Source organism: Ascaphus truei, unplaced genomic scaffold, assembly GCF_040206685.1.
Source record: "Ascaphus truei isolate aAscTru1 unplaced genomic scaffold, aAscTru1.hap1 HAP1_SCAFFOLD_797, whole genome shotgun sequence".
In the NCBI taxonomy this organism is placed as follows: Eukaryota; Metazoa; Chordata; class Amphibia; order Anura; family Ascaphidae; genus Ascaphus; species Ascaphus truei.
In genome coordinates this window covers 75,528-147,616 of record NW_027457132.1, presented here as the reverse complement: position 1 = coordinate 147,616, position 72,089 = coordinate 75,528, and the positions used below count along the sequence as shown (strand labels likewise).

Genomic DNA, 72,089 nt, shown 5'->3' with positions numbered 1-72,089 from the left:
CTACTCTATGCTCACAGTACCCAGATTCTGTGCCCGGGTACCTGTAACGCTCACCCTACTCTATGCTCACAGTACCCAGATTCTGTGCCTGGGTACCTGTAACGCTCACCCTACTCTATGCTCACAGTACCCAGATTCTGTGCCCGGGTACCTGTAACGCTCACCCTACTCTATGCTCACAGTACCCAGATTCTGTGCCCGGGTACCTGTAACGCTCACCCTACTCTATGCTCACAGTACCCAGATTCTGTGCCCGGGTACCTGTAACGCGCACCCTACTCTATGCTCACAGTACCCAGATTCTGTGCCCGGGTACCTGTAACGCTCACCCTACTCTATGCTCACAGCACCCAGATTCTGTGCCCGGGTACCTGTAACGCTCACCCTACTCTATGCTCACAGTACCCAGATTCTGTGCCCGGGTACCTGTAACGCTCACCCTACTCTATGCTCACAGTACCCAGATTCTGTGCCTGGGTACCTGTAACGCTCACCCTACTCTATGCTCACAGTACCCAGATTCTGTGCCCGGGTACCTGTAACGCTCACCCTACTCTATGCTCACAGTACCCAGATTCTGTGCCCCGGTACCTGGAACGCTCACCCTACTCTATGCTCACAGTACCCAGATTCTGTGCCCGGGTACCTGTAACGCTCACCCTACTCTATGCTCACAGTACCCAGATTCTGTGCCCGGGTACCTGTAACGCTCACCCTACTCTATGCTCACAGTACCCAGATTCTGTGCCCGGGTACCTGTAACGCTCACCCTACTCTATGCTCACAGTACCCAGATTCTGTGCCCGGGTACCTGTAACGCTCACCCTACTCTATGCTCACAGTACCCAGATTCTGTGCCCGGGTACCTGTAACGCTCACCCTACTCTATGCTCACAGTACCCAGATTCTGTGCCCGGGTACCTGTAACGCGCACCCTACTCTATGCTCACAGTACCCAGATTCTGTGCCCGGGTACCTGTAACGCTCCCCTACTCTATGCTCACAGTACCCAGATTCTGTGCCCGGGTACCTGTAACGCTCACCCTACTCTATGCTCACAGTACCCAGATTCTGTGCCCGGGTACCTGTAACGCTCACCCTACTCTATGCTCACAGTACCCAGATTCTGTGCCCGGGTACCTGTAACGCGCACCCTACTCTATGCTCACAGTACCCAGATTCTGTGCCCGGGTACCTGTAACGCTCACCCTACTCTATGCTCACAGTACCCAGATTCTGTGCCCGGGTACCTGTAACGCTCACCCTACTCTATGCTCACAGTACCCAGATTCTGTGCCCGGGTACCTGTAACGCTCCCCTACTCTATGCTCACAGTACCCAGATTCTGTGCCCGGGTACCTGTAACGCTCACCATACTCTATGCTCACAGTACCCAGATTCTGTGCCTGGGTACCTGTAACGCTCCCCTACTCTATGCTCACAGCACCCAGATTCTGTGCCCGGGTACCTGTAACGCTCACCCTACTCTATGCTCACAGTACCCAGATTCTGTGCCCGGGTACCTGTAACGCTCACCCTACTCTATGCTCATAGTACCCAGATTCTGTGCCTGGGTACCTGTAACGCTCACCCTACTCTATGCTCACAGTACCCAGATTCTGTGCCTGGGTACCTGTAACGCTCACCCTACTCTATGCTCACAGTACCCAGATTCTGTGCCAGGGTACCTGGAACGCTCACCCTACTCTATGCTCACAGTACCCAGATTCTGTGCCCGGGTACCTGTAACGCTCACCCTACTCTATGCTCACAGTACCCAGATTCTGTGCCCGGGTACCTGTAACGCTCACCCTACTCTATGCTCACAGTACCCAGATTGTGTGCCCGGGTACCTGTAACGCTCACCCTACTCTATGCTCACAGTACCCAGATTCTGTGCCCGGGTACCTGTAACGCTCACCCTACTCTATGCTCACAGTACCCAGATTCTGTGCCCGGGTACCTGTAATGCTCACCCTACTCTATGCTCACAGTACCCAGATTCTGTGCCCGGGTACCTGTAACGCGCACCCTACTCTATGCTCACAGTACCCAGATTCTGTGCCCGGGTACCTGTAACGCTCCCCTACTCTATGCTCACAGTACCCAGATTCTGTGCTCGGGTACCTGTAACGCGCACCCTACTCTATGCTCACAGTACCCAGATTCTGTGCCCGGGTACCTGTAACGCTCACCCTACTCTATGCTCACAGTACCCAGATTCTGTGCCCGGGTACCTGTAACGCTCACCCTACTCTATGCTCACAGTACCCAGATTCTGTGCCCGGGTACCTGTAACGCTCACCCTACTCTATGCTCACAGTACCCAGATTCTGTGCCCGGGTACCTGTAACGCGCACCCTACTCTATGCTCACAGTACCCAGATTCTGTGCCCGGGTACCTGTAACGCTCACCCTACTCTATGCTCACAGTACCCAGATTCTGTGCCCGGGTACCTGTAACGCTCCCCTACTCTATGCTCACAGTACCCAGATTCTGTGCCCGGGTACCTGTAATGCTCACCCTACTCCCCGGGCTCACAGCACCCAGGTTCTGTGCCCGGGTACCTGTAACGCTCACCCTACTCTATGCTCACAGTACCCAGATTCTGTGCCCGGGTACCTGTAACGCGCACCATACTCTATGCTCACAGTACCCAGATTCTGTGCCCGGGTACCTGTAACGCTCCCCTACTCTATGCTCACAGTACCCAGATTCTGTGCCCGGGTACCTGTAACGCGCACCCTACTCTATGCTCACAGTACCCAGATTCTGTGCCCGGGTACCTGTAACGCGCACCCTACTCTATGCTCACAGTACCCAGATTCTGTGCCCGGGTACCTGTAACGCTCACCCTACTCTATGCTCACAGTACCCAGATTCTGTGCCCGGGTACCTGTAACGCTCACCCTACTCTATGCTCACAGTACCCAGATTCTGTGCCAGGGTACCTGTAACGCTCACCCTACTCTATGCTCACAGTACCCAGATTCTGTGCCCGGGTACCTGTAACGCGCACCCTACTCTATGCTCACAGTACCCAGATTCTGTGCCCGGGTACCTGTAACGCTCACCCTACTCTATGCTCACAGTACCCAGATTCTGTGCCCGGGTACCTGTAACGCTCCCCTACTCTATGCTCACAGTATCCAGATTCTGTGCCTGGGTACCTGTAACGCTATCCCTACTCTATGCTCACAGTACCCAGATTCTGTGCCCGGGTACCTGTAACGCTCACCCTACTCTATGCTCACAGTACCCAGATTCTGTGCCCGGGTACCTGTAACGCGCACCCTACTCTATGCTCACAGTACCCAGATTCTGTGCCCGGGTACCTGTAACGCTCACCCTACTCTATGCTCACAGTACCCAGATTCTGTGCCCGGGTACCTGTAACGCTCACCCTACTCTATGCTCACAGTACCCAGATTCTGTGCCCGGGTACCTGTAACGCTCACCCTACTCTATGCTCACAGTACCCAGAATCTGTGCCCGGGTACCTGTAACGCTCACCCTACTCTATGCTCACAGCACCCAGATTCTGTGCCCGGGTACCTGTAACGCGCACCATACTCTATGCTCACAGTACCCAGATTCTGTGCCCGGGTACCTGTAACGCTCACCCTACTCTATGCTCACAGTACCCAGATTCTGTGCCCGGGTACCTGTAACGCTCACCCTACTCTATGCTCACAGTACCCAGATTCTGTGCCCGGGTACCTGTAACGCTCACCCTACTCTATGCTCACAGTACCCATATTCTGTGCCTGGGTACCTGTAACGCTCACCCTACTCTATGCTCACAGTACCCAGATTCTGTGCCCGGGTACCTGTAACGCTCACCCTACTCTATGCTCACAGTACCCAGATTCTGTGCCCGGGTACCTGTAACGCTCACCCTACTCTATGCTCACAGTACCCAGATTCTGTGCCCGGGTACCTGTAACGCTCACCCTACTCTATGCTCACAGTACCCAGATTCTGTGCCCGGGTACCTGTAACGCTCACCCTACTCTATGCTCACAGTACCCAGATTCTGTGCCCGGGTACCTGTAACGCGCACCCTACTCTATGCTCACAGTACCCAGATTCTGTGCCCGGGTACCTGTAACGCTCACCCTACTCTATGCTCACAGTACCCAGATTCTGTGCCTGGGTACCTGTAACGCTCACCCTACTCTATGCTCACAGTACCCAGATTCTGTGCCCGGGTACCTGTAACGCTCACCCTACTCTATGCTCACAGTACCCAGATTCTGTGCCTGGGTACCTGTAACGCTCCCCTACTCTATGCTCACAGTACCCAGATTCTGTGCCCGGGTACCTGTAACGCTCACCCTACTCTATGCTCACAGTACCCAGATTCTGTGCCCGGGTACCTGTAACGCTCCCCTACTCTATGCTCACAGTACCCAGATTCTGTGCCTGGGTACCTGTAATGCTCACCTTACTCCCCGGGCTCACAGCACCCAGATTCTGTGCCCGGGTACCTGTAACGCTCACCCTACTCTATGCTCACAGTACCCAGATTCTGTGCCCGGGTACCTGTAACGCGCACCATACTCTATGCTCACAGTACCCAGATTCTGTGCCCGGGTACCTGTAACGCTCCCCTACTCTATGCTCACAGTACCCAGATTCTGTGCCCGGGTACCTGTAACGCTCACCCTACTCTATGCTCACAGTACCCAGATTCTGTGCCCGGGTACCTGTAACGCTCACCCTACTCTATGCTCACAGTACCCAGATTCTGTGCCCGGGTACCTGTAACGCTCACCCTACTCTATGCTCACAGTACCCAGATTCTGTGCCAGGGTACCTGTAACGCTCACCCTACTCTATGCTCACAGTACCCAGATTCTGTGCCCGGGTACCTGTAACGTGCACCCTACTCTATGCTCACAGTACCCAGATTCTGTGCCCGGGTACCTGTAACGCTCACCCTACTCTATGCTCACAGTACCCAGATTCTGTGCCCGGGTACCTGTAACGCTCACCCTACTCTATGCTCACAGTACCCAGATTCTGTGCCCGGGTACCTGTAACGCTCACCCTACTCTATGCTCACAGTACCCAGATTCTGTGCCAGGGTACCTGTAACGCTCACCCTACTCTATGCTCACAGTACCCAGATTCTGTGCCCGGGTACCTGTAACGCGCACCCTACTCTATGCTCACAGTACCCAGATTCTGTGCCCGGGTACCTGTAACGCTCACCCTACTCTATGCTCACAGTACCCAGATTCTGTGCCCGGGTACCTGTAACGCGCACCCTACTCTATGCTCACAGTACCCAGATTCTGTGCCCGGGTACCTGTAACGCTCACCCTACTCTATGCTCACAGTATCCAGATTCTGTGCCCGGGTACCTGTAACGCTCACCCTACTCTATGCTCACAGTACCCAGATTCTGTGCCCGGGTACCTGTAACGCTCACCCTACTCTATGCTCACAGTACCCAGATTCTGTGCCCGGGTACCTGTAACGCGCACCCTACTCTATGCTCACAGTACCCAGATTTTGTGCCCGGGTACCTGTAATGCTCCCCTACTCTATGCTCTCAGTACCCAGATTATGTGCCCGGGTACCTGTAACGCTCACCCTACTCTATGCTCACAGTACCCAGATTATGTGCCCGGGTACCTGTAACGCTCACCCTACTCTATGCTCACAGTACCCAGATTCTGTGCCCGGGTACCTGTAACGCTCACCCTACTCTATGCTCACAGTACCCAGATTCTGTGCCCGGGTACCTGTAACGCTCACCCTACTCTATGCTCACAGTACCCAGATTCTGTGCCCGGGTACCTGTAACGCTCCCCTACTCTATGCTCACAGTACCCAGATTCTGTGCCTGGGTACCTGTAATGCTCACCCTACTCTATGCTCACAGTACCCAGATTCTGTGCCCGGGTACCTGTAACGCTCCCCTACTCTATGCTCACAGTACCCAGATTCTGTGCCAGGGTACCTGTAACGCTCACTCTACTCTATGCTCACAGTACCCAGATTCTGTGCCCGGGTACCTGTAACGCGCACCCTACTCTATGCTCACAGTACCCAGATTCTGTGCCCGGGTACCTGTAACGCTCACCCTACTCTATGCTCTCAGTACCCAGATTCTGTGCCCGGGTACCTGTAACGCTCACCCTACTCTATGCTCACAGTACCCAGATTATGTGCCCGGGTACCTGTAACGCTCACCCTACTCTATGCTCACAGTACCCAGATTCTGTGCCCGGGTACCTGTAACGCTCACCCTACTCTATGCTCACAGTACCCAGATTCTGTGCCCGGGTACCTGTAACGCTCACCCTACTCTATGCTCACAGTACCCAGATTCTGTGCCCGGGTACCTGTAACGCTCCCCTACTCTATGCTCACAGTACCCAGATTCTGTGCCTGGGTACCTGTAATGCTCACCCTACTCTATGCTCACAGTACCCAGATTCTGTGCCCGGGTACCTGTAACGCTCCCCTACTCTATGCTCACAGTACCCAGATTCTGTGCCCGGGTACCTGTAACGCTCACTCTACTCTATGCTCACAGTACCCAGATTCTGTGCCCGGGTACCTGTAACGCGCACCCTACTCTATGCTCACAGTACCCAGATTCTGTGCCCGGGTACCTGTAACGCTCACCCTACTCTATGCTCACAGTACCCAGATTCTGTGCCCGGGTACCTGTAACGCTCACCCTACTCTATGCTCACAGTACCCAGATTCTGTGCCCGGGTACCTGTAACGCTCACCCTACTCTATGCTCACAGTACCCAGATTCTGTGCCCGGGTACCTGTAACGCTCACCCTACTCTATGCTCACAGTATCCAGATTCTGTGCCCGGGTACCTGTAACGCTCACCCTACTCTATGCTCACAGTACCCAGATTCTGTGCCCGGGTACCTGTAACGCTCACCCTACTCTATGCTCACAGTACCCAGATTCTGTGCCCGGGTACCTGTAACGCGCACCCTACTCTATGCTCACAGTACCCAGATTTTGTGCCCGGGTACCTGTAACGCTCACCCTACTCTATGCTCACAGTACCCAGATTCTGTGCCCGGGTACCTGTAACGCTCACCCTACTCTATGCTCACAGTACCCAGATTCTGTGCCCGGGTACCTGTAACGCTCACCCTACTCTATGCTCACAGTACCCAGATTCTGTGCCCGGGTACCTGTAACGCTCCCCTACTCTATGCTCACAGTACCCAGATTCTGTGCCTGGGTACCTGTAATGCTCACCCTACTCTATGCTCACAGTACCCAGATTCTGTGCCCGGGTACCTGTAACGCTCCCCTACTCTATGCTCACAGTACCCAGATTCTGTGCCAGGGTACCTGTAACGCTCACTCTACTCTATGCTCACAGTACCCAGATTCTGTGCCCGGGTACCTGTAACGCGCACCCTACTCTATGCTCACAGTACCCAGATTCTGTGCCCGGGTACCTGTAACGCTCACTCTACTCTATGCTCACAGTACCCAGATTCTGTGCCCGGGTACCTGTAACGCGCACCCTACTCTATGCTCACAGTACCCAGATTCTGTGCCCGGGTACCTGTAACGCTCACCCTACTCTATGCTCTCAGTACCCAGATTCTGTGCCCGGGTACCTGTAACGCTCACCCTACTCTATGCTCACAGTACCCAGATTATGTGCCCGGGTACCTGTAACGCTCACCCTACTCTATGCTCACAGTACCCAGATTCTGTGCCCGGGTACCTGTAACGCTCACCCTACTCTATGCTCACAGTACCCAGATTCTGTGCCCGGGTACCTGTAACACTCACCCTACTCTATGCTCACAGTACCCAGATTCTGTGCCCGGGTACCTGTAACGCTCCCCTACTCTATGCTCACAGTACCCAGATTCTGTGCCCGGGTACCTGTAACGCTCACCCTACTCTATGCTCACAGTACCCAGATACTGTGCCCGGGTACCTGTAACGCTCACCCTACTCTATGCTCACAGTACCCAGATTCTGTGCCCGGGTACCTGTAACGCTCCCCTACTCTATGCTCACAGTACCCAGATTCTGTGCCCGGGTACCTGTAATGCTCACCTTACTCCCCGGGCTCACAGCACCCAGATTCTGTGCCCGGGTACCTGTAACGCTCACCCTACTCTATGCTCACAGTACCCAGATTCTGTGCCCGGGTACCTGTAACGCGCACCATACTCTATGCTCACAGTACCCAGATTCTGTGCCCGGGTACCTGTAACGCTCCCCTACTCTATGCTCACAGTACCCAGATTCTGTGCCCGGGTACCTGTAACGCTCACCCTACTCTATGCTCACAGTACCCAGATTCTGTGCCCGGGTACCTGTAACGCTCACCCTACTCTATGCTCACAGTACCCAGATTCTGTGCCCGGGTACCTGTAACGCTCACCCTACTCTATGCTCACAGTACCCAGATTCTGTGCCCGGGTACCTGTAACGCTCATCCTACTCTATGCTCACAGTACCCAGATTCTGTGCCAGGGTACCTGTAACGCTCACCCTACTCTATGCTCACAGTACCCAGATTCTGTGCCCGGGTACCTGTAACGCTCACCCTACTCTATGCTCACAGAACCCAGATTCTGTGCCCGGGTACCTGTAACGCGCACCCTACTCTATGCTCACAGTACCCAGATTCTGTGCCCGGGTACCTGTAACGCTCCCCTACTCTATGCTCACAGTACCCAGATTCTGTGCCCGGGTACCTGTAATGCTCACCCTACTCTATGCTCACAGTACCCAGATTCTGTGCCCGGGTACCTGTAACGCGCACCCTACTCTATGCTCACAGTACCCAGATTCTGTGCCCGGGTACCTGTAACGCACACCCTACTCTATGCTCACAGTACCCAGATTCTGTGCCCGGGTACCTGTAATGCTCACCCTACTCTATGCTCACAGTACCCAGATTCTGTGCCCGGGTACCTGTAACGCTCACCCTACTCTATGCTCACAGTATCCAGATTCTGTGCCCGGGTACCTGTAACGCTCACCCTACTCTATGCTCACAGTACCCAGATTCTGTGCCCGGGTACCTGTAACGCGCACCCTACTCTATGCTCACAGTACCCAGATTTTGTGCCCGGGTACCTGTAATGCTCCCCTACTCTATGCTCACAGTACCCAGATTCTGTGCCCGGGTACCTGTAACGCTCACCCTACTCTGCACACAGTACCCAGATTCTGTGCCCGGGTACCTGTAACGCACACCCTACTCTATGCTCACAGTACCCAGATTCTGTGCCCGGGTACCTGTAACGCTCACCTTACTCCCCGGGCTCACAGTACCCAGATTCTGTGCCAGGGTACCTGTAACGCTCACCCTACTCTATGCTCACAGTACCCAGATTCTGTGCCAGGGTACCTGTTACGCTCACCCTACTCTATGCTCACAGTACCCAGATTCTGTGCCCGGGTACCTGTAACGCTCACCCTACTCTATGCTCACAGTACCCAGATTCTGTGCCCGGGTACCTGTAATGCTCACCTTACTCCCCGGGCTCACAGCACCCAGATTCTGTGCCCAGGTACCTGTAACCCTCCCCTACTCTATGCTCACAGTACCCAGATTCTGTGCCCGGGTACCTGTAATGTTCCCCTACTCTATGCTCACAGTACCCAGATTCTGTGCCTGGGTACCTGTAACGCTCCCCTACTCTATGCTCACAGTACCCTGATTCTGTGCCCGGGTACCTGTAACGCTCCCCTACTCTATGCTCACAGTACCCAGATTCTGTGCCCGGGTACCTGTAACGCTCACCCTACTCTATGCTCACAGTACCCAGATTCTGTGCCCGGGTACCTGTAACGCTCACCCTACTCTATGCTCACAGTACCCAGATTCTGTGCCCGGGTACCTGTAACGCTCACCCTACTCTATGCTCACAGTACCCAGATTCTGTGCCTGGGTACCTGTAATGCTCACCCTACTCTATGCTCACAGTACCCAGATTCTGTGCCCGGGTACCTGTAACGCTCACCCTACTCTATGCTCACAGTACCCAGATTCTGTGCCCGGGTACCTGTAACGCTCACCCTACTCTATGCTCACAGTACCCAGATTCTGTGCCCGGGTACCTGTAACGCTCACCCTACTCTATGCTCACAGTACCCAGATTCTGTGCCCGGGTACCTGTAACGCTCACCCTACTCTATGCTCACAGTACCCAGATTCTGTGCCCGGGTACCTGTAACGCTCACCCTACTCTATGCTCACAGTACCCAGATTCTGTGCCCGGGTACCTGTAACGCTCACCCTACTCTATGCTCACAGTACCCAGATTCTGTGCCAGGGTACCTGTAATGCTCCCCTACTCTATGCTCACAGTACCCAGATTCTGTGCCCGGGTACCTGTAACACACACCCTACTCTATGCTCACAGTACCCAGATTCTGTGCCCGGGTACCTGTAACGCTCACCCTACTCTATGCTCACAGTACCCAGATTCTGTGCCTGGGTACCTGTAATGCTCACCCTACTCTATGCTCACAGTACCCAGATTCTGTGCCCGGGTACCTGTAACCCTCACCCTACTCTATGCTCACAGTACCCAGATTCTGTGCCCGGGTACCTGTAACGCTCACCCTACTCTATGCTCACAGTACCCAGATTCTGTGCCCGGGTACCTGTAACGCTCACCCTACTCTATGCTCACAGTACCCAGATTCTGTGCCCGGGTACCTGTAACGCTCACCCTACTCTATGCTCACAGTACCCAGATTCTGTGCCCGGGTACCTGTAACGCTCACCCTACTCTATGCTCACAGTACCCAGATTCTGTGCCAGGGTACCTGTAATGCTCCCCTACTCTATGCTCATAGTACCCAGATTTTGTGCCCGGGTACCTGTAATGCTCCCCTACTCTATGCTCACAGTACCCAGATTCTGTGCCGGGTACCTGTAACGCTCACCCTACTCTATGCTCACAGTACCCAGATTCTGTGCCCGGGTACCTGTAACGCTCACCCTACTCTATGCTCACAGTACCCAGATTATGTGCCCGGGTACCTGTAACGCTCACCCTACTCTATGCTCACAGTACCCAGATTCTGTGCCCGGGTACCTGTAACGCTCACCCTACTCTATGCTCACAGTACCCAGATTCTGTGCCCGGGTACCTGTAACGCTCACCCTACTCTATGCTCACAGTACCCAGATTCTGTGCCCGGGTACCTGTAACGCTCACCCTACTCTATGCTCACAGTACCCAGATTCTGTGCCAGGGTACCTGTAATGCGCACCCTACTCTATGCTCACAGTACCCAGATTCTGTGCCCGGGTACCTGTAACGCTCACCCTACTCTATGCTCACAGTACCCAGATTCTGTGCCTGGGTACCTGTAATGCTCCCCTACTCTATGCTCACAGTACCCAGATTCTGTGCCAGGGTACCTGTAATGCTCCCCTACTCTATGCTCACAGTACCCAGATTCTGTGCCCGGGTACCTGTAACGCTCACCCTACTCTATGCTCACAGTACCCAGATTCTGTGCCAGGGTACCTGTAACGCTCACCCTACTCTATGCTCACAGTACCCAGATTCTGTGCCCGGGTACCTGTAACGCTCACCCTACTCTATGCTCACAGTACCCAGATTCTGTGCCCGGGTACCTGTAACGCTCACCCTACTCTATGCTCACAGTACCCAGATTCTGTGCCCGGGTACCTGTAACGCTCACCCTACTCTATGCTCACAGTACCCAGATTCTGTGCCCGGGTACCTGTAACGCTCACCCTACTCTATGCTCACAGTACCCAGATTCTGTGCCCGGGTACCTGTAACGCTCACCCTACTCTATGCTCACAGTACCCAGATTCTGTGCCTGGGTACCTGTAATGCTCCCCTACTCTATGCTCACAGTACCCAGATTCTGTGCCAGGGTACCTGTAATGCTCCCCTACTCTATGCTCACAGTACCCAGATTCTGTGCCCGGGTACCTGTAACGCTCACCCTACTCTATGCTCACAGTACCCAGATTCTGTGCCCGGGTACCTGTAACGCTCACCCTACTCTATGCTCACAGTACCCAGATTCTGTGCCCGGGTACCTGTAACGCTCACCCTACTCTATGCTCACAGTACCCAGATTCTGTGCCCGGGTACCTGTAACGCTCACCCTACTCTATGCTCACAGTACCCAGATTCTGTGCCCGGGTACCTGTAATGCTCACCTTACTCCCCGGGCTCACAGCACCCAGATTCTGTGCCCGGGTACCTGTAACGCTCACCCTACTCTATGCTCACAGTACCCAGATTCTGTGCCCGGGTACCTGTAACGCTCACCCTACTCTATGCTCACAGTACCCAGATTCTGTGCCCGGGTACCTGTAACGCTCACCCTACTCTATGCTCACAGTACCCAAATTCTGTGCCCGGGTACCTGTAATGCTCACCCTACTCTATGCTCACAGTACCCAGATTCTGTGCCCGGGTACCTGTAACGCGCACCCTACTCTATGCTCACAGTACCCAGATTCTGTGCCCCGGTACCTGTAACGCTCCCCTACTCTATGCTCACAGTACCCAGATTCTGTGCCCGGGTACCTGTAACGCTATCCCTACTCTATGCTCACAGTACCCAGATTCTGTGCCCGGGTACCTGTAACGCGCACCCTACTCTATGCTCACAGTACCCAGATTCTGTGCCCGGGTACCTGTAACGCGCACCCTACTCTATGCTCACAGTACCCAGATTCTTTGCCCGGGTACCTGTAATGCTCCCCTACTCTATGCTCACAGTACCCAGATTCTGTGCCCCGGTACCTGTAACGCTCCCCTACTCTATGCTCACAGTACCCAGATTCTGTGCCCGGGTACCTGTAACGCTATCCCTACTCTATGCTCACAGTACCCAGATTCTGTGCCCGGGTACCTGTAACGCGCACCCTACTCTATGCTCACAGTACCCAGATTCTGTGCCCGGGTACCTGTAACGCTCACCCTACTCTATGCTCACAGTACCCAGATTCTGTGCCCGGGTACCTGTAACGCTCACCCTACTCTATGCTCACAGTACCCAGATTCTGTGCCCGGGTACCTGTAACGCTCACCCTACTCTATGCTCACAGTACCCAGATTCTGTGCCCGGGTACCTGTAACGCTCACCCTACTCTATGCTCACAGTACCCAGATTCTGTGCCCGGGTACCTGTAACGCTCACCCTACTCTATGCTCACAGTACCCAGATTCTGTGCCAGGGTACCTGTAATGCTCCCCTACTCTATGCTCACAGTACCCAGATTCTGTGCCCAGGTACCTGTAACGCTCACCCTACTCTATGCTCACAGTACCCAGATTCTGTGCCTGGGTACCTGTAATGCTCCCCTACTCTATGCTCACAGTACCCAGATTCTGTGCCCGGGTACCTGTAATGCTCCCCTACTCTATGCTCACAGTACCCAGATTCTGTGCCCGGGTACCTGTAACGCTATCCCTACTCTATGCTCACAGTACCCAGATTCTGTGCCCGGGTACCTGTAACGCTCACCCTACTCTATGCTCACAGTACCCAGATTCTGTGCCTGGGTACCTGTAATGCTCCCCTACTCTATGCTCACAGTACCCAGATTCTGTGCCCGGGTACCTGTAACGCGCACCATACTCTATGCTCACAGTACCCAGATTCTGTGCCCGGGTACCTGTAACGCTCACCCTACTCTATGCTCACAGTACCCAGATTCTGTGCCAGGGTACCTGTAATGCTCACCCTACTCTATGCTCACAGTACCCAGATTCTGTGCCCGGGTACCTGTAACGCTCACCCTACTCTATGCTCACAGTACCCAGATTCTGTGCCCGGGTACCTGTAACGCTCACCCTACTCTATGCTCACAGTACCCAGATTCTGTGCCCGGGTACCTGTAACGCTCATCCTACTCTATGCTCACAGTACCCAGATTCTGTGCCCGGGTACCTGTAACGCTCACCCTACTCTATGCTCACAGTACCCAGATTCTGTGCCCGGGTACCTGTAACGCTCACCCTACTCTATGCTCACAGTACCCAGATTCTGTGCCCGGGTACCTGTAACGCTCACCCTACTCTATGCTCACAGTACCCAGATTCTGTGCCCGGGTACCTGTAACGCGCACCCTACTCTATGCTCACAGTACCCAGATTCTGTGCCCGGGTACCTGTAACGCTCACCCTACTCTATGCTCACAGTACCCAGATTCTGTGCCCGGGTACCTGTAACGCTCACCCTACTCTATGCTCACAGTACCCAGATTCTGTGCCCGGGTACCTGTAACGCTCACCCTACTCCCCGGGCTCACAGTACCCAGATTCTGTGCCCGGGTACCTGTAACGCTCACCTTACTCCCCGGGCTCACTGTGATATCTTCAATCTCTCCGTTGTGGGCTTTACAGTCCAGAAGCTTCTCCATGCCGGGGAACTAGGAGAGAAAAGGGGGAGAGATCAGGAACAATTCTACGGTCAGTAACACCGCGGCCATTACAGTATTGTATTGTATGTCTTTATTTATATAGCGCCATTAATGTACATAGCGCTTCACAGTAGTAATACATGTGGTAATCAAATAAATAACAGATAATATAAATAACAGATCATGGGAATAAGTGCTTTAGACATAAACATAACATTTCGGAAGAGGAGTCCCTGCCCCGAGGAGCTTACAGTCTAATTGGTAGGTAGGGAGAACGTACAGAGACAGTAGGAGGGAGTTCTGGTAAGTGCGTCTGCAGGGGGCTAAGCTTTATGTATCGTGTGTTCAGATTATCCACAGTGCTATTCATATGCTTCTTTAAGCAAGTGTGTCTTAAGGTGGGTCTTAAAGGTGGATAGAGAGGGTGCTAGTCGGGTACTGAGGGGAAGGGCATTCCAGAGGTGTGGGGCAGTCAGTGAGAAAGGTTTAAGGCGGGAGAGGGCTTTAGATACAAAGGGGGTAGAAAGAAGACATCCTTGAGCAGAACACAAGAGTTGGGATGGTGTATAGCGAGAAATTAGGGCTGAGATGTAAGGAGGGGCAGAAGAGTGTAAAGCTTTAAAAGTGAGGAGAAGAATGGAGTGTGAGATGCAGGATTTGATAGGAAGCCAGGAGAGGGATTTCATGAGGGGAGATGCTGAGACAGATCTAGGAAAGAGTAGAGTGATTCTGGTAGCAGCGTTTAGGATAGATTGTAGGGGAGACAGGTGAGAGGCAGGAAGGCCGGACAGCAGGAGGTTACAGTAATCAAGACGGGAGAGAATGAGGGCCTGAGTCACAGTTTTAGCAGTCGAGCAACAGAGGAAAGGGCGTATCTTTGTTATATTGCGGAGGAAAAAGCGACAAGTTTTAGAAATGTTTTGAATGTGAGGGGCGAATGTGAGAGAGGAGTTGAGTGTGACCCCTAGGCAGCGTGCTTGGGCTACTGGGTGGATGATCGTAGTTCCAACAGTAATGTGGAAGGAGGTAGTAGGGCCAGGTTTGGGAGGAAGTATGAGGAGCTCTGTTTTAGCCATGTTGAGTTTAAGGCGACGGAGGGCCATCCAGGATGATATAGCAGAGAGACATTCAGAAACTTTGGTCTGTATAGCAGGTGTAAGGTCAGGTGTTGAAAAGTATATTTGTGTGTCGTCAGCATAGAGGTGATATTTAAACCCAAAAGATGTTATTAGGTCACCTAGAGAGTGTGTACAGAGAAAAGAGAAGAGGTCCCAGGACAGAGCCCTGGGGTACCCCCACAGAGAGATCAATAGAGGGCGAGGAGGTGTTAGCAGAAGAGACACTGAAAGTACGATGGGAGAGGTAGGAGGAGATCCAGGATAGAGCTTTGTTCCGAATGCCAAGAGTATGGAGAATGTGAAGAAGAGGGTGGTCCACGGTGTCAAATGCTGCAGAGAGGTCGAGTAATATGAGCAGAGTGTAATGACCTATGTCTTTGGCTGCATGGAGGTAATTAGTTATTTTAGTGAGGGCTGTTTCCGTGGAGTGAGCAGTGCGGAAGCCAGATTGTAGAGGGTCTAGCAGAGAATGGGTGTTGAGAAAATGGAGCAAGCGAGAGAATACAAGACGTTCAAGGAGTTTAGAGGCAAAAGGCAGGGGGGAGACAGGTCGATAGTTAGAAAGACAGGTAGGGTCAAGCTTGCTGTTTTTGTGTAATGGTATGACTGTTGCATGTTTGAAGGAGGAGGGAAAGGTACCAGAGTAGAGGAAAGTTCAACCTATGCTAAATTTAGACAACATATACTTTATCCTATATCTATACTTACTTATTGATACAGAGGAAGGCAAACAAAAAACCCCAGTGTCATATTATCCAAGGATATCTCATAAGGGGAAAAAAAATTCCTTCCTGACTCCAAGAATTGGCAATCGGATGAATCCCTGGATCAACATCCTTCCCATGTATACTTATTTGGTATATCCCTGTATACCTGTCCTTTCTAAAAAGATGTCCATCCTGTTTGGAACAAATCTATTGTATCTGCCATCACAGTCTCCATGGGTAATGAATTCCACATTGTAACTGCCCTTACTGTAAAGAACCCTTTCCTTTGTTGCTGGTGAAATCTCCGTTCCTCCAACCTTAAGGGATGGCCCCGAGTCCTTTGTACTGCCCGTGGGATGAATAGTTCTTTTGAAAGCTCCTTGTATTGTCCCCGAATATATTTGTATATAGTTATCATATCCCCTCTTAGACGCCTCTTTTCTAATGTAAATAAATCTATTTCAGCTAGCCTCTCCTCATAAGTTAGAATGTCCATCCCCTTTATTAATTTAATCTCTAGATCCATAATGCATTTTCTAAGGAGTGGGGCCCCAAATTGTACTCCATATTCAAGGTGTGGTCTTACTAATGGTTTGTAAAGGGGCATAATTATGTTTACTTCCCTTCCATCCATTGCCCGTTTGATGCAAGATAAGATCTAGTTTGCCTTTGCAGCTACTGCCTGACATTGGGCACTATTGCTAAGCCTGCTGTTTACAAATACTCCTAAATCTTTCTCCACCAACGATTCTCCTGATGCAGGGGTGCGCAAACTTTTGACCCTGTGCGCCCCCTGTCTTCTCACCTCCTATCTCGCGCCCCCCCCCTCCCCTCCTGCAAGGCTCCGGCGTCAAAACAAAGTGTCATGTGACGTCACGTTGCCATAGAAATTTTCCAACCCCCCACTTTGCGCACCCCTGCCCTAATGTATCCCCTTTTAATTTGTAAGTCTTCTTTTTATTCTTGCATCCCAAATGCATAACCTTACATTTATCTGTATTAAACCTCATCTGCCATTTACCTGCCCACGTTTCCAGTCTCTCCAAGTCCTTCTGAAGAGAAATTACATCCTGCTCTGATTCTATTACCTTACACAATTTAGTATCATCAGCAAAGATGGAGACTTTGCTCTCGATCCCAACCTCAAGGTCATTAATAAACAAGTTAAAAAGCAGGGGTCCCAGTACCGATCCCTGAGGTACTCCACTCACGACTTTAGCCCAACCCGAAAAAGTTCCATTTATGACAACCCTCTGTTGTCTGTCCTTTAACCAGTTTTCAATCCAGCTGCATATATTATTACTGAGTCCAATTTGCTATATTTTGTACACTAATCTCTTGTGTGAAACCGTATCAAAAGCCTTTGCAAAATCTAAGTGGACAACATTAACTGCATTACCCTGGTCTAAATTCCTACTTACCTCCTCAAAAAAAACTAATAAGGTTAGTTTGGCATGATCTATCCTTCATAAATCCATGCTGACTATTACTTATAATTTTGTTATCCATTAGGTATTCCTGAATATTATCCCGTATTAAACCTTCAAGTAGTTTCCCCACTATTGAAGTCAGGCTTACAGGTCTGTAATTCCCCAGTTGTGATCTAGCTCCCTTTTTAAATATAGGCACCACATCTGCTTTACACCAATCTTGTGGTACTGAGCCTGTGGAAATGGAGTCCTTGAATATTAAATATAATGGTTTTGCTATTACTGAGCTTAACTCCTTGAACTCTTGGATGTATGCCATCGGGGCCAGGTGCCTTATTTACTTTCATTTTTCAAGTCGCTTATGAACTTCTTCCTTAGTTAACCAATTGTTCATTAATATGGAGGTTGTGGCTTCCTCCTGCGGCACTACTATTGAACTTGATTCTTCCCTGGTAAACACAGAGGCAAAGAATGTGTTTAATACCTCAGCTTTATCCTTATCTCCAATAATCTGCCTACCCATCTCACACTGAAAGGGTCCTATATTTTCTTTTCTCATTTTTTTGTTATTACGGTACTTAAAGAACTTTTTTGCAATCCTTTGCAATCCTTTCTTCATTATCCATTTTTGCCCATTTGCAACTTTTGTTATATTCCTTATAATGATGACTTAACCCTTTCCGGTCGAATGTCGGAGTATATCCGACACTAGTATTTGCCACTTGCGGTCCAATGTCGGACCGGGTGGAGGGAGGAGGGAGGAGGGAGGAGGGAGGAGGGAGGAAAGCTGAAAGCTGTGGAGTGAGGCGCCCGCAGCACTTCCCCTGCATTCTCCTTGCACCGCACTGATGCAACCATGCGTCCCCCCCACGCGCCGATCTGCCACCCAGAAAGCCCTGCGCTGCTCCGCCCACTCCCAAAGCCCTGCGCCGATCTGATCCCCCCCCAGCCCTGCGCCGATCCGACCACCCCTCCAGCTCAGCTTCGATCTGACCACCCCTCTAACTCTGTGCCAATCCCCGCAGGCAGCCCCACGATGACTCCCAGCAGCTGACATCGGAGCAAGGGAGGAAGGGTGTAGGGGGCTGTGTGTGCGCAGTGCGTGCGCAGTGAGTGCACAGTGAGTGCGTGCAGTGTGTGTGCAGTGCGCGCAGCAAGTGTAGTGCGCACAGCTAGTGTAGTGCGCGTAGCGAGTGTAGTGCGCGCAGCGCGTGTCGTGTGGGCAGCGCGTTGTGAGTGTGCGCAAAAAAAACAAAAAAAGCTGTATGTGTTTTTTTTCCCGAAAATTAAATTAGACCTACTAGTGCACTTAGTGAAAATTAATTGGACCGCAAAAGGTTAAAGAATCTAAACACCTTCCTCTTCTTGTCCATTTCCTCCCCTACCTGTTTATTTAGCCACATTGGTTTTGACTTATTTCTTTTATACTTATTACCCAAGGGTATACACTGATAAGTGTGCTTTTCTAACAATGTTTTAAAGACTGATCATTTATCTTCAACATATTTCCCTGCAAAAACATCATCCCATTGTATTACTACTAGATTAGACCTTAGTTCATTAAAAATGGGCCTTTCTAAAGTTTAAGGTCTTTGTTGAACATAAGAATTCTGTTTTTTGATCATTTAAAATGAGACCATGTTATGATCACTGTTACCCAAATGTTCCAGGACTTGAATATTTGTTATTACTTCTACATTGTTTGATATGACCAAATCCAGTATTGCCCCTCTCCTGGTTGGTTCCTCAATAATTTGGGTCATATAATTGTCTTTAAGCACCCCCAAAAACCTGCTTTCTTTCATTGTAATGCTAATCTCATTGTCCCAGTCTATGACTGGATCATTAAAATCACCCATTTTGCAAACATGACCCAGTTTTGATGCCTTTCTCGATTGCAATAGTATTTTAGCTTCCTCAATCTCACAGATATTAAGTGGTTTATAGCATATTCCCACAAACATTTTCTTTGTACTTTTACCTCCACTGCTAATATTTAGGTTTTAGATCCGGTTTAACATATAAACATACTCCACCGCCTCTTCTATTTGCTCAATCCTTCCGAAAAAGGGAATAACTCTCAAAATTAACTGTCCAGTCATGAGTTTCACCCCACCATGTCTCAGTAATGCCTACGATATCATACTGCTCCCTTGCAGCTATTAATTCAAGCTCCCCCATTTTATCTGTCAGGCTTCTTGCATTAGCAAGCATGCATTTCAGGTTTTTTCAGCCTGTACTATTATCTTATCTGCTCCTTCCTTTCTGCTCCCACTTGGTTTAGTCTTAAGAAGTTTTCTAGTATTATCTCTATTTACTATGGGTGTCTCACTGCTTGTCAAACTCACACTTGCCCCCATTCTACCTCCATACCACCTTGTATCCTCATCTATTCCATTTAGTTCATTATCTGTTTCATTCCCCTCCCCCCTCCATCCTAGTTTAAAATCTCCTCATTACAGTATGTGTGTGTAAAGGATAATAATACTAATAGTTTGTTCTTGTATAGTGCTGCTAGTTTTCAAATGAAATCAACAGAAGAATGGAGACGGGACGCCGGCGTGTGGAAGAAACACGACAATCTCACAAGGGAACCTTCCACGGTGGCTCAAGAGGAACATTTTAGACCTGTGTATCCTGCCCGTGCTCACGCATGGATGTGACCCGTGTATCCTGCCCGTGCTCACGTATAGATGTGACCCGTGTATCCTGCCCGTGCTCACGCATGGATGTGACCCGTGTATCCTGCCCGTGCTCACGTATAGATGTGACCCGTGTATCCTGCCCGTGCTCACGTATAGATGTGATCCGTGTATCCGGCCCGTGCTCACGTATAGATGTGATCCGTGTATCCTGCCCGTGCTCACGTATAGATGTGATCCGTGTATCCTGCCCGTGCTCACGTATAGATGTGATCCGTGTATCCTGCCCGTGCTCACGTATAGATGTGATCCGTGTATCCTGCCCGTGCTCACGTATAGATGTGATCCGTGTATCCTGCCCGTGCTCACGTATAGATGTGATCCGTGTATCCTGCCCGTGCTCACGTATAGATGTGATCCGTGTATCCTGCCTGTGCTCACGCATGGATGTGACCCGTGTATCCGGCCCGTGCTCACGTATAGATGTGATCCGTGTATCCTGCCCGTGCTCACGTATAGATGTGATCCGTGTATCCTGCCCGTGCTCACGTATAGATGTGATCCGTGTATCCTGCCCGTGCTCACGTATAGATGTGATCCGTGTATCCTGCCTGTGCTCACGCATGGATGTGACCCGTGTATCCTGCCCGTGCTCACGTATGGATGTGACCTGTGTATCCTGTCCGTGCTTACGTATGGATGTGACCCGTGTATCCTGCCCGTGCTCACATATGGATGTGACCCGTGTATCATGCCCATGCTCACGTATGGATGTGACCTGTGTATCCTGCCCGTTCTCACGTATAGATGTGACCCGTGTATTCTGCTCGTGCTCACGTATAGATGTGACCCGTGTATCCTGCCCGGGCTCACGTATAGATGTGATCCGTGTATCCTGCCCGTGCTCACGTATAGATGTGATCCGTGTATCCTGCCCGTGCTCACGTGTGGATGTGATCCGTGTATCCTGCCTGTGCTCACGCATGGATGTGACCCGTGTATCCTGCCCGTGCTCACGTATGGATGTGACCTGTGTATCCTGTCCGTGCTTACGTATGGATGTGACCCGTGTATCCTGCCCGTGCTCACGCATGGATGTGACCCGTGTATCCTGCCCGTGCTCACGTATAGATGTGACCCGTGTATCCTGCCCGTGCTCACGTATAGATGTGATCCGTGTATCCGGCCCGTGCTCACGTATAGATGTGATCCGTGTATCCTGCCCGTGCTCACGTATAGATGTGATCCGTGTATCCTGCCCGTGCTCACGTATAGATGTGATCCGTGTATCCTGCCCGTGCTCACGTATAGATGTGATCCGTGTATCCTGCCCGTGCTCACGTATAGATGTGATCCGTGTATCCTGCCCGTGCTCACGTATAGATGTGATCCGTGTATCCTGCCCGTGCTCACGTATAGATGTGATCCGTGTATCCTGCCTGTGCTCACGCATGGATGTGACCCGTGTATCCGGCCCGTGCTCACGTATAGATGTGATCCGTGTATCCTGCCTGTGCTCACGTATAGATGTGATCCGTGTATCCTGCCCGTGCTCACGTATAGATGTGATCCGTGTATCCTGCCCGTGCTCACGTATAGATGTGATCCGTGTATCCTGCCTGTGCTCACGCATGGATGTGACCCGTGTATCCTGCCCGTGCTCACGTATGGATGTGACCTGTGTATCCTGTCCGTGCTTACGTATGGATGTGACCCGTGTATCCTGCCCGTGCTCACATATGGATGTGACCCGTGTATCATGCCCATGCTCACGTATGGATGTGACCTGTGTATCCTGCCCGTTCTCACGTATAGATGTGACCCGTGTATTCTGCTCGTGCTCACGTATAGATGTGACCCGTGTATCCTGCCCGGGCTCACGTATAGATGTGATCCGTGTATCCTGCCCGTGCTCACGTATAGATGTGATCCGTGTATCCTGCCCGTGCTCACGTGTGGATGTGATCCGTGTATCCTGCCTGTGCTCACGCATGGATGTGACCCGTGTATCCTGCCCGTGCTCACGTATGGATGTGACCTGTGTATCCTGTCCGTGCTTACGTATGGATGTGACCCGTGTATCCTGCCCATGCTCACATATGGATGTGACCTGTGTATCATGCCCATGCTCACGTATGGATGTGACCCGTGTATCATGCGCTTGCTCACATATGGATGTGACCCGTGTATCCTGCCTGTGCTCACGTAGATATGTGACCCGTGTAGCCTGCCCATGCTCATGTATGGATGTGATCCGTGTATCCTGCCCGTGCTCACGTATGGATGTGACCCATATATCCTGCCCGTGCTCACGTATGGATGTGACCCGTGTATCCTGCCCGTGCTCACATATGGATGTGACCCGTGTATCATGCCCATGCTCACGTATGGATGTGACCGTTTATCCTGCCCGTGCTCACATATGGATGTGACCGTTTATCCTGCCCGTGCTCACGTATGGATGTGACCCATATATCCTGGCCGTGCTCACGTATGGATGTGATCCGTGTATCCTGCCCGTGCTCACGTATGGATGTGACCCATATATCCTGCCCGTGCTCACGTATGGATGTGACCGTTTATCCTGCCCGTGCTCACGTATAGATGTGACACGTGTATCCTGCCCGTGCTCACGTATAGATGTGACCTGTATCCTGCCCGTGCTCACGTATAGATGTGACCTGTATCCTGCCCGTGCTCACGTATGGATGTGACTGTGTATCCTGCCCGTGCTCACGTACGGATGTGAATGTGTATCCTGCCCGTGCTCACGCATGGATGTGACCCGTGTATCCTGCCTGTGCTCACGTATGGATGTGACCGTGTATCCTGCCCATGCTCACGTATGGATGTGACCCGTGTATCCTGCCCGTGCTCACGTATGGATGTGACCCGTGTATCCTGCCCATGCTCACGTATAGATGTGACCCATGTATCCTGCCCGTGCTCACGTATGGATGTGACCCGTGTATCCTGCCCATGCTCACGTACAGTATGGATGTGACCCGTGTATTCTGCTCGTGCTCACGTATGGATGTGACCTGTGTATCCTGCCCGTGCTCACGTGTGGATTTGAAACTTGGACACTAAAAACGAAGATAATTCAGGAGCTTCAGACAACACAAATAAATATGGAGAGATGCATGCTGGGTATTACTCAGAGAGACAGTAAAAAGAATGAATGGGTTGAAACCCACCAAAGTGGTCTGAAATCATCACAGGGGTGAAGACATTGTTAAAGAAATGGCAGTGGGCCAGACATTTCGCGAGAAGAAATGACCATCGTTGGACAAAGACGGTACTCAACTGGATTCCAAGAGACCAAAAGTAAGATGGGAGGGTGAGATGAGGGAATGACGTGGAGAAGAGAGGCTTTACTCGAAGGACCTGGGAGATCACTGATGAGACTTCATTCAGCAGTGGGGATACACGGGCTGGAGAGGATGGGATGAGGGAATGTGTGGGAGCGACGTGGAGAAGTGGCTGTAACCGCAGGACCTGGGAGATCACTGGGGAGACTTCATCCAGCAGTGGGGAGACACGGGCAGGAGAGAATGGGATGAGGGAATGTTTGGGAGCGACGTGGAGAAGAGAGGCTGTAACCCCAAGACCTGGGAGATCACTGGGGACACGTCATACAGCAGTGGGGAAACACGGGCTGGAGAGGATGGGATGAGGGAATGTGTGGGAGCGACGTGGAGAAGAGAGGCTGTAACCGCAGGATCTGGGAGATCATTGGGGAGACTGCATCCAGCAGTGGGGAGACTAAGGCTGGCGAGGATGGGATGAGGGAATGTGTGGGAGCGACGTGGAGAAGAGAGGCTGTAACCGCAGGACCTGGGAGATCACTGGGGAGGCTTCATCCAGCAGTGGGGAGACACAGGCTGGAGAGGATGGGATGAGGGAGTGTGTGGGAGCGACGTGGAGAAGAGAGGCTGTAACTGCAGGACATGGGAGATCACTGGGGAGGCTTCATCCAGCAGTGGGGAGACACGGGCTGGGGAGGATGGGATGAGGGAATGTGTGGGAGCGACGTGAAGAAGAGAGGCTGTAACCGCAGGACCTGGGAGATCACTGGGGAGGCTTCATCCTGCAGTGGGGAGACACGGGGTGGGGAGGATGGGATGAGGGAATGTGTGGGAGAGACGTGGAGAAGAGAGGCTGTAACCGCAGGACCTGGGAGATCAATGGGGAGACTTCATCCAGCAGTGGGGAGACACGGGCTGGAGAGGATGGGATGAGGGAATGTGTGGGAGCGACGTGGAGAAGAGCGTCTGTAACCGCAGGACCTGGGAGATCAATGGGGAGACTTCATCCAGCAGTGGGGAGACACGGGCTGGAGAGGATGGGATGAGGGAATGTGTGGGAGCGACGTGGAGAAGAGAGGCTGTAACCGCAGGACCTGGGAGATCACTGGGGAGACTTCATCCAGCAGTGGGGAGACACGGGCTGGAGAGGATGGGATGAGGGAATGTGTGGGAGCGATGTGAAGAAGAGCGGCTGTAACCGCAGGACCTGGGAGATCACTGGGGAGACTTCATCCAGCAATGGGGAGACTCAGGCTGAAGGTGATGAGATAGAGATATAGATATAAAAACAGAAAAGATGTTCACAACACTCCAGTATTAGAAAAATATAAAGATATATGTATTCAACATCATGGGATACAGAAAATATCATCTGAGTGATGTTCCAGGCCAACAAACGACCCTTTTGTAAGCTCCTATGACATGGTGCTGCCGACTGTAGTTTTTATAGGAAATCAGGAGGCTCGTTTTAGCGTCAAAAAGCAGGCGCTCTTCCAGCTCCGAATAATCAAACGGCAGCTACATGCAGGAGCGTCTCTCCCAAATCCCCCATCAGGTCCACATGTGTATTCCAGTTCACACGCATGCCACGCATGCCACGCATGCCACGCATGCTGTACTTAGCTGAAACCTACAGAGCTTATCTTGAACGTACGGAGGCCGCTTGCTATCAATTGAGCGGATAACGATTCTATGTTCCAGCTATTAGCCGGCTTTCTGGATCAAATACGGAGACCGTTGGTGGTAAAGAGGCGATCGTACCCAATGTAAGCCACCCAATGTAAGCCACCCAATGTAAGCCACCCAATGTAAGCCACCCAATGTATGCCACCCAATGTTTGCCACCCAATGTTTGCCACCCAATGTATGCCACCCAATGTTTTGCTTATAATAGGAGCCGTGCATGATTTAACATCAGGGACAATTTTGGCGACTATGGACATCAACAGCCTGTACACCTCCACTGTTCACGGGGAAGGGTTGGAGGCTATTGTGATCCATATCCACTTATCACCTGAGATCAGACTGCAACAGACAGTTCATGGTGCCAAGCTTCAACAAAGTATCCGGACGTTCCTCCTTCTCCTTCCGTGCACCCCAAAACTGGAACAACCTACCGGAGACTCCCACATCCACCACCAGCTTAAGTTCTTTCAAATCTAAGGCTGTCTCACATTTTAACCTGGTCTGTAACTGTTTCATACGCCCATAATATATATTATCTGTAACTGTGCATGCAATGTCTTGTATATAATGTATACCCTGCTCATTTATGTAACTGTATTTGTAACCATGTATTATTTGTCTTAACTCTATGCCCAGGACATACTTGAAAACGAGAGGTAACTCTCAATGTATTACTGCCTGGTAAAATATTTTATAAATAAATAAATAAATATGGAGAGTTATATCCAGATCACTGTACAAGAAACACATTTTGTGTTAAATCATTAGCAAATTGTGTTGGCTCAGAATACTTTTCTATTTAAAAAGATACCACGTATTAGTGCCTTTATTAATTAGTTTATGTACATAACTGGTAGAAATGAAGCACGAAAGGAGGGCTCGGAGTCCTCTCTCAGGGAGCCGTTGCGGGGGCGCACAGGAAGTTCTCCAAAGAGCAATAAGCTCTTACCTTCGGCCACTAGGGCACCGGAGGATCCAATGTTAGGGCTCTTTAAAAGCCCATCTGTTTCCTTTCCTATCTTCTTACTCTATCTCCTGTCCTATACCCCATCCCAGACCTAAGCTGCCTTGGGAAAGCGGCCGAGTCAAGGGTCTCAAATCCAACAGCCATGAAATGACTAATACAACAACATTAAAACTTATATCCATGAACGTGAAAGGTTTAAACTCAGTGAGGAAACGAAGATTAGCTCTGCAGGAACTGAATAAGCTCAAAGGAGATATCCTTTTCCTGCAAGAGACACATTTCAACTCTATTTCACCCCCCAACACTTTTAATAACACATATCCTCAGGCGTACTATGCATCAAGCTGCAAGAAGAAGAGAGGAGTGGCCATTTTATTTCGCAGTAACACTCCTTTTGCGATAGATAAATCCATTGCAGACCCGGAGGGAAGATATTTAATCCTATTGGGTTCTCTTTCAGGGGTGCCGATCACCATGGTGAACATCTATGCACCAAATGAAAACCAGGTTCCTTTCCTCGAGACAGTGTTGGAGATAGTAAGTAGACACAATCACACATCAGTAATACTTGCAGGTGATTTTAATATGATCAGTTCCCCGGAACATGATAGAGCCAATGATCATGGCACAGTCCCACCCAAGACTACTATCCTTAATGCTAAGAAATTTAAGGAAATAATGAAAGATTTCCCACTGTTTGATATCTGGAGGTCCCAACACCAGGGACAGAGAGATTACTCCTTCTTCTCAACCCCACATCAGACCTACTCGAGGATTGACTATTTTCTAGGTACCAGGGATGTTCTCCAGGCGTCCTCCCAGTCGAATATTGGCTCAATTTCTTGGTCTGACCATGCCCCCATCGAAATGGAGCTCTCTTTGCCTTTTATAAAGAATTCCAGCTATAAATGGAAACTAAATGATTCCCTGTTAAATTCCCCAGAAATAGTGAGCACATTTACTCAAAAAATAGTAGAATATTTTGACCTAAACAAGGGGTCAGTCGAGTCTCCGATCACGCTGTGGGAAGCCCATAAGGCATCTATTCGAGGCTCTCTCATTTCTCTAGCGTCATATAAAAAGAAAAAAAAACAAAAAGAATATAAAGAATTAATGGACAAGGTCCAGGCTCTGGAGACTGAACATAAATCCAAGCCTACTAAAAAAATATATAAGACCCTAGTTGAAACAAGGACTGAATTTAAAAGAGTCCAATTAGAGGAGGTAGAGCGGGCACTTCGATGGACGAATCAACGTTTCTACGATAAAGGAAACAAGGCAGACCGGTTATTGGCCAATAAATTAAGAGGTCAAAGGGTCAAAAACCAAATTACAGCAATCCGAACCAAATCTGGTCTCAAAACATTTAAAGAAAGCGAGATTGCCCAAGAATTCTCAGAATATTATACGAAACTCTATAATTTAAATCCCTCCCAAAATACTCAGTCCGGATTGACGACCATCTCAAAGTACTTAGAGGAATGCAACCTTCCGGCCCTTCCAGAAAAAACTATCTCACAATTAAATGAAAAAATAACGCCCAAAGAACTATTTGAAGTAATAAAACAATTAAAAATAAATAAGACTCCAGGGCCAGACGGGTTCTCAAACCAATATTACAAGAAGTTTAAGGCCGTGCTGGTTCCTCACCTAGTAGAAGTTTTCAATGCATTTATGGGGGGTGAAGATGTCCCGGCCTCTATGTCTACAGCCAACCTGGCAATAATTCACAAAGAAGGTAGAGACCCACTGCAATGTGGCAATTACAGGCCGATATCTCTCCTAAATTCTGATCTAAAAATATATAGTAAGATTTTAGCAAACAGACTAAACCCGATTCTTCCGAGCTTGATTCATAAAGACCAGGTTGGATTTATTTCGGGCAGACAAGCTTCAGATAATACTCGGAAAATAATAAACATTGTGGACCACGTGCATCTCTCAGGTACAAGAGCATTTTTGTTAAGCTTGGATGCCGAAAAAGCATTCGATAGAATTAAGTGGGACTTTTTAGACCAAACATTGATTAAATTCGGCTTCAGGGGCCCCTTCTTAGAGGGGATCAGAGCTCTGTACAAAAACCTTATGCAAATTCTTATGCTACCTTATATAAATATAATTTCCCCCCCTTATTTACAGATATTAAAAAAAACCTCCAGTGCTGGAACAAGTACCACATTTCATGGCTCGGAAGAGTGACATCTGTTAAGATGAACATCCTTCCCAGGCTACTACAGTATACGTCTTCCAGACCCTCCCGGTCTGTGTTCCGCTGGCAGACCTCAAAAGCATTCAAAATAGTATTTTCCAATTCATCTGGAAGGACAAAAAGCCGCGGGTGGCTAGATCGGTAATGTTGGCACCACGGGAGTGTGGAGGTCTGGGAGTACCAGATATAATTAATTATTATCAAGCGACCCACCTAAAACAAGCGATAGTTTGGAACAACGATCCAGTGTCTTGTGGCTGGTTGGAAATTGAGTCCTCCTGTGTCGCTCCCCTCTCACTCGGGGCAATACTTTGGTCCGGAGGGGGAGAGAAGATAATATCGGACAGAACAGGCCTGGGAGCAATGAGATGCACGTGGAAAATTTGGACAAAAACAAGAAAAAAATATAAACTGACGTCTTCCCCCTCCATACTCACTCCCATTTTTGGTAACCCAGAATTCCCTCCGGGTTGTGTCCCAGGGAACCTTAAAGCATTTAGTTTGGCTAATATGAAATCAGCAGGAGATCTAATAGACAAAGGGACTATTATTCCGTTACTTGATTTACAGGAGAAATGCCTCCCCTTGAAACTCCCACTTTATGGTTATCTTCAGATCAGACACTTTCTCCTAACAATTTCCCAAACATCCAAATTTGAAGGTCCAACGTCTTTTGAAAAGATGTGTATGGTGGGCACATACCGGAAGGGTCTGATCTCAGAGATTTACGCGGGGCTAGCACGGTCCAGGAGTCCCGTCAACCACAATTATATGATGAAATGGGCTGAAGACCTCAATCTTGATATAGACAGAGATGAATGGGAGGATATTTGGGAAGCAGCAGCCAAAACTTCTATTTGCACTACTACTAAGGAAAATATATATAAAATTCTATATCAATGGTACTTAATCCCGAGTAGGCTGAGCCGGATCTTCCCTGGCCTGTCTGACCTCTGTTGGAGGGGGTGCGGCCAGAGAGGAGATATGGTGCATATATGGTGGACATGCCCAAAGATCCAGACTTTCTGGAATATGATATGCTCATTGGTTGAGGAGACGGTAGGAGTTGAGATCCGGATGGACCCGCTGATATGCCTACTCGCGAAACCCATCGAAGATATCTCTGTCCCTCTTAAAAAATTGGCTTCGTTCATCCTGACTGCGGCTCGCTGCTCAATAGCAGCTAATTGGAAAAAGATTAAACCCCCTTCGAAGCAAATGGTCCTTCGCAAGGTAAGCGAGGTCAAGCTTATGGAATACCTATCGGCGCTCCTGAAACAGAATATAGTACAATATGAGAAAGTTTGGGCACAGTGGCGTTATAATTAAAGAGATTAAAAATGAGATATGGTTTCCCCGTTCCTATCCCCTCTCCCCCCTCTTCTTCTGTTTTCTCTCTTTTCCCCCTCTTTCTCTCTGTCTATCCTTTACAGTACTAATATAAGGGGTTTGATTTAAGATCCTCCTATAACTGTTAATTCTCCCGGACGGGGATCTACATAATAGAATCTAAATGCATAGGAGGTTTCAAAATACTAGGGGCAGATCGACTCTTCTTGATCAATCAACTTTGAGATGCTTCGGGTTGTTCACTTTTAAATGTATATGTTAATTAAGTTTAATGTCTATAAACAACCAAGTGATGTGAATGTACCCCTGTCAGAAAACAATAAAAATGTTTGAAATAAAAAAGATACCACGTATGCCATGTTCGGGCTCCGGGCGATGGCTTCCAACGATGCTCCATCCTACGCCAATATCTATATCAATTAGTTTGAAGAATCCTTTGTTTCCAACAACTTACTATATTGCCAGTACGCCACAATGTGGCTTCGCTGCACCGATGATGTCTTTATGATGTGGACGGGCAATGCTGGGACCTTCGAAACGTTTGTTCAACAAATTAATGGGACAATATCCACCATTACATCTACACTGGAATCTGGCCAAGAGCAAGGAAGCTATTTGGACACTTTGATCTATAAACAGGGTAACAGCTTAAAGACAGACCTGTTTACCAAGGTGACTGACCATAATACACTGCTACATTTCACCCGCAGAATACCAAGCAATTTGTACCAGTTAGACAATAACACAGGGTGAGATGAATAGGAAGCAAAGAATCGGGGGTGGGGAATAGACTACGAACAATGTGGGACAATTCCAGAACAGAGGTTACCCAGACGATCTTCTCGAGAGTAAGATGATTGGTGTCAAGAATAAAGGAGAGGACCTCATACAGTACATGTATTCCCATGAACAAGATCCAAAAACAGTGGAACCCCCGAAGCACCAACGTTGAGAGATACTTCAGTGAGGGCAGACATTGGCTCAGGTAGACCAAGGGCATCACAGTTCAAGGGAACACCAAATAAAGGGGACTTTTCCACGCTTGTCCTGTGCCCACTGTGAGAATGAAGAGAAGGGCCCCACCTTCCTTCATCCCCACACGGGACATAAATACAACATGAGGGACAATACTATCTGTAATACAGAGTTTGTGGTCTAGCTGCTGAAATGTCCATATGGTCGGGTATACGTGGGTAAGACTATAAACAAGGCTAAAGAAAGAATAAGCCTGCATAAATCCACTAAAAGGCGCAAGGTGTCAGATCAGCCGGTGTCTGCACGCGTCACTCAGGCCGGCCATAACGTGAGCAAACTCAGGTTCCAATTATTAGAGGTGGTACAACAACCACCGAGGGGTGGAGACGGGTTACAGCGGTTAAAGAAACGCAAAACGTATTGGATACATGAATTAGACGCCTTATATCCTTGTGGTCGCAATAGGGAATATGACATAACCAACATTACCTAGGTGTTGGGGTGTAAGACATTGTGTGCGGTCGGAGGATTGAACATGTCTGGCCATTAACATAGGATGGACGTTTGCGCGAGACGATATCGGAGGATATCCATTTTACAACACAGTATATGTCTCTATGATATTCTGAACTCTAATGCTGTGTTATTTTTACAGTCGGCTGTGTCGCTCCCAGACACTGGTCCCCTTGTCCCTGGTCACCCATGGCTTGTGTTGGGTCTCCCTTGTTCGAGGTCACAGACAATCTATAGAATACCGGTACCCTATCCTTACACCTGGTGGCACTCTTTGTATGGACGTATATTATTTATGCGTTTGATACTAGCAGATTTGGGTATATATTTCCTTGACCCATCAGCAGATCGCCTTGAAACATCTCTGGACCCCAATGCTGGGACTTATCGGTTATTGTCACGTATACATGGATGCCAACGGGCAGATACAGAGAATCGATGTCCTCTGGGCTAAAGAGAAAAGGCATTGATTGACCATTCCAATATTGGATCGAAGGGATCTCCAGGGTCTACATTTAGGGCTGACCAATATATCATAATATAGTGCTTAAGGAAGCATATGCGTAGCTTCATGGCTGATAATTTACACCTCATACATAAAGCTTGGCCCCCCGCAGACGCACTTACCAGAACGCCCTCCTACCGTCTCTGCACGTTCTCCCTACCTACCAATTAGACTGTAAGCTCCTCGGAGCAGGGACTTTTTCCTAAATGTCACTTTAATGTCTGAAGCACTTCTCCCCATTATGTGTTATTTATATTATCTGTTATTTATATGATTACCACATGTATTACTGCTGTGAAGCGCTATGTACATTAATGGCGCTATATAAATAAGACATACATACATACATACATACATATTCTCCCCTGTATTGTGGGTGCGATTCTGCGCATGCGCATTGCAGACCCTTCTGTCAGTGACGGGGTTAATGTCGCTCTCTCCTGGGGGTCTCTTGAGGTCCGAGCAGGCAGGAGACCTCCGGATTCAGGTAACTGAATGAATAGCATTAGGAGGGTCTTTCTTATACACAGCAGTGTCCCAATGATTCTGTATCAGGGACTCTACAGTATATAGATAGAAGTCATGCTCGGCACTGCTATATAATGAATCACAAGCCTCTTCAAGACTGGGGCATCCCGGACATACCTCCCAGACACGCAGGTACCCGTCGGCTCCCCCCGTCAGCAGCTTGGTACAGTCCTGGCTGAAGCACACCGCCTTCTGCAGAGTGTCTGGGCTGAAGTCGGTCTGTACCACATGGAGAGGCTGCAGGGAGATCTCGGGCTGGGTAGGTGGCGGGGAGATCTCGGGGGTCTCGTTCTTGGGGTCCTCCTTGCTCTCGTCTGTGCTGCTTTTGGACGGTTTCCTCTTTCTGGCCCCTCGTTCGTTGTTACCTGAGCGCAGAAGAGAACGTCAGCTCATATCAGACATTTAGCAGGCTGTAAGGACCGCAGGACGAGACTGCGAGCCCCCGCAGCGCCTGCCCCCAGGCCCCCAGCGTGTCTGCGCATCCCCCCGTATCCCTGTGCCTACCCCCCCTCTGTGTCTGCCCCCTGCCCCCTCCTCCGTGTCTGCACATACCCCCCCATCCCTGTCTGCACATACCCCCACCTCCGTGTCTGCACATACCTCCCCCCGTCCGTGTCTGCACATACCCCCCCCGTCCGTGTCTGCACATACCCCTCCCTCCGTGTCTGCACATACCCCCCCCCTCCGTGTCTGCACATACCCCCCCCTCCGTGTCTGCACATACCCCCCCCCTCCGTGTCTGCACATACCCCCCCCCTCCGTGTCTGCACATACCCCCCCCTCCGTGTCTGCACATACCACCCCTCCGTGTCTGCACATACCCCCCCTCCGTGTCTGCACATACCCCCCCCTCCGTGTCTGCACATACCCCCCCTCCGTGTCTGCACATATCCCCCCTCTGTGTCTGCACATACCCCCCCCTCCGTGTCTGCACATACCCCCCCCTCCGTGTCTGCACATACCCCCCCCCTCCATGTCTGCACATACCCCCCCCCCCCTCCATGTCTGCACATTACGCCCCCCTATGTGTCTGCACATACCCCCCCTCCTAACCCTAACCCAAACTTCTGGTAACCTCCCGAGCCCCCTATCTCCAAACCTCTGGTAACCCCCCGAGCTCCCTATCCCCAAACCGCTGGTAACCCCCCGAGCTCCCTATCCCCAAACCTCTGGTAACCTCCCGAGCTCCCTATCCCCAAACCTCTGATAACCTCCCGAGCCCCCTATCCCCAAACCTCTAGTAACCTCCCGAGCCTCCTATCCCCAAACCTCTGGTAACCTCCCGATCCCCCTATCCCAAAACCTCTGGTAACCTCCCGAGCCCCATATCCCCAAACCTCTGGTAACCTCCCGAGCCCCCTATCCCCAAACCTCTGGTAACCTCCCGAGCTCCCTATCCCAAAACCTCTGGTAACCTCCCGAGCCTCCTATCCCCAAACCTCTGGTAACCTCCCGAGCCCCCTATCCCCAAACCTCTGGTAACCTCCCGAGCTCCCTATCCCCAAACCTCTGGTAACCTCCCGAGCCCCCTATCCCCAAACCTCTGGTAACCTCCCGCGCCCCCTATCCCCAGACCTCTGGTAACCTCCCGAGCCTCCTATCCCCAAACCTCTGGTAACCTCCCGAGCCCCCTATCCCCAAACCTCTGGTAACCCCCCGAGCCCCCTATCCCCAAACCTCTGGTAACCCCCCGAGCCCCCTATCCCCAAACCTCTGGTAACCTCCCGAGCCCCCTATCCCCAAACCTCTGGTAACCTCCCGAGCCCCCTATCCCCAAACCTCTGGTAAGCCCCCGAGCCCCCTATCCCCAAACCTCTGGTAACCCCCCGAGCCCCCTATCCCCAAACCTCTGGTAACCCCCCGAGCCCCCTATCCCCAAACCTCTGGTAATCCCCCGACCCCCTATCCCCAAACCTCTGGTAACCTCCCGAGCCCCCTATCCCCAAACCTCTGGTAACCTCCCGAGCCCCCTATCCCCAAACCTCTGGTAACCTCCCGAGCCCCCTATCCCCAAACCTCTGGTAACCTCCCGAGCCCCCTATCCCCAAACCTCTGGTAACCTCCCGAGCCCCCTATCCACAAACCTCTAGTAACCTCCCGAGCCTCCTATCCGCAAACCTCTGGTAACCTCCCGAGCCCCCTATCCCCAAACCTCCGGTAACCTCCCGAGCCCCCTATCCCCAAACCTCCGGTAACCTCCCGAGCCCCCTATCCCCAAACCTCTGGTAACCTCCCGCGCCCCCTATCCCCAAACCTCTGGTAACCCTCCGAGTCCCCTATCCCCAAACCTCTGGTAACCTCCCGAGCTCCCTATCCCCAAACCTCTGGTAACCTCCCGAGCTCCTTATCCCCAAACCTCTGGTAACCTCCCGAGCCCCCTGTCCTTAAACTCTGGTAACCTCCCGAGCCCCCTATCCCCAAACCTCTGGTAACCTCCCGCGCCCCCTATCCCCAAACCTCTGGTAACCCCCCGAGCCCCCTATCCCCAAACCTCTGGTAACCCCCCGAGCCCCCTATCCCCAAACCTCTGGAAACCCCCCGAGCCCCCTATCCCCAAACCTCTGGTAACCTCCCGAGCCCCCTATCCCCAAACCTCTGGTAACCTCCCGAGCCTCCTATCCCCAAACCTCTGGTAACCTCCCGAGCCCCCTATCCCCAAACCTCTGGTAACCCCCCGAGCCCCCTATCCCCAAACCTCTGGTAACCCCCCGAGCCCCCTATCCCCAAACCTCTGGTAACCTCCCGAGCCCCCTATCCCCAAACCTCTGGTAACCTCCCGAGCCCCCTATCCCCAAACCTCTGGTAACCCCCCGAGCCCCCTATCCCCAAACCTCTGGTAACCCCCCGAGCCCCCTATCACCAAACCTCTGGTAACCCCCCGACCCCCTATCCCCAAACCTCTGGTAACCCCCCGAGCCCCCTATCCCCAAACCTCTGGTAACCTCCCGAGCCCCCTATCCCCAAACCTCTGGTAACCTCCCGAGCCCCCTATCCCCAAACCTCTGGTAACCTCCCGAGCCCCCTATCCCCAAACCTCTGGTAACCTCCCGAGCCCCCTATCCCCAAACCTCTGGTAACCTCCCGAGCCCCCTATCCACAAACCTCTAGTAACCTCCCGAGCCTCCTATCCGCAAACCTCTGGTAACCTCCCGAGCCCCCTATCCCCAAACCTCTGGTAACCCCCCGAGCTCCCTATCCCCAAACCTCTGGTAACCTCCTGAGCCCCCTATCCCCAAACCTCCGGTAACCTCCCAAACCCCCTATCCCCAAACCTCTGGTAACCTCCCGCGCCCCCTATCCCCAAACCTCTGGTAACCTCCCGAACCCCCTATCCCCAAACCTCTGGTAACCTCCCGAGCCCCCTATCCCCAAACCTCTGGTAACCTCCCGCGCCCCCTATCCCCAAACCTCTGGTAACCTCCCGAACCCCCTATCCCCAAACCTCTGGTAACCTCCCGAGCCCCCTATCCCCAAACCTCTGGTAACCTCCCGAGCCTCCTATCCCCAAACCTCTGGTAACCTCCCGCGCCCTCTATCCCCAAACCTCTGGTAACCTCCCGAACCCCCTATCCCCAAACCTCTGGTAACCTCCCGCGCCCCCTATCCCCAAACCTCTGGTAACCTCCCGAGCCTCCTATCCCCAAACCTCCGGTAACCTCCCAAACCCCCTATCCCCAAACCTCTGGTAACCTCCCGAGCCCCCTATCCCCAAACCTCCGGTAACCTCCCAAACCCTCTATCCCCAAACCTCTGGTAACCTCCCGCGCCCCCTATCCCCAAACCTCTGGTAACCTCCCGAACCCCCTATCCCCAAACCTCTGGTAACCTCCCGAGCCCCCTATCCCCAAACCTCTGGTAACCTCCCGCGCCCCCTATCCCCAAACCTCTGGTAACCTCCCGAACCCCCTATCCCCAAACCTCTGGTAACCTCCCGAGCCCCCTATCCCCAAACCTCTGGTAACCTCCCGAGCCTCCTATCCCCAAACCTCTGGTAACCTCCCGCGCCCTCTATCCCCAAACCTCTGGTAACCTCCCGAACCCCCTATCCCCAAACCTCTGGTAACCTCCCGCGCCCCCTATCCCCAAACCTCTGGTAACCTCCCGAGCCTCCTATCCCCAAACCTCTGGTAACCTCCCGAGCTCCCTATCCCCAAACCTCTGGTAACCTCCCGAGCCCCCTATCCCCAAACCTCTGGTAACCTCCCGAGCTCCCTATCCCCAAACCTCTGGTAACCTCCCGAGCTCCCTATCCCCAAACCTCTGGTAACCTCCCGAGCTCCCTATCCCCAAACCTCTGGTAACCTCCCGAGCCCCCTATCCCCAAACCTCTGGTAACCCCTCGAGCCCCCTATCCCCAAACCTCTGGTAACCTCCCGAGCCCCCTATCCCCAAACCTCTGGTAACCTCCCGAGCCCCCTATCCCCAAACCTCTGGTAACCTCCCGAGCCCCCTATCCCCAAACCTCTGGTAACCACCCGAACGACCTATCCCCAAACCTCTGGTAACCACCCGAACGACCTATCCCCAAACCTCTGGTAACCTCCCGAGCCCCCTATCCCCAAACCTCTAGTACCCTCCCGAGCCCCCTATCCCCAAACCTCTGGTAACCTCCCAAGCCCCCTATCCCCAAACCTCTGGTAACCTCCCGAGCTCCTTATCCCCAAACCCCTGGTAACCTCCCGAGCTCCCTATCCCCAAACCCCTGGTAACCTCCCTAGCTCCCTATCCCCAAACCTCTGGTAACCTCCCGAGCCCCCTATCCCCAAACCTCTGGTAACCTCCCGAACCCCCTATCCCCAAACCTCTGGTAACCTCCTGCGCCCCCTATCCCCAAACCTCCGGTAACCTCCCAAGCTCCCTATCCCCAAACTTCTGGTAACCTCCCGCGCCCCCTATCCCCAAACCCCTGGTAACCTCCCGCGCCCCCTATCCCCAAACCCCTGGTAACCTCCCTAGCTCCCTATCCCCAAACCCCTGGTAACCTCCCTAGCTCCCTATCCCCAAACCTCTGGTAACCTCCCGCGCCCCCTATCTCCAAACCTCTGGTAACCTCCCGTGCCCCCTATCCCCAAACCTCTGGTAACCTCCCGAGCCCCCTATCCCCAAACCTCTGGTAACCTCCCGAGCCCCCTATCCCCAAACCTCTAGTAACCTCCCGAGCTCCCTATCCCCAAACCTCTGGTAACCTCCCGAGCTCCCTATCCCCAAACCTCTGGTAACCTCCCGAGCTCCCTATCCCCAAACCTCTGGTAACCTCCCGAGCTCCCTATCCCCAAACCTCTAGTAACCTCCCGAGCTCCCTATCACCAAACCCCTGGTAACCTCCCGAGCTCCCTATCCCCAAACCTCTGGTACCCTCCCGAGCCCCCTATCCCCAAACCTCTGGTAACCTCCCAAGCCCCCTATCCCCAAACCTCTGGTAACCTCCCGAGCTCCTTATCCCCAAACCCCTGGTAACCTCCCGAGCTCCCTATCCCCAAACCCCTGGTAACCTCCCTAGCTCCCTATCCCCAAACCTCTGGTAACCTCCCGAGCCCCCTATCCCCAAACCTCTGGTAACCTCCCGAACCCCCTATCCCCAAACCTCTGGTAACCTCCTGCGCCCCCTATCCCCAAACCTCCGGTAACCTCCCAAGCTCCCTATCCCCAAACTTTCTGGTAACCTCCCGCGCCCCCTATCCCCCAAACCCCTGGTAACCTCCCGTGCCCCCTATCCCCAAACCCCTGGTAACCTCCCTAGCTCCCTATCCCCAAACCCCTGGTAACCTCCCTAGCTCCCTATCCCCAAACCTCTGGTAACCTCCCGCGCCCCCTATCTCCAAACCTCTGGTAACCTCCCGTGCCCCCTATCCCCAAACCTCTGGTAACCTCCCGAGCCCCCTATCCCCAAACCTCTGGTAACCTCCCGAGCCCCCTATCCCCAAACCTCTAGTAACCTCCCGAGCTCCCTATCCCCAAACCTCTGGTAACCTCCCGAGCTCCCTATCCCCAAACCTCTGGTAACCTCCCGAGCTCCCTATCCCCAAACCTCTGGTAACCTCCCGAGCTCCCTATCACCAAACCTCTAGTAACCTCCCGAGCTCCCTATCACCAAACCCCTGGTAACCCCCCGAGCCCCCTATCCCCAAACCCCTGGTAACCTCCCGAGCTCCCTATCCCCAAACCTCTGGTAACCTCCCGAGCTCCCTATCCCCAAACTTCTGGTAACCTCCCAAGCTCCCTATCCCCAAACCTCTGGTAACCTCCCGAGCTCCCTATCACCAAACCCCTGGTAACCCCCCGAGCCCCCTATCCCCAAACCTCTGGTAACCTCCCGAGCTCCCTATCCCCAAACTTCTGGTAACCTCCCAAGCTCCCTATCCCCAAACCTCTGGTAACCTCCCGCGCCCCCTATCCCCAAACCTCTGGTAACCTCCCGAGCTCCCTATCCCCAAACCTCTGGTAACCCCCCTATCCCCAAACCTCTGGTAACCTCCCGAGCTCCCTATCCCCAAACCTCTGGTAACCTCCCGCGCCCCCTATCCCCAAACCTCAGGTAACCTCCCGCGCCCCCTATCCCCAAACCCCCCTATCCCCAAACCTCAGGTAACCTCCCGCGCCCCCTATCCCCAAACCCCTGGTAACCCCCCTATCCCCAAACCCCCCTATCCCCAAACCTCAGGTAACCTCCCGCGCCCCCTATCACCAAACCCCTGGTAACCCCCCGAGCCCCCTATCCCCAAACCTCTGGTAACCTCCCGAGCCCCCTATCCCCAAACCTCCGGTAACCTCCCGCGCCCCCTATCCCCAAACCTCTGGTAACCCCCCGAGCTCCCTATCCCCAAACCTCTGGTAACCCCCCGAGCTCCCTATCCCAAACCTCTGGTAACCCCCCGAGCTCCCTATCCCCAAACCTCTGGTAACCCCCCGAGCCTCCTATCCCCAAACCTCTGGTAACCTCCCGAGCCTCCTATCCCCAAACCTCTGGTAACCTCCCGCGCCCCCTATCCCCAAACCTCTGGTAACCTGCTATTCCCGCAGACGCCCCCCAGGACGCCCTGTCAGGAGAGCTGTGCATGATGCATGATGGGGGATGGAGATCCTCACCCGTCTTTTCCCGGCTCTTCCCCTCGTTCTTCTCCTCCCGCGTTTGCCAGCGCAGGATATGACAGCTGGCGTCCTGTCCGGCTGCCAACATGTCCCCTGCCAGCGCCATGGTCATCGTGGCTCGCGTCTCCGTGTCATATGAGAGCAGCAGGGAGGCGCTGAGCCGGTCCGAGATCCTCTCCAGCCACAGGAAGTGCTGACCGGGGAGAGACAATAATCAGGCGAGAGGGGGGCAGAGACAGCCAAATCTGCAGGGGGGAGGGGGGACGCAGAGACAGCCAAATCTGCAGGGGGGGAGGGGGACGCAGAGACAGCCAAATCTGCAGGGGGGAGGGGGACGCAGAGACAGCCAAATCTGCAGGGGGGAGGGGGACGCAGAGACAGACAAATCTGCAGGGGGGAGGGGGACGCAGAGACAGCCAAATCTGCAGGGGGGGGGGGGGGGGGCAGAGACAGCCAAATCTGCAGGGGGGGGGGCAGAGACAGCCAAATCTGCAGGGGGGGAGGGGGGCAGAGACAGCCAAATCTGCAGGGGGGGAGGGGGCAGAGACAGCCAAATCTGCAGGGGGGGGGGGGGGGCAGAGACAGCCAAATCTGCAGGGGGGGGCAGAGACAGCCAAATCTGCAGGGGGGGAGGGGGCAGAGACAGCCAAATCTGCAGGGGGGGAGGGAGCAGAGACAGCCAAATCTGCAGTGGGGGGGGGGGGGGGGGCAGAGACAGCCAAATCTGCAGGGGGGGGTAGGGGAAGACAGCCAAATCTGCAGGGGTGGCGGGCAGAGACAGCCAAATCTGCAGGGGGGGGGGGCAGAGACAGCCAAATCTGCAGGGGGGGGTGGGGGCAGAGACAGCCAAATCTGCAGGGGGGGGTGGGGGCAGAGACAGCCAAACTTGCAGGGGGTGTGTGGGGGCAGAAACAGCAAATCTGCAGGGGGGGGTGGGGGCAGAGACAGACAAATCTGCAGGGGGGGGGGGGGGGCAGAGACAGCCAAATCTGCAGGGGGGGGGGGGATAGACAGCCAAATCTGCAGGGGGGGCAGAGACAGCCAAATCTGCAGGGGGGGGGGGGGGGCAGAGAGACAGCCAAATCTGCAAAGGGGGGGGGGGGCAGAGACAGCCAAATCTGCAAAGGGGGGGGGGGCAGAGACAGCCAAATCTGCAGGGGGGGACGGGACGCAGAGACCGCCAAATCTGCAGGGACGAGACGCAGAGACAGCCAAATCTGAAGGGGGGGACGAAACGCAGAGACAGCCAAATATGCAGGGGGGGGGGGGGCGGGACGCAGAGACAGCCAAATCTGCAGGGGGGACGGGACACAGAGACAGCCAAATCTGCAGGGGGGACGGGACGCAGAGACAGCCAGATCTGCAGGGGGGACGGGACGCAGAGACAGCCATATCTGCAGGGGGGACGGGACGCAGAGACAGCCATATCTGCAGGGGGGACGGGACGCAGAGACAGCCATATCTGCAGGGGGGACGGGACGCAGAGACAGCCAGATCTGCAGGGGGGACGGGACGCACAGACAGCCAAATCTGCAGGGGGGGACGGGACACAGAGACAGCCAGATCTGCAGGGGGGACGGGACGCAGAGACAGCCAGATCTGCAGGGGGGACGGGACGCAGAGACAGCCAAATCTGCAGGGGGGGACGGGACGCAGAGACAGCCAAATCTGCAGGGGGGGGACACAGAGACAGACAAATCTGCAGGGGGGGGGACGCAGAGACAGCCAAATCTGCAGGGGGGGACGGGACGCAGAGACAGCCAAATCTGCAGGGGGGCACGGGACACAGAGACTGCCATATTTGCAGGGGGGACGGGACGCAGAGACAGCCAAATCTGCAGGGGGGGGACACAGACAGCCAAATCTGCAGGGAGGGGGACGCAGAGACAGCCAAATCTGCAGGGGGGGGGGGGACACAGAGACAGCCAAATCTGCAGGGGGGGGGGACGCAGAGACAGCCAAATCTGCAGGGGGGGGAGGACGCAGAGACAGCCAAATCTGCAGGGGGAGACGGGACGCAGACAGCCCAATCTGCAGGGGGGCGCAGAGATAGGCAAATCTGCAGGGGGGGGGGGGCGCAGAGACAACCAAATCTGCAGGGGGGGGGATGCAGAGACAGCCAAATCTGCAGGGGGAGACGGGACGCAGACAGCCCAATCTGCAGGGGGGCGCAGAGATAGGCAAATCTGCAGGGGGGGGGGGGCGCAGAGACAACCAAATCTGCAGGGGGGGAGGGAGCAGAGACAGCCAAATCTGCAGTGGGGGGGGGGGGGGGGGGCAGAGACAGCCAAATCTGCAGTGGGGGGGGGGGGGGCAGAGACAGCCAAATCTGCAGGGGTGGCGGGCAGAGACAGCCAAATCTGCAGGGGGGGGGGGGGCAGAGACAGCCAAATCTGCAGGGGGGGGTGGGGGCAGAGACAGCCAAATCTGCAGGGGGGGGTGGGGGCAGAGACAGCCAAACTTGCAGGGGGTGTGTGGGGGCAGAAACAGCAAATCTGCAGGGGGGGGTGGGGGCAGAGACAGACAAATCTGCAGGGGGGGGGGGGGGCAGAGACAGCCAAATCTGCAGGGGGGGGGGGATAGACAGCCAAATCTGCAGGGGGGGCAGAGACAGCCAAATCTGCAGGGGGGGGGGGGCAGAGACAGCCAAATCTGCAAAGGGGGGGGGGGCAGAGACAGCCAAATCTGCAAAGGGGGGGGGGGGCAGAGACAGCCAAATCTGCAGGGGGGGACGGGACGCAGAGACCGCCAAATCTGCAGGGACGAGACGCAGAGACAGCCAAATCTGAAGGGGGGGACGAAACGCAGAGACAGCCAAATATGCAGGGGGGGGGGGGGGGGGCGGGACGCAGAGACAGCCAAATCTGCAGGGGGGACGGGACACAGAGACAGCCAAATCTGCAGGGGGGACGGGACGCAGAGACAGCCAGATCTGCAGGGGGGACGGGACGCAGAGACAGCCATATCTGCAGGGGGGACGGGACGCAGAGACAGCCATATCTGCAGGGGGGACGGGACGCAGAGACAGCCAGATCTGCAGGGGGGACGGGACGCAGAGACAGCCAAATCTGCAGGGGGGGACGGGACACAGAGACAGCCAGATCTGCAGGGGGGACGGGACGCAGAGACAGCCAGATCTGCAGGGGGGACGGGACGCAGAGACAGCCAAATCTGCAGGGGGGGACGGGACGCAGAGACAGCCAAATCTGCAGGGGGGGGACACAGAGACAGACAAATCTGCAGGGGGGGGGACGCAGAGACAGCCAAATCTGCAGGGGGGGACGGGACGCAGAGACAGCCAAATCTGCAGGGGGGCACGGGACACAGAGACTGCCATATTTGCAGGGGGGACGGGACGCAGAGACAGCCAAATCTGCAGGGGGGGGACACAGACAGCCAAATCTGCAGGGAGGGGGACGCAGAGACAGCCAAATCTGCAGGGGGGGGGGGACACAGAGACAGCCAAATCTGCAGGGGGGGGGACGCAGAGACAGCCAAATCTGCAGGGGGGGGGAGGACGCAGAGACAGCCAAATCTGCAGGGGGAGACGGGACGCAGACAGCCCAATCTGCAGGGGGGCGCAGAGATAGGCAAATCTGCAGGGGGGGGGGGGGCGCAGAGACAACCAAATCTGCAGGGGGGGGGATGCAGAGACAGCCAAATCTGCAGGGGGAGACGGGACGCAGACAGCCCAATCTGCAGGGGGGCGCAGAGATAGGCAAATCTGCAGGGGGGGGGGGGCGCAGAGACAACCAAATCTGCAGGGGGGGGGATGCAGAGACAGCCAAATCTGCAGGGGGGGGAACGCATTGACAGCCAAATCTGCAGGGGGGGGGGGGACGCAGAGACAGCCAAATCTGCAGGGGGGGGGGCAGAGACAGCCAAATCTGCAGGGACGGGACGCAGAGACAGCCAAATCTGCAGGGGGGGACGGGACGTAGAGACAGCCAAATCTGCAGGGGGGGACGGGACGCAGACAGCCCAATCTGCAGGGGGGCGCAGAGATAGGCAAATCTGCAGGGGGGGGCGCAGAGACAACCAAATCTGCAGGGGGGGGGATGCAGAGACAGCCAAATCTGCAGGGGGGGGAACGCATTGACAGCCAAATCTGCAGGGACGGGACGCAGAGACAGCCAAATCTGCAGGGAAGGGACGCAGAGACAGCCAAATCTGCAGGGGGGGGGGACGCAGAGACAGCCAAATCTGCAGGGGAGGACGCAGAGACAGCCAAATCTGCAGGGGGGGGACGCAGAGACAGCCAAATCTGCACGGACGGGACGCAGAGACAGCCAAATCTGCAGGGGGGGACGGGACGCAGAGACAGCCAAATCTGCAGGGACGGGACGCACAGACAGCCAGATTTGCAGGGGGGGCGAAATGCAGAGACAGCCAAATCTGCAGGGGGGACGGGACGCAGAGACAGCCAAATCTGCAGGGGGGGGGGGGACGCAGAGACAGCCAAATCTGCAGGGGGGGGGGACGCAGAGGCAGCCAAATCTGCAGGGACGGGACGCAGAGACAGCCAAATCTGCAGGGGGGGACGGGACGTAGAGACAGCCAAATCTGCAGGGGGGGACGGGACGCAGAGACAGCCAAATCTGCAGGGACGGGACGCAGAGACCGCCAAATCTGCAGGGGGGGGACGCAGAGACAGCCAAATCTGTAGGGGGGGGGGACGCAGAGACAGCCAAATCTACAGGGGGGGGGAAAGCAGACAGCCAAATCTACAGGGGGGGGGAAAGCAGAGACAGCCAAATCTGCAGGGGGGGGATGCAGAGACAGCCAAATCTGCAGGGGGGGGATGCAGAGACAGCCAAATCTGCAGGGGGGGGACGCAGAGACAGCCAAATCTGCAGGGGGGGATGGGACGCAGAGACAGCCAAATCTGCAGGGACGGGACGCAGAGACAGCCAAATCTGCAGGGGGGGACGGGACGTAGAGACAGCCAAATCTGCAGGGGGGGACGGGACGCAGAGACAGCCAAATCTGCAGGGACGGGACGCACAGACCGCCAGATCTGCAGGGGGGACGGGACGCAGAGACAGCCAAATCTGCAGGGGGGACGGGACGCAGAGACAGCCAAATCTGCAGGGGGGGACGGGACGCAGAGACCGCCAAATCTGCAGGGGGGGGACGCACAGACCGCCAGATCTGCAGGGACGCAGAGACAGCCAAATCTGCAGGGGGGACGGGACACAGAGACCGCCAAATCTGCAGGGGGGGACGGGACGCAGAGACCGCCAAATCTGCAGGGGGGGACGGGACGCAGAGACAGCCAAATCTGCAGGGACGCAGAGACAGCCAAATCTGCAGGCGGGGACGGGACGCAGAGACCGCCAAATCTGCAGGGGGGGACGGGACGCATAGACAGCCAAATCTGCAGGGACGGGACGCAGAGACAGCTAAATCTGCAGGGGGGGACGGGACGTAGAGACAGCCAAATCTGCAGGGGGGGGGACGCAGAGACAGCCAAATCTGCAGGGACGGGACGCAGAGACAGCTAAATCTGCAGGGGGGGACGGGACGTAGAGACAGCCAAATCTGCAGGGGGGGACGGGACGCAGAGACAGCCCAATCTGCAGGGGGGGCGCAGAGAAAGCCAAATCTGCAGGGACGGGACGCAGAGACAGCCAAATATGTAGGGGGGGGATGCAGAGACAGCCAAATCTGCAGGGGGGGACGGGACGCAGAGACAGCCAAATCTGCAGGGACGGGACGCAGAGACAGCCAAATCTGCAGGGGGGGGAAAGCAGAGACAGCCAAATCTGCAGGGGGGGACGGGACGCAGAGACAGCCAAATCTGCAGGGACGGGACGCAGAGACAGCCAAATCTGCAGAGGGGGACGGGACATAGAGACAGCCAAATCTGCAGGGGGGGACGGGACGCAGACAGCCAAATCTGCAGGGGGGGGACGGGACGCAGAGAAAGCCAAATCTGCAGGGGGGGGGGACACAGAGACAGCCAAATCTGCAGGGGGGAACGGGACGCAAAGACAGCCAAATCTGCAGGGGGGGACGGGACGCAGAGACCGCCAAATCTGCAGGGGGGGACGGGACGCATAGACAGCCAAATCTGCAGGGGGGGACGCAGAGACAGCCAAATCTGCAGGGACGGGACGCAGAGACAGCCAAATCTGCAGGGGGGGACGGGACGTAGAGACAGCCCAATCTGCAGGGGGGGGCGCAGAGAAAGCCAAATCTGCAGGGACGGGACGCAGAGACAGTCAAATCTGCAGGGACGGGACGCAGAGACAGCCAAATCTGTAGGGGGGGGACGCAGAGACAGCCAAATCTGTAGGGGGGGACGCAGAGAGACAAATCTGTAGGGGGACGACGCAGAGAGCCAAATCTGTAGGGGGGGACGCAGAGACAGACAAATCTGTAGGGGGGGGACGCAGAGACAGCCAAATCTGCAGGGGGGGGAACGCAGAGACAGCCAAATCTGCAGGGGGGGACGCAGAGACAGCCAAATCTGCAGGGACGGGACGCAGAGACAGCCAAATCTGCAGGGGGGGGACGCAGAGACAGCCAAATCTGCAGGGGGGGACGGGACGCAGAGACAGCCAAATCTGCAGGGGGGGACGGGACACAGAGACAGCCAAATCTGCAGGGGGGGGGACGCAGAGACAGCAAAATCTGCAGGGGGGGACGGGACGCAGAGACAGCCAAATCTGCAGGGGGGGGGGGACGCAGAGACAGCCAAATCTGCAGGGGGGGACGGGACACAGAGACAGCCAAATCTGCAGGGGGGGACGCAGAGACAGCCAAATCTGCAGGGGGGGACGCAGAGACAGCCAAATCTGCAGGGACGGGACGCAGAGACAGCCAGATCTGCAGGGGGGGACGGGACGCAAAGACAGCCAAATCTGCAGGGGGGGACGGGACACAGAGACAGCCAAATCTGCAGGGGGTTACGGGACGCAGACACAGCCAAATCTGCAGGGGGAGACGGGACGCAGAGACAGCCAAATCTGCAGGGGTGGACGGGACGCAGAGACAGCCAAATCTGCAGGGGGGGGACAGGACGCAGAGACAGCCAAATCTGCAGGGGGGGGGGGGGGGGACAGGACGCAGAGAAAGCCAAATCTGCAGGGGGGGATGGGACGCAGAGAGCCAAATCTGCATGGGGGGGACAGGACGCAGAGACAGACAAATCTGCAGGGGGGGGGGACAGGACACAGAGACAGCCAAATCTGCAGGGGGGGGGACGCAGAGACAGCCAAATCTGCAGGGGGGGGGACGCAGAGACAGCCAAATCTGCAGGGGGGGGGACGCAGAGACAGCCAAATCTGAAGGGGGGGACGGGGCGCTGAGACAGCCAAATCTGCAGGGGGGGGGGGGACACAGAGACAGCCAAATCTGCAGGGGGGGGGGCACAGAGACAGCCAAATCTGCAGGGGGGGACGCAGAGACAGCCAAATCAGCAGGGGGGGACGGGACGCAGACAGCCAAATCTGCAGGGGGGGACAGGACGCAGAGACAGCCAAATCAGCAGGGGGGGACTGGACGCAGAGACAGCCAAATCTGCAGGGGAGGACGGGACGCAGAGACAGCCAAATCTGCAGGGGGGGACGGGACGCAGAGACAGCCATATCTGCAGGGGGGGACGGGACGCTGAGACAGCCAAATCTGCAGGGGGGACGGGACGCAGACAGCCAAATCTGCAGGGGGGGACGGGACGCAGAGACAGACAAATCTGCAGGGGGGACGGGACGCAGAGACAGACAAATCTGCACGGGGGACGGGACGCAGAGACAGACAAATCTGCAGGTGGGGGGGAAGGGACGCAGAGACAGCCAAATCTGCAGGGGGGGGACGCAGAGACAGCCAAATCTGCAGGGGGGGGGGACGCAGAGACAGCCAAATCTTCAGGGGGGGACGGGACGCAGAGACAGCCAAATCTGAAGGGGGACGGGACGCAGAGACAGACAAATCTGCAGGGGGGCGGGCGCAGAGACAGCCAAATCTGCAGGGGGGGACAGGACGCCGAAAGCCAAATCTGCAGGCGGGGACGGGACGCAGAGAGCCAAATCTGCAGGGGGGGACGAGACGCAGAGACAGCCAAATCTGCAGGGGGGACGGGACGCAGAAAGCCAAATCTGCAGGGGGGACGGGACGCAGAGACAGCCAAATCTGCAGGGGGGACGGGACGCAGAGACAGCCAAATCTGCAGGGGGGACGCAGAGACAGCCAAATCTGCAGGGGGGGGACAGGACCTAGAGACAGCCAAATCTGCAGGGGGGGACGCAGAGACAGCCAAATCTGCAGGGGGGGACGGGACGCAGAGACAGCCAAATCTGCAGGGGGGGACGGGACGCAGAGACAGCCAAATCTGCAGGGGGGGACGGGACGCAGAGAGCCAAATCTGCAGGGGGGGACGGGACGCTGAGAAAGCCAAATCTGCAGGGGGAGACGGGATGCAGAGACAGACAAATCTGCAGGAACAGGACGCAGAGACAGACAAATCTGCAGGGGGGGGGACGCAGAGACAGCCAAATCTGCAGGGGGGGACGGGACACAGAGACAGCCAAATCTGCAGGGGATGGGGCGCAGAGACAGCCAAATCTGCAGGGGACGTGGCGCAGAGACAGCCAAATCTGCGGTGGGGGACGGGACGCAGAGACAGCCAGATCTGCGGGGGGACGGGACGCAGAGACAGCCAGATCTGCGGGGGGAGGGGCAGACAGCCAGATCTGCTGGGGGAGGGGGTATCAGATCTGCTTTCAGAGACATAGACAGATCTGCGGGGGGAGGGGCAGAGACAGACAGATCTGCGGGAGGATGGGGTATCAGATCTGCGGGGGGGTTATCAGATCTGCGGGGGGGGCAGAGACATAGACAGATCTGCGGGAGGCGGGGGTTATCAGATCTGCGGGGGGGGGGCAGAGACATAGACAGATCTGTGGGAGGAGGGGGTATCAGATCTGCGGGGGGTGGTTATCAGATCTGCGGGGGGGGCTGAGCAATAGACAGATCTGCAGGAGGAGGGGGTATCAGATCTGCGGGGGGCAGGGACATAGACAGATCTGCGGGGGGAGGGGGTATCAGATCTGCGGGGGGAGGGGGTATCAGATCTGCGGGGGGAGGGGGTATCAGATCTGCGGGGGGGGTTCATTTACACAGCAGATATCAGGACATCACACCGTGTGCGTCTCACTCCTATGACCTGACCTGAAAGACCCCACACAGGAAGTGAGGGGGATCCTTACCACGGCGTTCTTGATGCCCGTCTTGGACGCTCCTCCCCCACCAGCAGTGATGACCAGACCGCTCTCCGGGTGGATGCGGATGGTGTAAAGCGGGAAGGGAGCGCAGTAAAAGTCAGGATGACGCCGTCTCCCCATCTCTCAGCGCGGAGTCACAGGGCGTACAGGTACGGGGCGCCCCCTACAGAGAGAAGAGACCGTCTCACACCCACACGCAAAGGGAGAGACCCCAGCCAAGAGAGAGACACAGGTACGGGACGTCCCCTACAGAGAGGAGAGACCGTCTCACAGCCTCACGCAAAGGGAGAGACCCCAGCCAAGAGAGAGACACACACAGGTACGGGACGTCCCCTACAGAGAGGAGAGACCGTCTCACACCCACACGCAAAGGGAGAGACCCCAGCCAAGAGAGAGACACACAGGTACGGGACGTCCCCTACAGAGAGGAGAGACCGTCTCACACCCACACGCAAAGGGAGAGACCCCAGCCAAGAGAGAGACACAGGTACGGGACGTCCCCTACAGAGAGGAGACCGTCTCACACCCACACGCAAAGGGAGAGACCCCAGCCAAGAGAGAGACACAGGTACGGGACGTCCCCTACAGAGAGGAGAGACCGTCTCAGACCCACACGCAAAGGGAGAGACCCCAGCCAAGAGAGACACACACAGGTACGGGACGTCCCCTACAGAGAGAAGAGACCGTCTCACACCCACACGCAAAGGGAGAGACCCCAGCCAAGAGAGACACACACAGGTACGGGGCGCCCCCTACAGAGAGAAGAGACTGTCTCACACCCACACGCAAAGGGAGAGACCCCAGCCAAGAGAGACACACAGGTACGGGACGTCCCCTACAGAGAGAAGAGACCGTCTCACACCCACACGCAAAGGGAGAGACCCCAGCCAAGAGAGAGACACAGGTACGGGACGTCCCCTACAGAGAGGAGACCGTCTCACACCCACACGCAAAGGGAGAGACCCCAGCCAAGAGAGACACACACAGGTACGGGACGTCCCCTACAGAGAGGAGAGACCGTCTCACACCCACACGCAAAGGGAGAGACCCCAGCCAAGAGAGACACACACAGGTACGGGACGTCCCCTACAGAGAGGAGACCGTCTCACACCCACACGCAAAGGGAGAGACCCCAGCCAAGAGAGACACACACAGGTACGGGACGTCCCCTACAGAGAGGAGAGACCGTCTCACACCCACACGCAAAGGGAGAGACCCCAGCCAAGAGAGACACCCAGGTACGGGACGTCCCCTACAGAGAGGAGAGACCGTCTCACACCCACACGCAAAGGGAGAGACCCCAGCCAAGAGAGACACACACACAGGTACGGGACGTCCCCTACAGAGAGAAGAGACCGCCTCACACCCACACGCAAAGGGAGAGACCCCAGCCAAGAGAGAGACACACACAGGTACGGGACGTCCCCTACAGAGAGGAGACCGTCTCACACCCACACGCAAAGGGAGAGACCCCAGCCAAGAGAGACACACACAGGTACGGGACGTCCCCTACAGAGAGGAGAGACCGTCTCACACCCACACGCAAAGGGAGAGACCCCAGCCAAGAGAGACACCCAGGTACGGGACGTCCCCTACAGAGAGGAGACCGTCTCACACCCACACGCAAAGGGAGAGACCCCAGCCAAGAGAGACACACAGGTACAGGACGTCCCCTACAGAGAGGAGACCGTCTCACACCCACACGCAAAGGGAGAGACCCCAGCCAAGAGAGACACCCAGGTACGGGACGTCCCCTACAGAGAGGAGAGACCGTCTCACACCCACACGCAAAGGGAGAGACCCCAGCCAAGAGAGAGAGACACAGGTACGGGGCGCCCCCTACAGAGAGGAGACCGTCTCACACCCACACGCAAAGGGAGAGACCCCAGCCAAGAGAGAGACACACAGGTACGGGACGTCCCCTACAGAGAGGAGACCGTCTCACACCCACACGCAAAGGGAGAGACCCCAGCCAAGAGAGAGAGACACAGGTACGGGACGTCCCCTACAGAGAGGAGACCGTCTCACACCCACACGCAAAGGGAGAGACCCCAGCCAAGAGAGAGACACACAGGTACGGGACGTCCCCTACAGAGAAGAGACCGTCTCACACCCACACGCAAAGGGAGAGACCCCAGCCAAGAGAGAGACACACAGGTACGGGACGTCCCCTACAGAGAGGAGACCGTCTCACACCCACACGCAAAGGGAGAGACCCCAGCCAAGAGAGAGACACACAGGTACGGGACGTCCCCTACAGAGAGGAGAGACCGTCTCACACCCACACGCAAAGGGAGAGACCCCAGCCAAGAGAGAGACACACAGGTACGGGACGTCCCCTACAGAGAGGAGAGACCGTCTCACACCCACACGCAAAGGGAGAGACCCCAGCCAAGAGAGACACACACAGGTATGGGACGTCCCCTACAGAGAGGAGAGACCGTCTCACACCCACACGCAAAGAGAGAGACCCCAGCCAAGAGACACACACACAGGTACGGGACGTCCCCTACAGAGAGGAGACCGTCTCACACCCACACGCAAAGGGAGAGACCCCAGCCAAGAGAGAGACACAGGTACGGGACGTCCCCTACAGAGAGAAGAGACCGCCTCACACCCACACGCAAAGGGAGAGACCCCAGCCAAGACAGACACACACAGGTACGGGACGTCCCCTACAGAGAGGAGAGACCGTCTCACACCCACACGCAAAGGGAGAGACCCCAGCCAAGAGAGAGACACACACAGGTACGGGACGTCCCCTACAGAGAGGAGAGACCGTCTCACACCCACACGCAAGGGGAGAGACCCCAGCCAAGAGAGACACACACAGGTACGGGACGTCCCCTACAGAGAGGAGAGACCGTCTCACACCCACACGCAAAGGGAGAGACCCCAGCCAAGAGAGAGACACACAGGTACGGGACGTCCCCTACAGAGAGGAGAGACCGTCTCACACCCACACGCAAAGGGAGAGACCCCAGCCAAGAGAGAGACACACAGGTACGGGACGTCCTCTACAGAGAGGAGACCGCCTCACACCCACACGCAAAGGGAGAGACCCCAGCCAAGAGAGAGACACACACAGGTACGGGACGTCCCCTACAGAGAGGAGAGACCGTCTCACACCCACACGCAAAGGGAGAGACCCCAGCCAAGAGAGACACACACAGGTACGGGACGTCCCCTACAGAGAGAAGAGACCGTCTCACACCCACACGCAAAGGGAGAGACCCCAGCCAAGAGAGACACACACAGGTACGGGACGTCCCCTACAGAGAGGAGAGACCGTCTCACACCCACACGCAAAGGGAGAGACCCCAGCCAAGAGAGAGAGACACAGGTACGGGACGTCCCCTACAGAGAGGAGAGACCGTCTCACACCCACACGCAAAGGGAGAGACCCCAGCCAAGAGAGAGACACACAGGTACGGGACGTCCCCTACAGAGAGGAGACCGTCTCAAACCCACACGCAAAGGGAGAGACCCCAGTCAAGAGAGAGACACACACAGGTACGGGACATCCCCTACAGAGAGGAGAGACCGTCTCACACCCTCACGCAAAGGGAGAGACCCCAGCCAAGAGAGAGACACACACAGGTACGGGACGTCCCCTACAGAGAGGAGAGACCGTCTCACACCCTCACGCAAAGGGAGAGACCCCAGCCAAGAGACACACAGGTACGGGACGTCCCCTACAGAGAGGAGACCGTCTCACACCCACACGCAAAGGGAGAGACCCCAGCCAAGAGAGACACACAGGTACGGGACGTCCCCTACAGAGAGGAGACCGTCTCACACCCACACGCAAAGGGAGAGACCCCAGCCAAGAGAGAGAGACACAGGTACGGGACGTCCCCTACAGAGAGGAGAGACCGTCTCACACCCACACGCAAAGGGAGAGACCCCAGCCAAGAGAGAGACACACAGGTACGGGACGTCCCCTACAGAGAGGAGACCGTCTCAAACCCACACGCAAAGGGAGAGACCCCAGCCAAGAGAGAGACACACAGGTACGGGACGTCCCCTACAGAGAGGAGAGACCGTCTCACACCCACACGCAAAGGGAGAGACCCCAGCCAAGAGAGAGAGACACAGGTACGGGACGTCCCCTACAGAGAGGAGAGACCGTCTCACACCCACACGCAAAGGGAGAGACCCCAGCCAAGAGAGAGACACACAGGTACGGGACGTCCCCTACAGAGAGGAGACCGTCTCAAACCCACACGCAAAGGGAGAGACCCCAGTCAAGAGAGAGACACACACAGGTACGGGACATCCCCTACAGAGAGGAGAGACCGTCTCACACCCTCACGCAAAGGGAGAGACCCCAGCCAAGAGAGAGACACACACAGGTACGGGACGTCCCCTACAGAGAGGAGAGACCGTCTCACACCCTCACGCAAAGGGAGAGACCCCAGCCAAGAGACACACAGGTACGGGACGTCCCCTACAGAGAGGAGACCGTCTCACACCCACACGCAAAGGGAGAGACCCCAGCCAAGAGAGACACACAGGTACGGGACGTCCCCTACAGAGAGGAGACCGTCTCACACCCACACGCAAAGGGAGAGACCCCAGCCAAGAGAGAGAGACACAGGTACGGGACGTCCCCTACAGAGAGGAGAGACCGTCTCACACCCACACGCAAAGGGAGAGACCCCAGCCAAGAGAGAGACACACAGGTACGGGACGTCCCCTACAGAGAGGAGACCGTCTCAAACCCACACGCAAAGGGAGAGACCCCAGCCAAGAGAGAGACACACACAGGTACGGGACGTCCCCTACAGAGAGGAGAGACCGTCTCACACCCACACGCAAAGGGAGAGACCCCAGCCAAGAGAGAGACACACAGGTACGGGACGTCCCCTACAGAGAGGAGAGACCGTCTCACACCCACACGCAAAGGGAGAGACCCCAGCCAAGAGAGAGACACACAGGTACGGGACGTCCTCTACAGAGAGGAGACCGCCTCACACCCACACGCAAAGGGAGAGACCCCAGCCAAGAGAGAGACACACACAGGTACGGGACGTCCCCTACAGAGAGGAGAGACCGTCTCACACCCACACGCAAAGGGAGAGACCCCAGCCAAGAGAGACACACAGGTACGGGACGTCCCCTACAGAGAGAAGAGACCGTCTCACACCCACACGCAAAGGGAGAGACCCCAGCCAAGAGAGACACACACAGGTACGGGACGTCCCCTACAGAGAGGAGACCGTCTCACACCCACACGCAAAGGGAGAGACCCCAGCCAAGAGAGACACACAGGTACGGGACGTCCCCTACAGAGAGGAGACCGTCTCACACCCACACGCAAAGGGAGAGACCCCAGCCAAGAGAGAGAGACACAGGTACGGGACGTCCCCTACAGAGAGGAGAGACCGTCTCACACCCACACGCAAAGGGAGAGACCCCAGCCAAGAGAGAGACACACAGGTACGGGACGTCCCCTACAGAGAGGAGACCGTCTCAAACCCACACGCAAAGGGAGAGACCCCAGCCAAGAGAGAGACACACACAGGTACGGGACATCCCCTACAGAGAGGAGAGACCGTCTCACACCCTCACGCAAAGGGAGAGACCCCAGCCAAGAGACACACAGGTACGGGACGTCCCCTACAGAGAGAAGAGACCGTCTCACACCCTCACGCAAAGGGAGAGACCCCAGCCAAGAGAGAGACACAGGTACGGGACGTCCCCTACAGAGAGGAGAGACCGTCTCACACCCACACGCAAAGGGAGAGACCCCAGCCAAGAGAGAGACACAGGTACGGGACGTCCCCTACAGAGAGGAGAGACCGTCTCACACCCACACGCAAAGGGAGAGACCCCAGCCAAGAGAGACACACACAGGTACGGGACGTCCCCTACAGAGAGGAGAGACCGTCTCACACCCACACGCAAAGGGAGAGACCCCAGCCAAGAGAAACACACAGGTACGGGACGTCCCCTACAGAGAGGAGAGACCGTCTCACACCCACACGCAAAGAGAGAGACCCCAGCCAAGAGAGACACACACACAGGTACGGGACGTCCCCTACAGAGAGAAGAGACCGTCTTACACCCACACGCAAAGGGAGAGACCCCAGCCAAGAGAGACACACACACAGGTACGGGACGTCCCCTACAGAGAGAAGAGACCGTCTCACACCCACACGCAAAGGGAGAGACCCCAGCCAAGAGAGAGACAGAGGTACGGGACGTCCCCTACAGAGAGGAGAGACCGTCTCACACCCACACGCAAAGGGAGAGACCCCAGCCAAGAGAGACACACAGGTACAGGACGTCCCCTACAGAGAGGAGAGACCGTCTCACACCCACACGCAAAGGGAGAGACCCCAGCCAAGAGAGACACACACAGGTACGGGGCGTCCCCTACAGAGAGGAGAGACCGTCTCACACCCACACGCAAAGGGAGAGACCCCAGCCAAGAGAGACACACAGGTACGGGACGTCCCCTACAGAGAGGAGAGACCGTCTCACACCCACACGCAAAGGGAGAGACCCCAGCCAAGAGAGAGACACACACACAGGTACGGGACGTCCCCTACAGAGAGGAGAGACCGTCTCACACCAACACGCAAAGGGAGAGACCCCAGCCAAGAGAAAGAGACACAGGTACGGGACGTCCCCTTCAGAGAGAAGAGACCGCCTCACACCCACACGCAAAGGGAGAGACCCCAGCCAAGAGAGACACACACAGGTACGGGACGTCCCCTACAGAGAGGAGAGACCGTCTCACACCCACACGCAAAGGGAGAGACCCCAGCCAAGAGAGACACACACAGGTACGGGACGTCCCCTACAGAGAGAAGAGACCGCCTCACACCCACACGCAAAGGGAGAGACCCCAGCCAAGAGAGACACACACAGGTACGGGACGTCCCCTACAGAGAGGAGAGACCGTCTCACACCCACACGCAAAGGGAGAGACCCCAGCCAAGAGAGAGAGACACACAGGTACGGGACGTCCCCTACAGAGAGGAGAGACCGTCTCACACCCACACGCAAAGGGAGAGACCCCAGCCAAGAGAGAGACACACAGGTACGGGACGTCCCCTACAGAGAGGAGAGACCGTCTCACACCCACACGCAAAGGGAGAGACCCCAGCCAAGAGAGACACACACAGGTACGGGACGTCCCCTACAGAGAGGAGAGACCGTCTCACACCCACACGCAAAGGGAGAGACCCCAGCCAAGAGAGACACACACAGGTACGGGACGTCCCCTACAGAGAGGAGAGACCGTCTCACACCCACACGCAAAGGGAGAGACCCCAGCCAAGAGAGACACACACAGGTACGGGACGTCCCCTACAGAGAGGAGAGACCGTCTCACATCCCAAACGCAAAGGGAGAGACCCCAGCCAAGAGAGACACACACAGGTACGGGACGTCCCCTACAGAGAGGAGAGACCGTCTCACATCCCAAACGCAAAGGGAGAGACCCCAGCCAAGAGAGACACACACAGGTACGGGACGTCCCCTACAGAGAGAAGAGACCGTCTCACACCCACACGCAAAGGGAGAGACAGTCACCCCGGTCCCAGGATCCCCAGCGCCGGTCCCAGGATCCCCAGCGCCGGTCCCAGGATCCCCAGCGCCGGTCCCAGGATCCCCAGCGCCGGTCCCAGGATCCCAGGATCCCCAGCACCGGTCCCAGGATCCCCAGCGCCGGTCCCAGGATCCCCAGCGCCGATCCCAGGATCCCCAGCGCCGGTCCCAGGATCCCCAGCGCCGGTCCCAGGATCCCCAGCGCCGGTCCCAGGATCCCCAGCGCCGGTCCCAGGATCCCAGGATCCCCAGCGCCGGTCCCAGGATCCCCAGCGCTAGTCCCAGGATCCCCAGCGCCGGTCCCAGGATCCCCAGCTCCGGTCCCAGGATCCCCAGCGCCGGTCCCAGGATCCCCAGCTCCGGTCCCAGGATCCCCAGCGCCGGTCCCAGGATCCCCAGCGCCGGTCCCAGGATCCCCAGCGCCGGTCCCAGGATCCCAGGATCCCCAGCGCCGGTCCCAGGATCCCCAGCGCCGATCCCAGGATCCCCAGCGCCGGTCCCAGGATCCCCAGCGCCGGTCCCAGGATCCCCAGCGCCGGTCCCAGGATCCCCAGCGCCGGTCCCAGTCCTCACCAGTAGCTCCCAGTTCCGCCCAGTCTCCTATGCCTGTTGTCACCTCGGTTCCCACATCCCAGTCTGTACAGGATCTGTCACCGGACACCGCACTGCGCAGGCGCCGGATCTACACTTTCATACTGCGCATGTGCGGGGAGCAGTGACACGAACACTGCGCATGCGCGGGGAGCAGTGATACGAACACTACGCATGCGCGAATCTTCCCATTTGTCGGCTGCGACGTCCTACGCATGCGCGCCGCCTGCCACTGTCCTACCTCAGCTGTTGCCCCGCCTCTTCCATCCTCCGGCACACGCCCACATCTCTCCAGTACGCATGCGGACTGCAGCAGGCCGCCCCGCCCCCTCCCAGTGACACGTCAGCTCCATGACACCGCTCTACTGCCCTGGTTCCCTGCCCACACAGATCACGTGATAACCTGTGTCCCGCCCTCTGTAACCATGGCAACCAAGGCCACCATGTTTTTTAATTAAAAATGCTGAATCCATTTAAAGGAGCCGCACTATATATCACCCCACTATATATCACCCCACTATATATCACCCCACTATATATCACCCCACTATATATCTGTGTACTCACCCCACTATATATCTGTGTACTCACCCATCTATATATCACCCCACTATATATCTGTGTACTCACCCCACTATATATCACCCCACTATATATCTGTGTACTCACCCCACTATATATCACCCCACTATATATCTGTGTACTCACCCCACTATATATCACCCCACTATATATCTGTGTACTCACCCATCTATATATCTGTGTACTCACCCCACTATATATCACCCCACTATATATCTGTGTACTCACCCATCTATATCACCCCACTATATATCTGTGTACTCACCCATCTATATCACCCCACTATATATCTGTGTACTCACCCATCTATATCACCCCACTATATATCTGTGTACTCACCTCATCTATATCACCCCACTATATATCTGTGTACTCACCCATCTATATCACCCCACTATATATCTGTGTACTCACCCATCTATATCACCCCACTATATATCTGTGTACTCACCCATCTATACTCACCCCACTATATATCTGTATACTCACCCCATCTATATCACCCCACTATATATCTGTGTACTCACCCATCTATATCACCCCACTATATATCTGTGTACTCACCCATCTATATCACCCCACTATATATCTGTGTACTCACCCATCTATATCACCCCACTATATATCTGTGTACTCACCCCATCTATATCACCCCACTATATATCTGTGTACTCACCCCATCTATATCACCCCACTATATATCTGTGTACTCACCTCATCTATATCACCCCACTATATATCTGTGTACTCACCCATCTATATCACCCCGCTATATATCTGTGTACTCACCCCATCTATATCACCCCGCTATATATCTGTGTACTCACCCATCTATATCACCCCACTATATTTCTGTGTACTCACCCATCTATATCACCCCGCTATATATCTGTGTACTCACCCCATCTATATCACCCCACTATATATCTGTGTACTCACCCATCTATATCACCCCACTATATATCGGTGTACTCACCCATCTATATCACCCCACTATATATCTGTGTACTCACCCATCTATATCACCCCACTATATATCTGTGTACTCACCCATCTATATCACCCCACTATATATCTGTGTACTCACCCATCTATATCACCCCACTATATATCTGTGTACTCACCCATCTATATCACCCCGCTATATATCTGTGTACTCACCCCATCTATATCACCCCACTATATATCTGTGTACTCACCCATCTATATCACCCCGCTATATATCTGTGTACTCACCCATCTATATATCACCCCACTATATATCTGTGTACTCACCCATCTATATATCACCCCACTATATATCTGTGTACTCACCCCATCTATATCACCCCACTATATATCTGTGTACTCACCCATCTATATCACCCCACTATATATCTGTGTACTCACCCCACTATATATCACCCCACTATATATCTGTGTACTCACCCCATCTATATCACCCCACTATATATCTGTGTACTCACCTCATCTATATCACCCCACTATATATCTGTGTACTCACCCATCTATATCACCCCACTCTATATCTGTGTACTCACCCCATCTATATCACCCCACTATATATCTGTGTACTCACCCATCTATATCACCCCACTATATATCTGTGTACTCACCCCATCTATATCACCCCACTATATATCTGTGTACTCACCCCATCTATATCACCCCACTCTATATCTGTGTACTCACCCATCTATATCACCCCACTCTATATCTGTGTACTCACCCCATCTATATCACCCCACTATATATCTGTGTACTCACCCATCTATATCACCCCACTATATATCTGTGTACTCACCCATCTATATCACCCCACTATATATCTGTGTACTCACCCATCTATATCACCCCACTATATATCTGTGTACTCACCCATCTATATCACCCCACTATATATCTGTGTACTCACCCCATCTATATCACCCCACTATATATCTGTATACTCACCCCATCTATATCACCCCACTATATATCTGTGTACTCACCCATCTATATCACCCCACTATATATCTGTGTACTCACCCCATCTATATCACCCCATCTATATCACCCCACTATATATCTGTGTACTCACCCATCTATATCACCCCACTATATATCTGTGTACTCACCCCATCTATATCACCCCACTATATATCTGTGTACTCACCCCATCTATATCACCCCATCTATATCACCCCACTATATATCTGTGTACTCACCCATCTATATCACCCCACTATATATCTGTGTACTCACCCATCTATATCACCCCGCTATATATCTGTGTACTCACCCATCTATATCACCCCACTATATATCTGTGTACTCACCTCATCTATATCACCCCACTATATATCACCCCACTATATATCTGTGTACTCACCCATCTATATCACCCCGCTATATATCTGTGTACTCACCCATCTATATCACCCCACTATATATCTGTGTACTCGCCCATCTATATCACCCCACTATATATCTGTGTACTCACCCATCTATATCACCCCACTATATATCTGTGTACTCACCCATCTATATAACCCCACTATATATCTGTGTACTCACCCCATCTATATCACCCCACTATATATCTGTGTACTCACCCCATCTATATCACCCCACTCTATATCTGTGTACTCACCCATCTATATCACCCCACTATATATCTGTGTACTCACCCCATCTATATCACCCCATCTATATCACCCCACTATATATCTGTGTACTCACCCATCTATATCACCCCACTATATATCTGTGTACTCACCCATCTATATCACCCCACTATATATCTGTGTACTCACCTCATCTATATCACCCCACTATATATCTGTGTACTCACCTCATCTATATCTCCCCACTATATATCTGTGTACTCACCCATCTATATCACCCCACTATATATCTGTGTACTCACCCCATCTATATCACCCCACTATATATCACCCCACTATATATCTGTGTACTCACCCCATCTATATCACCCCACTATATATCTGTGTACTCACCTCATCTATATCACCCCACTATATATCTGTGTACTCACCCATCTATATCACCCCACTATATATCTGTGTACTCACCCATCTATATCACCCCACTATATATCTGTGTACTCACCCATCTATATCACCCCACTATATATCTGTGTACTCACCCATCTATATCACCCCACTATATATCTGTGTACTCACCCATCTATATCACCCCACTATATATCTGTGTACTCACCCATCTATATCACCCCACTATATATCTGTGTACTCACCCCATCTATATCACCCCACTATATATCTGTGTACTCACCCATCTATATCACCCCACTATATATCTGTGTACTCATCCCATCTATATCACCCCACTATATATCTGTGTACTCACCCCATCTATATCGCCCCACTATATATCTGTGTACTCACCCATCTATATCACCCCACTATATATCTGTATACTCACCCCATCTATATCACCCCACTATATATCTGTGTACTCACACATCTATATCACCCCACTATATATCTGTGTACTCACCCATCTATATCACCCCACTATATATCTGTATACTCACCCCATCTATATCACCCCGCTATATATCTGTGTACTCACCCATCTATATCACCCCGCTATATATCTGTGTACTCACCCCATCTATATCACCCCGCTATATATCTGTGTACTCACCCATCTATATCACCCCACTATATATCTGTGTACTCATCTCATCTATATCACCCCACTATATATCTGTGTACTCACCCATCTATATCACCCCACTCTATATCTGTGTACTCGCCCATCTATATCACCCCGCTATATATCTGTGTACTCACCCCATCTATATCACCCCGCTATATATCTGTGTACTCACCCCACTATATATCTGTGTACTCATCTCATCTATATCACCCCACTATATATCTGTGTACTCACCCATCTATATCACCCCACTCTATATCTGTGTACTCGCCCATCTATATCACCCCGCTATATATCTGTGTACTCACCCCATCTATATCACCCCACTATATATCTGTGTACTCACCTCATCTATATCACCCCACTATATATCTGTGTACTCACCCATCTATATCACCCCACTATATATCTGTGTACTCATCTCATCTATATCACCCCACTATATATCTGTGTACTCACCCATCTATATCACCCCACTCTATATCTGTGTACTCGCCCATCTATATCACCCCGCTATATATCTGTGTACTCACCCCATCTATATCACCCCGCTATATATCTGTGTACTCACCCCACTATATATCTGTGTACTCACCCCATCTATATCACCCCACTATATATCTGTATACTCACCCCATCTATATCACCCCACTATATATCTGTGTACTCACCCATCTATATCACCCCACTATATATATCTGTGTACTCACCCATCTATATCACCCCACTATATATCTGTGTACTCACCCATCTATATCACCCCACTATATATCTGTGTACTCACCCATCTATATCACCCCACTATATATCTGTGTACTCACCCCATCTATATCACCCCACTATATATCTGTGTACTCACCCATCTATATCACCGCACTATATATCTGTGTACTCACCCCATCTATATCACCCCACTATATATCTGTGTACTCACCCATCTATATCACCCCACTATATATCTGTGTACTCACCCATCTATATATCACCCCACTATATATCTGTGTACTCACCCATCTATATCACCCCACTATATATCTGTGTACTCACCCATCTATATCACCCCACTATATATCTGTGTACTCACCCCACTATATATCTGTGTACTCACCCCATCTATATCACCCCGCTATATATCTGTGTACTCACCCATCTATATCACCCCACTATATATCTGTGTACTCACCCATCTATATATCTGTGTACTCACCCATCTATATATATGTGTACTCACCCATCTATATCACCCCACTATATATCTGTGTACTCATCCCATCTATATCACCCCACTATATATCTGTGTACTCACCTCATCTATATCACCCCACTATATATCTGTGTACTCACCCATCTATATCACCCCACTATATATCTGTGTACTCACCCCATCTATATCACCCCGCTATATATCTGTGTACTCGCCCATCTATATCACCCCACTATATATCTGTGTACTCACCCATCTATATATCACCCCACTATATATCTGTGTACTCACCCCATCTATATCTCCCCACTATATATCTGTATACTCACCCCATCTATATCACCCCACTATATATCTGTGTACTCACCCCACTATATATCTGTGTACTCACCCCATCTATATCACCCCACTATATATCTGTATACTCACCCCATCTATATCACCCCACTATATATCTGTGTACTCACCCATCTATATCACCCCACTATATATCTGTGTACTCACCCCATCTATATCACCCCGCTATATATCTGTGTACTCACACATCTATATCACCCCACTATATATCTGTGTACTCACCCATCTATATCACCCCACTATATATCTGTGTACTCACCCATCTATATCACCCCACTATATATCTGTGTACTCGCCCATCTATATCACCCCACTATATATCTGTGTACTCACCCATCTATATATCACCCCACTATATATCTGTGTACTCACCCCATCTATATCACCCCACTATATATCTGTGTACTCACCCATCTATATCACCCCACTATATATCTGTGTACTCACCCATCTATATCACCCCACTATATATCTGTGTACTCACCCCACTATATCACCCCACTATATATCTGTGTACTCACCCCATCTATATCACCCCACTATATATCTGTGTACTCACCCCACTATATCACCCCACTATATATCTGTGTACTCACCCCATCTATATCACCCCACTATATATCTGTGTACTCACCCCATCTATATCACCCCGCTATATATCTGTGTACTCACCCATCTATATCACCCCACTATATATCTGTGTACTCACCCATCTATATCACCCCACTATATATCTGTGTACTCACCCATCTATATCACCCCACTATATATCTGTGTACTCACCCCATCTATATCACCCCATCTATATCACCCCACTATATATCTGTGTACTCACCCATCTATATCACCCCACTATATATCTGTGTACTCACCCATCTATATCACCCCACTATATATCTGTGTACTCACCTCATCTATATCACCCCACTATATATCTGTGTACTCACCTCATCTATATCTCCCCACTATATATCTGTGTACTCACCCATCTATATCACCCCACTATATATCTGTGTACTCACCCCATCTATATCACCCCACTATATATCACCCCACTATATATCTGTGTACTCACCCCATCTATATCACCCCACTATATATCTGTGTACTCACCTCATCTATATCACCCCACTATATATCTGTGTACTCACCCATCTATATCACCCCACTATATATCTGTGTACTCACCCATCTATATCACCCCACTATATATCTGTGTACTCACCCATCTATATCACCCCACTATATATCTGTGTACTCACCCATCTATATCACCCCACTATATATCTGTGTACTCACCCATCTATATCACCCCACTATATATCTGTGTACTCACCCATCTATATCACCCCACTATATATCTGTGTACTCACCCCATCTATATCACCCCACTATATATCTGTGTACTCACCCATCTATATCACCCCACTATATATCTGTGTACTCATCCCATCTATATCACCCCACTATATATCTGTGTACTCACCCCATCTATATCGCCCCACTATATATCTGTGTACTCACCCATCTATATCACCCCACTATATATCTGTATACTCACCCCATCTATATCACCCCACTATATATCTGTGTACTCACACATCTATATCACCCCACTATATATCTGTGTACTCACCCATCTATATCACCCCACTATATATCTGTATACTCACCCCATCTATATCACCCCGCTATATATCTGTGTACTCACCCATCTATATCACCCCGCTATATATCTGTGTACTCACCCCATCTATATCACCCCGCTATATATCTGTGTACTCACCCATCTATATCACCCCACTATATATCTGTGTACTCATCTCATCTATATCACCCCACTATATATCTGTGTACTCACCCATCTATATCACCCCACTCTATATCTGTGTACTCGCCCATCTATATCACCCCGCTATATATCTGTGTACTCACCCCATCTATATCACCCCGCTATATATCTGTGTACTCACCCCACTATATATCTGTGTACTCATCTCATCTATATCACCCCACTATATATCTGTGTACTCACCCATCTATATCACCCCACTCTATATCTGTGTACTCGCCCATCTATATCACCCCGCTATATATCTGTGTACTCACCCCATCTATATCACCCCACTATATATCTGTGTACTCACCTCATCTATATCACCCCACTATATATCTGTGTACTCACCCATCTATATCACCCCACTATATATCTGTGTACTCATCTCATCTATATCACCCCACTATATATCTGTGTACTCACCCATCTATATCACCCCACTCTATATCTGTGTACTCGCCCATCTATATCACCCCGCTATATATCTGTGTACTCACCCCATCTATATCACCCCGCTATATATCTGTGTACTCACCCCACTATATATCTGTGTACTCACCCCATCTATATCACCCCACTATATATCTGTATACTCACCCCATCTATATCACCCCACTATATATCTGTGTACTCACCCATCTATATCACCCCACTATATATATCTGTGTACTCACCCATCTATATCACCCCACTATATATCTGTGTACTCACCCATCTATATCACCCCACTATATATCTGTGTACTCACCCATCTATATCACCCCACTATATATCTGTGTACTCACCCCATCTATATCACCCCACTATATATCTGTGTACTCACCCATCTATATCACCGCACTATATATCTGTGTACTCACCCCATCTATATCACCCCACTATATATCTGTGTACTCACCCATCTATATCACCCCACTATATATCTGTGTACTCACCCATCTATATATCACCCCACTATATATCTGTGTACTCACCCATCTATATCACCCCACTATATATCTGTGTACTCACCCATCTATATCACCCCACTATATATCTGTGTACTCACCCCATCTATATCACCCCGCTATATATCTGTGTACTCACCCATCTATATCACCCCACTATATATCTGTGTACTCACCCATCTATATATCTGTGTACTCACCCATCTATATATATGTGTACTCACCCATCTATATCACCCCACTATATATCTGTGTACTCATCCCATCTATATCACCCCACTATATATCTGTGTACTCACCTCATCTATATCACCCCACTATATATCTGTGTACTCACCCATCTATATCACCCCACTATATATCTGTGTACTCACCCCATCTATATCACCCCGCTATATATCTGTGTACTCGCCCATCTATATCACCCCACTATATATCTGTGTACTCACCCATCTATATATCACCCCACTATATATCTGTGTACTCACCCCATCTATATCTCCCCACTATATATCTGTATACTCACCCCATCTATATCACCCCACTATATATCTGTGTACTCACCCCACTATATATCTGTGTACTCACCCCATCTATATCACCCCACTATATATCTGTATACTCACCCCATCTATATCACCCCACTATATATCTGTGTACTCACCCATCTATATCACCCCACTATATATCTGTGTACTCACCCCATCTATATCACCCCGCTATATATCTGTGTACTCACACATCTATATCACCCCACTATATATCTGTGTACTCACCCATCTATATCACCCCACTATATATCTGTGTACTCACCCATCTATATCACCCCACTATATATCTGTGTACTCGCCCATCTATATCACCCCACTATATATCTGTGTACTCACCCATCTATATATCACCCCACTATATATCTGTGTACTCACCCCATCTATATCACCCCACTATATATCTGTGTACTCACCCATCTATATCACCCCACTATATATCTGTGTACTCACCCATCTATATCACCCCACTATATATCTGTGTACTCACCCCACTATATCACCCCACTATATATCTGTGTACTCACCCCATCTATATCACCCCACTATATATCTGTGTACTCACCCCACTATATCACCCCACTATATATCTGTGTACTCACCCCATCTATATCACCCCACTATATATCTGTGTACTCACCCCATCTATATCACCCCGCTATATATCTGTGTACTCACCCATCTATATCACCCCACTATATATCTGTGTACTCACCCATCTATATCACCCCACTATATATCTGTGTACTCACCCATCTATATCACCCCACTATATATCTGTGTACTCACCCATCTATACTCACCCCACTATATATCTGTGTACTCACACATCTATATCACCCCACTATATATCTGTGTACTCACCCATCTATATCACCCCACTATATATCTGTATACTCACCCCATCTATATCACCCCGCTATATATCTGTGTACTCACCCATCTATATCACCCCGCTATATATCTGTGTACTCACCCCATCTATATCACCCCGCTATATATCTGTGTACTCACCCATCTATATCACCCCACTATATATCTGTGTACTCATCTCATCTATATCACCCCACTATATATCTGTGTACTCACCCATCTATATCACCCCACTCTATATCTGTGTACTCGCCCATCTATATCACCCCGCTATATATCTGTGTACTCACCCCATCTATATCACCCCGCTATATATCTGTGTACTCACCCCACTATATATCTGTGTACTCATCTCATCTATATCACCCCACTATATATCTGTGTACTCACCCATCTATATCACCCCACTCTATATCTGTGTACTCGCCCATCTATATCACCCCGCTATATATCTGTGTACTCACCCCATCTATATCACCCCACTATATATCTGTGTACTCACCTCATCTATATCACCCCACTATATATCTGTGTACTCACCCATCTATATCACCCCACTATATATCTGTGTACTCATCTCATCTATATCACCCCACTATATATCTGTGTACTCACCCATCTATATCACCCCACTCTATATCTGTGTACTCGCCCATCTATATCACCCCGCTATATATCTGTGTACTCACCCCATCTATATCACCCCGCTATATATCTGTGTACTCACCCCACTATATATCTGTGTACTCACCCCATCTATATCACCCCACTATATATCTGTATACTCACCCCATCTATATCACCCCACTATATATCTGTGTACTCACCCATCTATATCACCCCACTATATATATCTGTGTACTCACCCATCTATATCACCCCACTATATATCTGTGTACTCACCCATCTATATCACCCCACTATATATCTGTGTACTCACCCATCTATATCACCCCACTATATATCTGTGTACTCACCCCATCTATATCACCCCACTATATATCTGTGTACTCACCCATCTATATCACCGCACTATATATCTGTGTACTCACCCCATCTATATCACCCCACTATATATCTGTGTACTCACCCATCTATATCACCCCACTATATATCTGTGTACTCACCCATCTATATATCACCCCACTATATATCTGTGTACTCACCCATCTATATCACCCCACTATATATCTGTGTACTCACCCATCTATATCACCCCACTATATATCTGTGTACTCACCCCACTATATATCTGTGTACTCACCCCATCTATATCACCCCGCTATATATCTGTGTACTCACCCATCTATATCACCCCACTATATATCTGTGTACTCACCCATCTATATATCTGTGTACTCACCCATCTATATATATGTGTACTCACCCATCTATATCACCCCACTATATATCTGTGTACTCATCCCATCTATATCACCCCACTATATATCTGTGTACTCACCTCATCTATATCACCCCACTATATATCTGTGTACTCACCCATCTATATCACCCCACTATATATCTGTGTACTCACCCCATCTATATCACCCCGCTATATATCTGTGTACTCGCCCATCTATATCACCCCACTATATATCTGTGTACTCACCCATCTATATATCACCCCACTATATATCTGTGTACTCACCCCATCTATATCTCCCCACTATATATCTGTATACTCACCCCATCTATATCACCCCACTATATATCTGTGTACTCACCCCACTATATATCTGTGTACTCACCCCATCTATATCACCCCACTATATATCTGTATACTCACCCCATCTATATCACCCCACTATATATCTGTGTACTCACCCATCTATATCACCCCACTATATATCTGTGTACTCACCCCATCTATATCACCCCGCTATATATCTGTGTACTCACACATCTATATCACCCCACTATATATCTGTGTACTCACCCATCTATATCACCCCACTATATATCTGTGTACTCACCCATCTATATCACCCCACTATATATCTGTGTACTCGCCCATCTATATCACCCCACTATATATCTGTGTACTCACCCATCTATATATCACCCCACTATATATCTGTGTACTCACCCCATCTATATCACCCCACTATATATCTATGTACTCACCCATCTATATCACCCCACTATATATCTGTGTACTCACCCATCTATATCACCCCACTATATATCTGTGTACTCACCCCACTATATCACCCCACTATATATCTGTGTACTCACCCCATCTATATCACCCCACTATATATCTGTGTACTCACCCCACTATATCACCCCACTATATATCTGTGTACTCACCCCATCTATATCACCCCACTATATATCTGTGTACTCACCCCATCTATATCACCCCGCTATATATCTGTGTACTCACCCATCTATATCACCCCACTATATATCTGTGTACTCACCCATCTATATCACCCCACTATATATCTGTGTACTCACCCATCTATATCACCCCACTATATATCTGTGTACTCACCCATCTATACTCACCCCACTATATATCTGTGTACTCACCCCATCTATATCACCCCACTATATATCTGTGTACTCACCCCATCTATATCACCCCACTCTATATCTGTGTACTCACCCATCTATATCACCCCACTATATATCTGTGTACTCACCCATCTATATCACCCCACTATATATCTGTGTACTCACCCCATCTATATCACCCCACTATATATCTGTGTACTCACCCATCTATATCACCCCACTATATATCTGTGTACTCACCCATCTATATCACCCCACTATATATCTGTGTACTCACCCATCTATACTCACCCCACTATATATCTGTGTACTCACCCCATCTATATCACCCCACTATATATCTGTGTACTCACCCATCTATATCTCCCCACTATATATCTGTGTACTCACCCATCTATATCACCCCACTATATATCTGTGTACTCACCCCATCTATATCACCCCACTATATATCTGTATACTCACCCCATCTATATCACCCCACTATATATCTGTGTACTCACCCCATCTATATCACCCCACTATATATCTGTGTACTCACCCCATCTATATCACCCCACTATATATCTGTGTACTCACCCCATCTATATCACCCCACTATATATCTGTGTACTCACCCATCTATATCACCCCACTATATATCTGTGTACTCGCCCATCTATATCACCCCACTATATATCTGTGTACTCACCCCATCTATATCACCCCACTATATATCTGTGTACTCACCCATCTATATCACCCCACTCTATATCTGTGTACTCACCCATCTATATCACCCCACTATATATCTGTGTACTCACCCATCTATATCACCCCACTATATATCTGTGTACTCACCCATCTATATCACCCCACTATATATCTGTGTACTCACCCATCTATATCACCCCACTTTATATCTGTGTACTCACCCCATCTATACTCACCCCACTATATATCTGTGTACTCACCCCATCTATATCACCCCACTATATATCTGTGTACTCACGCATCTATATCACCCCACTCTATATCTGTGTACTCACCCATCTATATCACCCCGCTATATATCTGTGTACTCACCCCATCTATATCACCCCGCTATATATCTGTGTACTCACCCATCTATATCACCCCACTATATATCTGTGTACTCACCTCATCTATATCACCCCACTATATATCTGTGTACTCACCCATCTATATCACCCCACTATATATCTGTGTACTCACCCATCTATATCACCCCACTATATATCTGTGTACTCACCCCATCTATATCACCCCACTATATATCTGTGTACTCACCCATCTATATCACCCCACTATATATCTGTGTACTCACCCATCTATATCACCCCACTATATATCACCCCACTATATATCTGTGTACTCACCCATCTATATATCTGTGTACTCACCCCACTATATATCTGTGTACTCACCCATCTATATATCTGTGTACTCACCCCACTATATATCACCCCACTATATATCTGTGTGCTCACCCATCTATATCACCCCACTATATATCTGTGTACTCACCCATCTATATCACCCCACTATATATCTGTGTACTCACCCATCTATACTCACCCCACTATATATCTGTATACTCACCCCATCTATATCACCCCACTCTATATCTGTGTACTCACCCATCTATATCACCCCACTATATATCTGTGTACTCACCCATCTATATCACCCCACTATATATCTGTGTACTCACCCCATCTATATCACCCCACTATATATCTGTGTACTCACCCATCTATATCACCCCACTATATATCTGTGTACTCACCCATCTATATATCACCCCACTATATATCTGTGTACTCACCCCATCTATATCACCCCGCTATATATCTGTGTACTCACCCCACTATATATCTGTGTACTCACCCATCTATATCACCCCACTATATATCTGTGTACTCACCCATCTATATCACCCCACTATATATCTGTGTACTCACCCATCTATATCACCCCACTATATATCTGTGTACTCATCCCATCTATATCACCCCACTATATATCTGTGTACTCACCCCACTATATCACCCCACTATATATCTGTGTACTCACCCATCTATATCACCCCACTATATATCTGTGTACTCACCCCATCTATATCACCCCGCTATATATCTGTGTACTCGCCCATCTATATCACCCCACTATATATCTGTGTACTCACCCATCTATATATCACCCCACTATATATCTGTGTACTCACCCCATCTATATCACCCCACTATATATCTGTGTACTCACCCATCTATATATCTGTGTACTCACCCCATCTATATCACCCCACTATATATCTGTATACTCACCCCATCTATATCACCCCACTATATATCTGTGTACTCACCCATCTATATCACCCCACTATATATATCTGTGTACTCACCCATCTATATCACCCCACTATATATCTGTGTACTCACCCATCTATATCACCCCACTATATATCTGTGTACTCACCCATCTATATCACCCCACTATATATCTGTGTACTCACCCCATCTATATCACCCCACTATATATCTGTGTACTCACCCATCTATATCACCGCACTATATATCTGTGTACTCACCCCATCTATTTCACCCCACTATATATCTGTGTACTCACCCATCTATATCACCCCACTATATATCTGTGTACTCACCCATCTATATATCACCCCACTATATATCTGTGTACTCACCCATCTATATCACCCCACAATATATCTG

At 52.2% G+C, this 72,089-nt stretch overlaps 1 protein-coding gene across 1 annotated transcript; it reads right to left on the bottom strand.

The window, feature by feature from the left end:
* Window positions 1–14,325: 14,325 nt before the first annotated feature.
* Window positions 14,326–56,920, bottom strand: PREB (prolactin regulatory element binding; the record flags this gene model as incomplete). The annotated part of the gene is made up of 5 exons (XM_075584875.1): window positions 56,782–56,920; window positions 48,634–48,811; window positions 39,422–39,617; window positions 32,453–32,700; window positions 14,326–14,406 (listed from the first exon to the last, which is right to left on the bottom strand). Coding segments are annotated over exons 2-5 (660 nt in total), but the record flags the coding sequence as incomplete, so codon positions are not given.
* Window positions 56,921–72,089: the final 15,169 nt, after the last annotated feature.